This window comes from Panulirus ornatus, chromosome 58 (assembly GCF_036320965.1).
Source record: "Panulirus ornatus isolate Po-2019 chromosome 58, ASM3632096v1, whole genome shotgun sequence".
Lineage (NCBI taxonomy): Eukaryota > Metazoa > Arthropoda > Malacostraca > Decapoda > Palinuridae > Panulirus > Panulirus ornatus.
The window spans coordinates 8,577,721-8,649,809 of record NC_092281.1 but is presented as its reverse complement, the minus strand read 5'-3'; the positions used below and the strand labels follow the sequence as shown (position 1 = coordinate 8,649,809).

Below are 72,089 nucleotides of genomic sequence, written 5' to 3'. Positions count from 1 at the left end.
GAATAGCCTCGTTAGCTCCTACCCACTCCATAGCTGTCATGTATAATGCAACGAAACGAGATGGCTCCCTGTCCAGAGCCAAGCCGGAACAAACCGGTCCGTGTGGTGTCCATTATGAATATATATATATATATATATATATATATATATATATATATATATATATATATATATATATATATATATATATATATATATATATATATATATATATATATATATATATATATATATATATAATTGAATGCAACAGCATTATTAGAGAAATTAAATTTCTTCATTTTTTCTGATTTGCTCATTATCATTCTGCCATTAGGTGGGTACTCAAACACCAATTATCCAAAATTATCCATTTTATTTCAATTAAGCTTTCACCTTCACGGAGGCATCATCAAGAATCTACAAAAAAAAAGGTTAAGATACTGCGTCGCAGAACTTGGGTATAGAATGTATAACGCAAACAAAATGTATATAACAAAATGTATATAAGAAACAATATCATGATATTGTTTATTTATATCACTTTCTGTGTTTTCTCTCACTTTTTAGGCGCTATGCACCGCGTGTTTTTGTCCAAGTGTGTTTGTTATATACATTCTGTTTACGTTTTACATTTCATATCCAAGTTTTGTGACGCAGTTTTTTCTCTTTTTTGTAGATTCCTGGTGATGTCCTCCGTGAAGGCGAAAGGTTCATTGAAAAAATTGGATAATTTCGGACAACTGGTGTTTGAGCACCCACCTAATGGTAAATGGATACAGAGAAAATGAAAGAACATAAGAAAGAATATCAATTTCTTGTATCTCCCCTGATGATGTGATCATTACACGAAAGTGCACTTGGGAAGTTATAGTGTTTCATTTCCCCCGTGGAGTAGAAGTAATTTTCTAGATCACGAGCTCAATTGTGATCTTTTCCAGTGTATGTATATGTTAACAGACGTGTTGACATGAATAGATTTCTTTAATACCATTTCTGCAATTCTTATTCACAGGCATTACACTGATATGTCTGAATACTGAGATAGAGGTCGTGTCTTGTAATATCCAGAGGTCATATATAGACTGGAGATGATGGAAGATCTTCAAGAAATAAGTGACACGTTCGCTAAATTCCCAGTAGGTTGAATGGTTAAGTCCTCCTCGCCCAACACTCGTCAGACAGGATCTTCGCACAGATGGTGAGGACCTTTGAGTCTTTATTTTTTCATTGCCTAACAGCAAGGTGAAGAGGGGATGGGGGGGGGGGGGGGGAGGGGAGGTTAAGTAGTTCTCCAAATTAGATGGATGAAAAAAATGATGATAAACTTACCATGAAACGCAACGGTTTTGATATCGTTTTCAACACTATTGTATATGGCATCTCTTTATCATTTGGGTCCCTAGTTTTGAATACGTCACTGACATGAGTTTAGACTGGAGTAAGGGACATATATCTCGTTGATAAAAGCATTTAATCAGCTTGAGAGCAAATGATGTTTCACAGGGTCATATTTCTCTCGAGCACAGTTCATGTAACTAGGCAATCTTCGCCATCTAACATCAATCACTTGAATATAAACTTATGACTTAACCAACGGAGGCAATCTTGGCGCCATTCACATCCCGTCGTTCACAAACAACTATAAACAACAGTCGGAAAGGAGAGATAAAGGCGTGCGCCTCCCAACAGGTGGCTGAGTATAGCAGTCTGACATATTTATAGTACGAGTTGGGAGGAGTAGGAGCGAGACACCTCCACTGCGCCTCTACTACACCCACCCGCATCACCGTGGGCACCTCACACTCCAACGCTGTCTGCTCCTCCTCCTTCTTTTCCTCTTCCTCCTCCTCCTCCTCCTCTACCTCTTCTTCCTCCTCCTCCTCCTCCTCTTCCTCCTATCTAAAGCAGATGATTGCCTACAGTACGGCTTTCTAGCCTGTATGATCTATAGCTGCAGGAGTAAGTGGTGGCAACATCACTGATCTATTTGGAAATACACTCTGTCAATACTTCACGTCCACGATAGCCTTTACCTTTCCACTTTCATGGCTACATCAGGTTTGAAGGTGTGTCTCATTCGGACATCTCTTTTCTTCTGTTCTCCTCCCCTGATTTTTTCTATCACAGACAGACTCAATAGGACCCAAATGTCCATGGGTCTTTCGCTTTCCTTTGCTGAACATGTTTGTTTCCAACAGCAAACCTCATGGTCGATTCTACCGTTTTTTTTTTTTTTTTTCATATCCTAAGGGCCATAATGAGACTATTAAATGCTCAGAGAGCGGTCCCTACGCTGGTAATTGATGGTTATACTGGTTTGCGAGTCATGTTGACCCCGTACGCCATTTCTGAAATAAAAAAGGTGTTCTGTTCTGTTACTGGGTTTGTTTAACATCCTACAAAGATCGGTGTACTGTTGATTACATCATATTCACTAGCCACATCCATATTTTCATCACATTTACTTGCCACGTCCATATTTCCATCATATTCACTAGCCATGACCATATTTCTGGTCTTTTCATTGGCCACGACCATTCGGTACGCAATGCATGATCTGCAGTAGTATTCTGACCTGATGTACTCACCTGTATTACGGGTACTTAGGTATACAGTAACTTAAAGGAAAGTGTATACTCGTAAGTCACATTCCAAACTCACACAAATACACTTAAGTTTGGAAACAAAGTATTCCTATTTCATTAGATGATTAATTTTCCATTTTCCAATACCCTCTTTCATGAAGTTCACAGAAATTCTCGCATTTTTTCAGAGAGTTGGTAGGATTTAGTAAAAGAAAGCATAAAAAGATACTTGTATATATTTCTGTTTATATTACTCATGTAAATCTGTCAGATATCTCATTTATCTAAAGTCAACTGTGAGAGATAAAAAAAAAGAAAAAACAGTGTCGTCTGATGATGCGCTCACATTTGCATTCAGGTCCTCAAGCAATCCTAATGTCTGAGATGCTCAGAATTATACTAAATATCGTCTATCTGCTTGTACAGAAATTACAAGAAGGAAACATTTTCTCAGAAAGTATTCTGAGCGTCGTAGAGACAAGGGTGTCCCTGGTGAACCTTGGTAAACCGCGTTCTGTCAATGTTGATGCTGTCGAAGGCAGCATCACACTTTCTGACGAAATCGCTGGTCAGGTAGGGATACCGGCCTAAGACCAGGGCAATATCGGTGTAGCGACCAAACCTGAAGTCGACGCAGGAGTAGACGCAGGCGTAGTTCTTGTAGTCTGTGTCCAGGACGTAGTGAGGCACAGAGAAAGCTGTTTGTGGGGTTGGGGGAAGAAATGTTATTCTTGTCGGTGTGGAAAATCCTTCAGTGAAAAATAATACCCACGTTCATCTACAATTACATATCCTGTATAGTAGAATATCACACACACACACACACACACACACAAACCACTCTCATTTTTGAAACACTTCAGGATTGTGATTCATTTCTATTTTGCTCTTCATATTGTGTTGTATCATAATCAATTTGACTGAAGATAGGTAGTGTTCGTGTACCCAATACGTTTCTGTATTTCAAGAAATGAATCAAAATGATTGTAGGTCATTTGCCTCACATTTTCTCTGATTTACGAGAGCAACGTGAGAAATTAACGTGAGTAGCATAAAGGGATTTACGAGAGTAACGTAAAGGGATTTACGAGAGTAGCATAAGGGATTTACGATAGTAACATAAGTGATCTATAAGGGTAACATGAGGGATTTACGAGTAATACAAGTAATTTACGCGTTACATAAAGGGATTAACGAGAGTAACATAAAGGAATTAACGAGACTAACATAAAGGAATTAACGAGAGTAATATAAAGGGTTTTACGAGAGTAAACAACGATTACTTACAACCATCAATGTCGAGGTTCAGATGTGGTTCACCTTTTGGGTTGGGATACACACTCCCGCTGATGCTAAAGTGACGACCCTTGGCATTGACGCCCGTGGAGGCAAGGTGGAACTGTGCCCCGTCTGCAATGAAGATGAGCCTCTTACACACACACCCTTCTCTCAGACTTGCATCAATACAGAGTAGATATGCATTACGATCGTTAGCCAAATACATACCTGGCTTTATGATTATCATTTTCTTTCATTAGTTAAGACAGAGCACACGTGAGTTTTATCACCAGCGTTATACTTCATGATAGACAAAGAAGGCAAGAATTAAATCATACAATGAGATCTCTTACCATATGTATATTCGGTACGAACACATTCTCCAGTCTCCTGAAGTGGGTTTTGCGTAAGGGCAAAGGTGTACCACGTTCCTGAAAACTGAAATACAGAAAGCCACGTTGAATAGTCTGCCTTTACCACACTATGTTCAGCTACCAATAGATTAGCTGGAAGTGAGGAAAGGAAAAGAGACACCGCCATGGAGGAAGAGGAGAAATCTTTGATTCACTCGTGTCCTGGCTGCTGCTATTCATTTGCATGCGTATTTATTCATTATCACAAGAGCGATTATAGCGGCGATCTCAGTCGTAGCCAAGGGCATCAACTGGGGTGGCATGTGTATATCTTTGGCCTTCGTAAATACGATGCATAACGTAGCGTCATTACTATAAGTTCTCTGTGATGTAATTGCAAGGACTACGAGACTAGAAATGCATGTTATGAAGAGAGCGCTAGGAATATATATATATATATATATATATATATATATATATATATATATATATATATATATATATATATATATATATATATATATATATATATATATATGGAATTGTTTGTTGATTAGTTCTTTGGTCTTAAGATCTATCAACATTAAGCTACTCACATCGGTCAAGTCAAAAATCCCTAACAATTTCTTGAGCTTTTAAAGGTAATTCTAAGACACACTCAGTCTATAATGTAAAGAAAAAGCATATTTAACTCACTAATACTTAGAAACTTTGACTTGGAAGGCATTAGAAAAATAAATCGTTTCATCGTAAAGAAAATCCAAAAGCCTAATTCAACTGGCTTCCGCGTTTCATGTCTTGGAAATGGAATTCTACATGAAATGAGAATCTGTCTGGTCACAGATGCAGATCACCTCTGGCGAAGTCAAGAATTATCTTTAGCCACGTTGAATATAATCTCTAGCCACTACATGCAATCTTTCTTAGCTGAAAGCTTTTTTTGTGTGTGTGTATGATGTTTTTTTTATCGTTCCCAAGCACTAATTCCATGTGTAAATACTCTACAAATTACCTTCAGGATTCAATTTCATCAGATATCTAAGGTATCAAGGAAAGACTCTCAATTTACATCATCCTTATCATTCCATTCACAGAATCGGTCGCATCAAATTTTGTTTTGAAAATGACGTTATTGGTTCTACCACCTTGAATGAATGAATATCTAAACGAATAGCATCTCTAGGAGTTTTAGCTCTCAAAACATACCTGTTGGTTCCCCCGGATACTCGTTTGAAAACCGAGAGGAAAAACTCACGTTGCCGAGGTGGCGAGATTGCTCAGCCCATCGCTTCGAATTCCCGATGGTAGGACACTGGCCAGGGGCTAGGAAGTCTGGAATGTTCCCACTAGCCGCTACAGCGACCAAAAGGACCAGCAGGGCTGAGCGCGTGTACATGGTGGTAAGGTAGAGCAAGGGTCTGTCTCACCCCCGCCTCGTACCCTGTATATATACCTAGCAACTACCGCAGCAGCAGCCGACAAGTGCTGCCACGTCCTTGTCTTTGCTATATCCCACACACACACACACACACACACACACACACACACACACACACACACACACACACGTAAATACAACTTCGCGATTCACTTTATGATCCACATATCGATAGATAAGTTCTAAAATCATGAACTGTGCATTTTGAGAATAGCAAACGCATCCTTAACAAGATGAAGAGCTCTGTTGTAAGAAATCATGCAGTACAATGGCAAATTTATCTTATACTCGTTTGAATTAGGAGTAACCGGTTGGAGACGAATGCGAACACAGCGAACGGAATGCCGTGCTTGGAGAGTGTGTCCCTAGAAGATGTTCATAATATGCAATCAGATTGTGACCTGATACGCTATGTCTTTCCATCCTCATGTTTTCTATCAGGGTTGGCAAGGGAGAGGAGGATATTCTGAGAACTCCTCCTCTTTTCCCGAAGAACGAAGAACGTCTCCACACATAGCAAACTATAGGAAGAGATAGATGGTATATGATTAGATAGCGATGCTCTGGACTATTTCTATGGATCATTATTATTTCCCATAGAATAGTTTCTAACTGTCGAGAAAGGTGATTTGGTCGTAGGACCATCATGAGGCTGAGACTGCCAAATATTCCACACACATGGGATCGGATCACTTCTTTCTTCGATGCTTTTCATCTACTATACGTAAGTTTCTGACCAGAAGGCGATTACAGATCCATCATGACAGTCTCATCATATGATCCTTACATAGGTATAGGTAAAAGCCGTAGATTTGTTTCTACGAACACACCCAACCGGTCGCCTGTAACATTCCAGAGAACATTTTTTACTTAGAATGGCCAGGCCTCGGTGAGCCTGGTAGCAGCTATTGTCAAGGTGACAGCCACATCCACGGTAAGTTAAATGCGTATAGAATTCAGTCTATACAAACGACACCCTTGACAGGGAACACCATCTGTACCAGACCTCTATACAAATGCCCACGACAGCAAAAGAACATTTCTCTATACCCCACAAGACCTTGTATATATTGTGTGAACTACCCCTCAGTCGAACGTACAGATATGCACTCCAAGGGTGCAATACAGAGGGAAATGTGTACTGCCACACGGGCATAGTAATTACAGGGCCGGTGTGCCGGCTTGTATGGAGAGAGAGAGAGAGAGAGAGAGGTCAGAGCCTAACGCTTATCCAAGGTAAATGACGCTGAAGGTTGACTGGCTTTACCACCCAGCGTGGATGATAATAGTGCGGGAGTGGTTCGTGGCCTGTGGCTCTAGTGTACCATAACGCCGCGATGAGTTACGGTCCCACTGATGGTGTGATCTGTGTACAGTCTCCGTAGACTTTTATGAGAGATGTTTTGGCTTGAAATTTCATCTTTTCTCAATGGTTTTTGAAATGACAGTTCGACAAAGTCATCTGATTTATGATCTTCCTTTTTGATCATTGTTGTTATATTTTATCCAACAAGTGGGTGGGGGACACAGACAGCTCACAAGAATAATGGTCACAGTAATACCTGTCGAAGAGAGAGAGAGAGAGAGAGAGAGAGAGAGAGAGAGAGAGAGAGAGAGAGAGAGAGAGAGAGAGAGAGAGAGAGAGAGAGAGAGTGTACAGCAACAACGTACAGAGAGGGATGGTTGAGGAGCTATTATGCCAAGAGAATTAAGGACACGTAATAGAGAGCAAGTCGAAGAAGAACCTCTAAACTAGGGCGTATATACATAACCTCCCGTAAATTTGAAATACCTGCTTACAACATAACCAAAACAAACAATCATTATTGCACTTATACAGTAACCTCAGGTATCGTAAAGCAACCTCTGAGATGGTGAGATGTAGTGCGATTTCTAAGTTGGAGTGGAGAATATAGTTACATCCAACAGGCTGAAGTTATTACCGGATTAAACTGTGGTGCTTTTAGACTGAACGGGAGGGCACAAATGACCTAGATCGAGGTACAGAGTGATATTGCGTTTCAGCACAATTATATTTAATTAGTTTAACGCTTCCTTGCCCGAAAATATAATACAGCTCTGAACTCAGAGAGGAATTATATAATCATTACAATAAAAGGAAAGAAAATGGGCTGGTGAAGTAGAGTCATCAGTTTAGGCGTAAATAAGGTTAGGAATAGAATAAGAATCGTTTGTTTGAGATAAGAAAAGACGCTCAGGTGACAGAACTAAATGAGCACGACTGCTGACATAGCCTTGTGCTGACTTGCTAGAGGATTCAGATACCTGAAGCCTCGCTCATGACACATCCCTGTTTAGATTTTTGTCTCAGAAGGTGTCATGTTAGATTTCCCTCACTTGGACTGTAAGAACTGAAGCATGAACAAGCCATCTGTAGATAGCTTCAAGCGTCTTGCTAAGCTTTCTCTACCGATGCTTGCGTTGAAGTTCAGCTTTTTTTTAGAGGGTATGGGGAGCGGTAAGTGTAGGGTGCTTGTGGTGAAGTCACACTGGTAACTGACCCACACCAACACCCGCACCAGTTATTGAAAGTAGGTTGATGAGGCAGGTTTTTCACTGCAGTCGAGAGACCGCAGGTGAAAAAAAAAGGGAGAGAGAGAGAGAGAGAGAGAGAGAGAGAGAGAGAGAGAGAGAGAGAGAGAGAGAGAGAGAGAGGGAGAAATTGGAGATAATGGTGCTGTTTCATGTACCAAAGACTGTCGCAAAGAGTTCGCAGCTTTTGAGAATTGTTGAAAGTGCTAAAGATTAATTTGCAGATCAAATCTGACAAGTAATTTTACCAAATGATTGTCTGTAGGAGATTCGCATAGCCCTCGTCTCCACCAACAAAACATTTATCTTTTTCCTTTTTTCCGCTTCACAGGTCCGACCGTACTACAGAGCCTAGCAACTCTCTCACAAGCGTTTCAAGGATGAAATCAATGCACGTTCCCATACAAGGCTAGACCTAAGCGCATCCCGTAATACATAGTGAAGTGAACGCGTAGAGACGCCAGAGGAAAAGAGAACGTGTTTTCTTCAGTGACAGAAGGTGGACACAGGTGAGGAAAACCATCTCTTGGCCTTGGTCCGCCACGGTCACCGAAGGCAAGTTGGTCGTTATGCAACGCGGTTGCTGTGTAAGTCTGGTTCTTCCGGGTACTAGGGCAAGGGCTTGAATATTGACCATTTTGACGCAACTTCTTGACGCCAGCAATAAATATGGCTGGGATTGCCTTATTAGACAATGTAAGGGGAATGGAATGCGGGCCTCGTGATGTGGTGCAATTCAAGTCCTCTTTTCTCTCCTCTCTCTCTCTCTCTCTCTCTCTCTCTCTCTCTCTCTCTCTCTCTCTCTCTCTCTCTCTCTCTCTCTCTCTCTCTCTCTCTCTCTCTCTCTCTCTCTTGTTTAGTGAATCGTTAGGAAGAGAGAAAGGGAAAGGATGAGACTGGGGAAGGTACAGCTGAGATTTGGAAGGTAGTTATAGAGTGTGTGGGTGTAGGTTCTAACTGAGGTGTGTGTAGGGTGGCTTGCTGGATATTCGTATTTTTGACGCCTCGCTCCTATATCTCCGACAAATTCTGGTGTAGGTGTGCGTTTAGTGATGCTGTTACTAGTTAGTTTAAGGAAGGAAATCAGCTAAGCCAGGCATGGTTCATTGGAATCTCACCCTCTGTAGTGAGGTTCTGTGAGAACCATGTGTGGTCTTGGATAGGTTTATAGTTTTTGTCTCCTCCATTTTCTAGCATGTTTCGTGTTTTTTTGTGTTTCTTCCCTTAAGCAAGTACCGCTTGATTTTAACTTAAGACGCTAACACTGTCCTTCTGCGGTTTTTGATGCAGGGGTAACATTCGCTTGTGACGAACCGTGGTGCCCAGTTTCGCAAGATCCGTAGCCTCAGCGTATGTGATTTGGAGGCGAGGTGTGTGTGTGTGTGTGTGCGTGGGGGGGTTATGGGAGAGGTGTGTGTGTGGGTGCTTGGTAAGTCGGTCAGGGTTGTGGGAGGAGGGGGAGAACATGGCCTTCACCAGGTGTAATTTTTGCTTCTCCAGAAGGTGGCAGATTTTCTATAAACTGGTCAAGGCTGCTGTTTCTTAGAAGGTTCCTTTGCTGACCTGTTATATGAATAAGCCATTACTGTACGCGAGTGGTCCAGGATTTTGAAGTTCTGTTGCGAAATCCCCTTTCCCTCTTAGGCAATGTCGCTGGCTTTTGTTCTTCGTAACACCATACTAGAGGATTTGATTGCGTTTGCTTTTTTTGTTTTTCATATCCTTTTTTGAGTCTGTTGAGTATGGATGACTTAGACGAAACTGAGTGTGTTCAGGGAGTGTGTTGTTCGAGACTACTGCCGTAAAAGAGGCTTCATCTACGTAGATGTCCAGGCTCATAGCCCCTGCTGGAGGAGGAATATATATTTGCTGGGTAAGTTATGAATGGTGTTGGTGACAGGGACGCTGGTTTGAGTCATCTGACTTCGGAGAATGTTGGTGACGCTTGCAGAGCCTATGGTGATTTCGTCGATTTCTTGTCTAAGGAAATTACACAGTAATTTTCTCTGTGATTTCTGGTACTCTTTTACATTGCAAATCGTTCGTGTACATTTTATCAAAGGTTTGGCTTATGTCTCTTTGCATGCTGGTGCAGTTTATACCTGATCCTTTGGTAGTTCTTCTTTTTTCATGATCCATAACAGACGCTGTGATGAAGCCAGAGAGATTCTGATTATAAAGGCTTTTTTGTTTTTATCTAAGGTTAATTATTCACTTAAAAAGATTTTCCCTGGTATAGTTAAAGGGTTGGTGTTTCTGTGGGGGTTATTATCTGACATTCTTAATTTTGGTGTCATTGTGGCCTTGGCTTTCTTAAATGCTATAGTGATTCTCTAGCTTCTCTGGCTTCTGACTCAAGAGCAGCTGTATAACACGACCTGAAAACCCAACACCGCCACTAAATACAGTCTTCAACGTAACACGTCACTCGAACAGAATATGTCTAATGAACCTGACATCTCGTATCTCCCTGGTAAAACAATATGTAACTGAAAAAAAAATTTGGTTTACCGACTCTTCGCCGATAAACATATCTTTTAACTTCAAATGTTGACGATTTGTGGCCCAACTATAACTTGTAGATTTGCAGACATTGATGAGACTGATTCTAACGTTTCAGTATGATGAGACGTTTCGATTTTGACAACACTCGTTGATTTCAATACGGAGATATTTTCAGTGTATCAATTTTGGTCGACTGTCGATTTCATCGATCGTGGGATGAAAGACCATCGCTTTGCCTGACGTCTTGAACCTACACCACTCAACCACCAGGGTCCAATGGTGATCTGGAGTGACACTCAGTGCTTTATGAAGCAGGATCTCAAGTGAGACCACGTCAAACTCGCTATGGGCTTCTGAAAAGCACGAGTGCAAAAGGTGATTCAAATCTCACACAGAAGGGATTGTTACCTCGTTCGGTTCTCTTCCTGAAACAAAGACAAGCTGTATCTCATCAGATTTACAATCACCAGACGCATCTCGGACGTACAGCTACAGAATCGTTGATAGCACCGGGGATACAGTCAAAGGTATCTAGTTCTAGGGCAGAGGAGGGTCTGTATTAAGAGTACCTCAGACTGGAAATAATCACATCATGACAGGAGAGAGGCGCAACACTAAATCTAACAGACAGAGTGACCACCGTCCTCACGTTGGCTGGCGCCTTGGAGACAGATGTTCAGTCAACCCATCATCTGGTTCTAAGGAACGGTTAGAATAGATGTATTCATATATATATCCATAATGTATTACAGTACCAAGGACGGGGGTAGATTATCTCGTCCCCAAAGGGTGTGGTCGGTCATCAGCTCTACAGAGCTGGGCCCTCACCGGGACATGTCCTCGTAACTCTCCTCAATGAATGCTCTAGCAGTATCCCACTCGAACTTGTCTCGACCAAAAGGTCCCTTGAGTTCACGAATTTCCATGTCGTCTTATCAATGTATATATCCTCTCTAATTACGTCGAATCAGATTCCCAAACTTTTCAAGGCTATCATCTTTTATTTAGTGGCTATAAAGATGTGTTCAGTTTTGTGCCTGGCGATAAAAGTGTTTCTATACTCGATTAACAGCCTTATAGAATTCGTACTTGTCCCTTGCGAATGCTTTAAACACCGTCCACAGGAGCTGAAACTTCTGTCTATCCGGGGTTATGGTGAGGCTTATCATACATCAGTTTCTTGCTTCCGTATCTTTTCCGGGTATTGCCTCGAACGTCCTCTTAGAAGCCTTGAAACATGGACCGACTTCGTCTTAATCCTGTTTCTGACTCAATAGAATCAGAGCGTATCATTAACGAGGCTTCATCGTGGTATGAAACACTCTCAGTAGTCCTAAAGTACACCTCCGGGGCTGCTTCTCCAGCGTTATCTCCGGTACATCTCGTAAAGATGGGTTTCAGAGCTGTTCGCCCTTAAGTATGGCAGCGCACCGCACCTTAACTCACAAGGCGTACCATGACATTCAGCCTCCGAGTTATTGCCAGTACATAATCAGAAGTGATGTCTATTAACATCTATATCAGATGTTATAGAGCAACTTTTTATCTCGCCCAGCCCATACTTGGGGATGAGTGCATTATCCATATATAACCATGAAGTGATGTTAATATATAATTAATATGCTGGGCACAAGTCAAATTAGGAACAGAAATGATGTTACCACACGAGGGGGGAAAAATCATATACGGCCGTGGGTATTAAATGAAACGAGTCAATAGCAGTACCTTAATTACCTCTCATGGTGTGGTGGCAGGGCGTTCATAACTTTCAGACAATACCAGAGATTTTGTTGAGTGACGGCACCAGGCCGACTTCTCGTGTGGGTCGAATTTTGTATGCATGACAATGACTTACATGCACATACGGGGAAGTAAGGAGTGACCCAGTTAAAGTCCATGGGATTATGTTCCCTGCTGATGCTGAGGTTAATGGGACGTACATTGTACGTCACTAAGGCATCTGGTTCTATATAGTGTTAAATGAAGTCTCCGTGGTGTAGTGGTTAGCGTTGCCGACCGTAACCCATTCACAGGCCGCCCGGAGTTCGATTCCCGGTTGTGGTTGTTAGTCCACACTCAATCCAGCTGTTCATCCTCCCCTTATGGATTGGTCGTTAAACTAAGAACTTGGTTCATACATCTAGTTACCCGCATAGCCTCAGCTAACATGAAAAAGAAAATGATGATGTATGAAGTAGCAATTTCGAGGCCATTCTTTATAATCTGTTCATCACTGATATGAAATAACTTCATGTATCTGCTTCAGGTGCTGTGCCTGGACTACTTACGTGTTTCCTAATAACTCATTGAGGCTTTATTGAGGATACGAGTTTCGAACGATATCATTAGACTTGTCGAAGTAGCCATTCAATAATAGAGCTGGGGCCTCAAGCAGGAAAAGTCTTACATATTACCATGGGTAATCTGCACACATCCACCGACAAAGCTGTTGATTTACAAGCGTTTCTCTGATTGCTTACGTGTGGGCATGTTTTGGAACTTCGTAGAGAGGGATATCCAATAGCCTTAGAAATACTTGGACGAGCATTATATGGGTTCTGACGTTGGAACCAACATTGGATCCTCCATTGTAAATGTCACTCATTCACAGCAGATTTTTGTGGCGAAAGAATAAGACATTTTGAATAATGTAAGGAAAATGTTGGCCAAAACACCTGGGGACGTTTTTTACTGTCTTATAACACGGGGCCTTTCGTGAGATCATGGTGTTAATATGATAGAGAGAAAACATTTCTTATTTTCTCATCTATACAAGAATGAGATGGAGATACGTGGAGCAAAGTGTTATGGCAAATGCTTTGGTGAAAAAAAAGAGGTGGGGAAAGCCTTGCATAAGATGAAGCGAAGGAAAGCGATTGGAGTGGATAGGATAGCAACTAAATTTCTCATCAAAGGGATTGACAGTCTTGTCAATTTGATAGTCAAGATTATCAATGGATACATGACCCAAGATGAAGTGCTTGAGGACTGGCAGACTGCCTGTACAGTGTTACTGTGTAAGGGCAGAAGTTATTGTTTGAATTATAGAAGTGTAAGTCTACTTGATACATTCAGTAAGTTGTATAGGAGAGTGGTGTTTGAGAAGACTGTTCCATTCACAGAGTAACGGACTGGGGAGAAACAGTATGGCTTCAGGTGTAGTAAAAAAGAATGTGTGGATCAGGTGTTTGCTCCGAAGAGTCTGGGTGAGAAATACATAAAGAAACAAAAGGATTCATACACGGCATTCATGGATTTGAAGAGAGCATGTGACAAGGTTGAAGAAATGCTTTCTGGAAGCTCATGCGAACATACAGTGTGGGAGTAAAGCAGCTAGAAACAGAAGATTTTATAAAAAGAGTAAGGGGTTTGTCCAGGTAGGAAAAAAGAAAGGTGATTTGATAAAGATGAAAGCGAATATGGGTCAAGGGTGTGTGATATCACCATAAATTTTTAACCTGTTAGCGGATGAGGTGGTGCGGGAGGTAAATGCGAGAGTCTGTGGAGAGAGTGAGAATGGAGGAGTGAGTCTGCAGTCTGCTAGGGAAGAGAGGTGCCACTTGCTGTTTGCGGATGATACGGCTTTAGTGGCAGTCCCAAGTGAAAAATTGTAGAGGCTGGTTTCTGAGTCTGGGGGAGTGTGTAAAAGGAGGGAGGTGAGAGTTATTGATCGTGTCAGGAATGACGCTGTGAGAGACAGTTGTGGTTGTAAGCGGCAATTTTTGAGAGACGATAGCTGGATGAGTTGCAGTGCTTTTGGGCAAATGGAGAGGCTGAGTGAGGAGAGACTGACGAAGAGAATATATGCTTCAGAAGTGAAAGGAACAAAGGAGGAAGGGATGACCTAGGACAAAATAGAGGAACGGAGTAAAAGACGCTTTGAGATATTAGCGCCTGAACATGCACGAGAATGTAACCAGTGTAATGGAAAGATCGAACTTCCCACGTATTCCCTGCGTGTCGCAGAAGGCGACTAAAAGGGGAGGGAGCGGGGGGCTGGAATTCCTCCCTTCTCTTTCTTTCTTTTTTTTTTAATTTTCCAAAAGAAGGAACAGAGAAGGGGGCCAGGTGTGGATATTCCCTCAAAGGCCCAGTCCTCTGTTCTTAACGCTAACGCGGGAAATGGCGAATAGTATGAAGGAGAAAGAAAAAAACACACACATATATATATATATATATATATATATATATATATATATATATATATATATATATATATATATATATATATATATGCTTAATATGAGCCAAAACAACGTTAGACCAGATCTCTGTCAAGATGTTTATCACACCCCTATACAAAACTCCCTTGCGCTATCGCCACGTATCTCAGGTGACTGAGGTTGTACTGAGGACCATCGTACGTTTTACCTACTCTCCTTGACCATGACCTCGTGTATCGTCAAGCTGGCGGTAAAACCATCACCCGACTTCTCCTAAAGCGGCTACGCCGGCTCTTCTGTGCATCAGATTCAGGTCTTCCTGGCGTGTACAGCAGGAAGGTGGGCATTGGTGTCAGTCTTCCCCATTTTTCAGGGTCGTCAGGGACCATAATAGGAACCAGGAAGCAACACAATGATTCTTGGATAACACGGTTCGTAGAACTTACAGGTGTTTGAGGGTGGTGTGGGAGCTGAAGTGTAACTTACAGGTGTTTGAGGGTGGTGGGGGATCTGAAGTGTAACTTACAGGTGTTTGAGGGTGGTAGAGGAACTGAAGTGTTTAAACACCTGTTAGAAACGGTCATTCAGTGAAGTCTTTGATGCTTTCGACAATCTTTGTTTGAGAATCAGAAGTTTCCATCATAGATGAAGTACATCTAAAAAGAAAAAAGATTTTTTTTTTTTTAACAGGTTGAGAGTTTCGTTCGAGTCTAGCAAGTCTTTGCTTATCTGTAGCCTTTGCACATAGTTGTGCCCTAAGCAATTCTACTGTGTGATTCATCTCTGGTGTTCTTCTCTTAGTGATCATTTCTTATGATACCTTTACCATGGCTATTGCCGACTCCAAAGTAAGTGGCAGGATATGAAAGAAATCTTTGCTTTTTAATCTTCATCCTTTGGTTTTTCTTCTCTTTTTTCCTCAATGCGTAGCTTGCTTTCTAGCCACTCCATTGCAGTGGTCGTTTATGGAGTGATGTTCCATCATATCCTATCGTCAGTGGTGTTCCTAAGGGCTTTCTCCTATCGCCAGCTCTACCTCCTCCCTTTCCTCCATAACCGACCAACTTTCCTCTTGTAACCCAATTCATTCCTCTTCTGGTTCTAATACTCATACTTTTCTCGTGCTGAACACGAATCCTTTTTTTTTCCGGAGCTGTGTGATATTTAGGAATGGAGAGGCAAGTGTTAAGACGTATTTTTTCTTACTATCCCCCTTCCCCCTTCTATATCTCTCTGCTCACCGTTTCCCACAATTTCATTGACGACAGCAGCTACTCGAGGATCAACCAATACAACACCTCCTTTCGTCGTCTTTTCCTCTTCCCAAAACCACTCTAACTTTGAGTCCTTGACTTGGAGCATGTCTAACGCGTTCGATGTCGGTTACTATAAAGAAAAACTATACAACAATGATTATCATAGGGTACGATGCCTACGATAATCTTGCTGGCCGCAAGGGTGGGCCATAAAAGGACCAGCCAGTCTGATAGTGTAGGCATGATGGAATGCTGGGGCGAGGTTCTGTCACATCTTGTCCCGCTGTAGTCATATCTCAGACACGTTTACACACTCGTATATCACTACAAGTACGTAGGATAATCAAAAGCCATAGCGTACATACTTACAAAGCTGTTCTGGCACGCATAAAGTGTTACATCCTGGAGAATCAAAAAAAGGGCAAGTTCCTGGTACATGAAGAAAGTATTATATAAGAATATAGAATGGATCAGATGGCAACTCCTGTATACATAAATCACTGCCACTGACAGTCTTTCACAGCGAGAAAACAGGTAGTGAATGGCTGTGTGAGACGGTGACTGGATTTCCCAACGATGTCTTGTACCAAGACATTCTTTGGGGGGCGTTCACTGCAGAGATAGGTACATTCCTTGAGGTAACTAGAATCCATGTACTCGGGCAGAAGAATTCCGGTATTCTCATCGTCTGTAGATCAAAAAATGTCCCTAAATACAGCAAGCTTTGCGATAGATATAAGGGGCCATTTTCCTTCCTACGTCTACTTTTCCTGGTCAGCTCATAACTATATCCAACTGTAGATTATCGTTGTTTTTGAAAGTTAACATTAGATAGATGAAACCAGAATATGATATGCCAACAGCCACTGGGAGGAGCATGCAGATGAATCAAGAGGTATTAAGGTGCAGGTCAACCTTGACTACACCACTTCTCTCAAGTTACAAAATCAGTTTAGCCTGTGACCAGGGGAAACACGTCTTTAATCTACTTTTTTACTTATAAAGTGATCTGAATTATATAAAGCATGTGAATTAGATAATCATACGGATCATCTAACTTTATCAGAGAAAAACAAATGGTGAAAAAGTTTCCCAGAACACAGGCTAACATGATTATGTAACTTGTGAGAAGTGAGGTTCTCGGCCGGGGGGAGGGGGGGCTTGTGCCTTAATCTTATTACGTATCTTTCGACACACTCGCCGACCCCTCGCACCCAGTGGCGGTCTGTATATCATATTCCTTTACATCTTATCTGTCCTCAGTTTTGACACTGTGATATGCGAGAGCTTTTGGCTTTTGTACATATATGTATGGGGCTCATAAGACGAACATGTTAAGAAGAGATACACTGAAAGGCAAAAAAAAATGGGCTAATATAAAACCAATTAACTGGTGATGATATTCACAGTGGTTTGCGTGGGGCATTTCATGTAGCGGTCTTTAAGATCACGAATGGATTCGATGCGGTTATCATAAGAGATGATGGTGGCGACAATGATCTTGCAGCGTCATTCTGAACGCCTAAAACAGGTCCAGGTGATGGATGGAGTAGAGAGAGGGTCGTTCTATATACGTATATATATTTTTCTTTTCCTTTTTACTTACGTAACCGGAGCATTTGCTCTGAAGATGGCCTCGACTAATGTCGCGTCGGACTCATTTGTCCGAAAAGATTGGAGTGCCCCAGGGCCGCGTTTTGAGCCCAATGGTGTTTATACCAATATGGTTAATGTAGTCTGTCTCTAACTATCTCTGTGGCTGAGCGTAATTAAGCTGCACTTGGTTCTGTATGATCGTTGGGCGTTGAATATTACAATATAATATATATCCTATATACACACACACACACACACACACACACACACACACACACACACACACACACACACACATACACCTCAGTCGTTTTCCTCATCTACCCACTTTAGTTCAACAGAATCCATATTGTACTTTGAAAGTGGAAATTAATCGAATTCTCTCTGAAAATCTGAATAGAGACGACATCAATCTACTCTCTCCTCTTGCCATGGTAGGAATCAAGTTAGATTTGTCAGGAGTGACTGATGTTGTGTAAACCAACACCCCATCATGTTGTGTATGGCTAATGAAGTGGTGGTCCTGAGAATGATTTACATTCTCTTCTGGAGTGATGGCTACCATAAGTTTGCCAGCCACTGATATCAAACTAATAGGGTTATAATCTCCAAGGCAGGAGGTCATTATTCTTATCTCCTTTTTTTTTCTTTCTTTAATGAAGGTGTTTCGTTGGCAAATTTCCAATCCTGTAGAACTTATGTGGGTGAAGTCAATGGCACGAACTATTTCTTTTCTATGTTCTTTCGTTGTTCTCGGCTAAAGCATATCAGGCCTTTCCATTTTCCTTACATTCACTTTTGTAAAATGGTAAGTGCTCATATGTTGCACGTGTATGTTCATATGTTGCAGTAATGTTATCCTGCCTTGGTAATGAGACTGGATCTGGAGGACGTGATTCTTGAGCAGCAGACACGGCTGAAGAAAAAGATAGTAATCTAAGATCTTCGCCCTGGCTTTAATGTGCCGATGTATGCCACCTGATGTCTGTGATTAGTGCACCATTTGATTGGTTAATGACTTTCCTGCTCCTGGCCAATCAACTGGTCCACAAACATACTTAGTAGATTGTAATGAGAAATCATATATTCATTAGTATCTCTCTAGTTCATTATGAAGCGGACGGGATATATTTATCGACAGTGCACAAGTTCCCTGATTGGATGCAAATTAGTCTGTCTCTCACAGTGATGGTGCTCCGAGGAGGTCAGGTGTGATTCGTGGCAAATGTCTGCGAATGTGTCTGTTAGCTTAATCACCCCCTTCGAATTACGGGACCGAAGGTGAAGCAACCTTATCTCCTCTCCAGTTAGGTCGTGTTGATCTAATATTTAGGTGTGGCAGTTTGACGGGCGGCAGGAGATACACTCCCTCGCCTGTCGCTTTGTCCATTCATATCAACAGTTCGTCGATGTAGATAAGGGCAGTGGCCCTGGGCCTCTGAATACACTTCCTCTTCAAAGATCATTGTAAAGACGAAATGGGTATCTTTATTCAGAGTGAATGTAAAGATCGAAGTTCATTTGCTGCTGTAGAGGGTTCATTATGTCAAGATCGAAGTTCATTCGTTGCTGTAGAGGGTTCATTATGTCAAGATCGAAGTTCATTCGTTGCTGTAGAGGGTTCATTATGTCAAGATCGAAGTTCATTCGTTGCTGTAGAAGGTTCATTGCAGACCATATGTCGCATGTCACCTCCCACACAGACGGCTCAAAAGATGAACGAGATTGTGGGTAAAAGTGCATGGACTGAAGGGTGTCCCCTCAACTACCTTATACTGGACAATGTATCTACTTTTGGCAGGGAATTGTGTGCTGCCGATAAAGACATACATTTTGTAGCTTATTGGTCACATTGACTCGCTCAATATTCAGAATCTTCTTTTCTTTTTAGCTCTTGAGGAACTAATTAGATACAGGAAAATATTATGGGTAGATTAAGCTCAGGTGATAAAGATCTCATCCTAATTTTGTGTGTCTGGTCGTTGCAATATTCATGGCAACGACCAGGTAGGTAGATGGAACTTGCGAAGATCACCTCAGTTCCTCGGAAACCTAAGACCTTCTGTCTTTCTATAAGACACAAGTCTTCAGTGCTTCTCTAACAATTGCAGCAAACAAGCCTCACTCATTTCCAACAGATTTAAGCTGGAAATGGCGGTCTGGTTGGTTTACTTCACGAATCGCAGGCGAGAGGAAACCTTGTTGCTGGACCCCCGCAAGTGGGCCCAGCTGCGCATTCGTCACGCACCTCAAGCCATACCTGTTTATAAAGCCTGTAGAAGCAGTATCCCCGAAGATCGACCATCCACTTCTGAGCTGCTACATATACAACCTCATTATGATGAATCTGTTTATTTGGTGAAAACCGCAATAATCGCCACCTGTTGTTCCATGTCCATACACGAAGCGAGAGCCAGTAATGATCTTAGGATGATTTTGAATACCTGAAGAAGTTGTTCAAGTTTTCTGGATTGGTGGTTATGACCATGGTGTTCGACGTTTGTTATCATTTCCTTGTACTTTCCCCCTTCTCCATAGGTTTCCTTACAGCTTTAAGGCTGCACTACAATCAGTAACGTGGTAAGGATCGACTCCTTGGGAAAAGTTCCTCGACGAGACTGCCATAATACAACCTCGCCTAAAGGTAACTTTTCACTCGTAGCGTAACGACAAACAAAGGGGGAGTTCGGTAACACCTTAGTGACCTCAGCAGTTGATAGCTCGTAAGCCCAAATAACCAATCAACCTCCAGAGCAAATAACCAATCAACCTCCAGAGCAAATAACCAATCAACCTCCAGAGCAAATAACCAATCAACCTCCAGAGCAAATAACCAATCAACCTCCAGAGCAAAAAAAGGAATTCCAGCGTCTTCGCATAGACCATATGGAAGGTTCCTTCCTGAAGACGGTTTCACGACCGACGACTCCTATTACCACGGGTTTCAACCCAAAGAGCGAGAACTTAGACACCAAAATTTGGCGGTTATGTTCCCATAAGTGATTTCTAGTTGCCAAGAATGATGGTTTGATCCCATTAGGCCACACGTTAGAACACCGAGCTGCCAATATATTCCGTTATCGCAGGTCTTGATTGTCTCAATTGTCTTAAAGCTACTGCACGTAAATAGATGTCTGGAAACCAAGAGGTGTAAACCTTCCTCCCCGCTCAGGAAATATGGATACTTTGAAGTTTTCCAATGATATATGTTTCATCTTCAGTACTACTTGAATAAGTAGTTAAAAGTAATCAAGCAACGTTTTGAGCTTATTTTGTAGAATGAAATTGCTTTCTGCCCGATGGTTATTTGATCAAAATTCTGGTTTAAGAGATCAGTAACGGCTTTTACAACATAGGTCAGTGAAATTTCAAGGGAACCAACTGCACCTCCTTGGAAATCTTTCTGTAGGATTATGTAAAAGATCAAGTATACCTTACGTAAAGCGAACACCAATGAGTACTTAAAGAACATAATGCACGATGCTAGTATATGCTATAAGGACCGCTGGTGTGAAAGTTTTATAACGAACCTATCGAGAAATTTATCATCGCCATGACGTTCTTGTCTGCTTAACACACGGAGCGCACGTTTATGAATTATATTACAGTAAAGATATTTTGAGATGCTTTCTCTCATACACTGGACATGTTAGCCCTAACTCAAACATTTAATTTCATATATGATAGCAATGTTGCCCTGTGAGTTTATGGGACACCTTCCATATATACGTCTGTATCCCAGAAGATGGGAATTAACACGAAAGCGCTCAGATCTACGTGTTTCATTTTCCTTACGGCTACCATCATAGTCCAGAATCGCGTGCTCTTATGTGATTCATCTACATATATGAGAATACGAGGGTTGGTTATGGGTATGTAGAGCATTCATAGAGTATGTAACAACAACCCTTTGTTGCGAGGGCGTATGAAGAGAGCAACAATACTTCTTGGGAAAATGATTAATCGGAGTCTTACTTGCCATGATGTTTCGGCGCAGCTTTCTCCAGGTTGAATGAACATAATGGAAAAAAAAAAAAAAAGAGAGAGAGAGACACGAGCTTATGCAACTACTGGAAGAGACCTTCCCGCCTGGGCAGGTCTCAGTGCGTTCCTTTATGAGTAGCCAAAGCAAGTCCACTGGCATCTCCTGCTCTCGTTCTTCACCTCTGCTCGTCCTCTCTCGTGTTGCTACGTTAAACTTATGTCTTCAGACTAAGTCACATATCCAATCGTTGCTATTCCTTGATCTCCCAAGAATAAACACGAGTTTGAAGCATTGAGAGTGCCATACACAGTAGATTGTGATTGTTCTAAGTTAAACAGGGGCAAGGACAACACCGCGTGAATGGACATACAGAGAAGGGGCGGAGCAAGTGAACCCAATCCAGCCAGTCAAGATAGAGCATTTCAAGAACTCCAGCGAGGGAACCTCCTCCCCAGGCGTTACATAAGCTGGCTTGCCATCATTATTGTTGTGATTATGGGCCAAATGTATAGGTGAGAATGCAATGTGGTCTTAGAATTAGAATTAGAATTAGGTGTTAAAGAAGTTTCGGTTGGTGGATGTAGCTTACGTCGGAGGCCTTCATGACCTTGGAAGTTGATATAGGCCTAAAGCACAAACAACTAACCAACCATTATGTTGTTGATCTCGTCGAGGAAGCCAATGCCGACACATTAGAAATATTAGTCAGTTTTATTATCATTATTGTTATCTTTATTATTATTATTATTATTATTATTATTATTATTATTATTATTATTATTATTACTTAGTTTTTCTTTACCATACTTCTATATTGCTCGTCTCGCGCTGGTCTTTACATCTGTTTACATCTAAACACCAGTTATCCTGTTTCAATCTAGTCATGTCGACCCAGAGCGTTATCAGTGCAATATGTAGGTATCTTAGGTGTTGTCTTCGCTGCTGCTAGAATATCTTAAGGAGATAAAGCTTATATTGTCGAGGTTTTACCAGTCATGTAGTATTAACATATGTAGTATCCTGAAGAGTGGTTTGATGCTGTCTTTTGATACCCAGGCTGAACCAGGACATTTGGGCTTTGATAACAGACAATACCTATATCAAGAGGTATGATTTCCAGCGTTTTGAAATTTGCAATCATTAAGCTATAAGAATTTCACTCGCATATCGTGCAGCAGAAGGATGTAAGGGGGTTCATTGAAAATTCACTTCTTTTTTTACAAGAATACATTTATTATTCATAAGTATAAAACCAGTGAATCTCTGCATTATGTTCTGTATAGAAGAAGGATGAATTGTCCTTACATTAACGTCAAGTCCTGATGGTGTGTCTATTGTCGGAAAAGGTTATTATGGTCGCTTAGACAAGACGACTTCGAAGGTCGGCGAAACGACGGCATCTCCCACACCGCTGAATTACCAAGTCTATCTCGTCACAATTGTAATGATGCATTCTTGTGCAGACGTCTCTCCTTAAGTCTAGAAACTAAGGGGGGATGGGTCTCAGAATGTGTTCTTATCATTGTAGTGACACGTGTAATCTTGCACGGTCTTGGTGAAGCGGGAGACGTCAACGTTGATTGACTTGAAGGCGGTGTGACACTTCCGGACGTAGTCGCTGGTAAGGTATGGGTAGCGGCCTAAGATGACGGCCACATCGGAGTAAAGCCCAGCGCTAAAGTCCAGGCAGGAGTAGATGCAGGCGAAGTTCTTGTAGTCTGTGGCCACGACGTGGAATGGCACGGAAAAATCTGGAGGGAAGGAAATGATGTTCCGCTCAGCGTACGGAAGATTTCAATGAAAAAGCTTTTCCTGTATTCGTCGTAAGGTGAGCTATATACAAGGATGATCCAAGACACTCCATATGAGTAAGACAAACATACGCAGACATCTCAGCACACACAGAGCAAAAATCTAAACTACCGTCTGTGCAAATACGAAAAGACAAGCAATTCACTCGAACATGATATTTTGATGGAGGAAATTGGTTGCAACAGTAATGTATAATGGGGTAGTTTCCACTCACTCTACATGGTTGTTAGCATAATGATAGTAGCAGTAACTACGCTATTACCCTCATGTAAGGCCCCTCCTTTAGGCATGATCACGTACTTAGCGCAGTGGAATGCGTGTGTGTGTAGAGGATCTGATCTTAAATTAATGGAATAAGAAGAAACATTGCAGCGACGGGCAACTGTCGTAAATTTGCTATTCGACACGCGTGCAAACCTGGTGTTCAAGTTTTCAAGGGTGACGATCTCTCGCTTTCTCCCTCTCTCTCTCTCTCTCTCTCTCTCTCTCTCTCTCTCTCTCTCTCTCTCTCTCTCTCTCTCTCTCTACCCATCGCCGGTGACTCTTGTCATCTAAATGCCATTATCGCTTGGGTGGGAGGGATACTTTTTTCTTTACATAGCACTGTCTCTATGTCATTAGAAGAAGGATCATCGGTTTCTTTATAGCTATACCATGAAAGGAGGAAGGGCGCCGCTGTGTCAGGTATCAAAGCAAATACTAACATGTAAGACATAAGCCATGATGATTATATAGCGGACCTCAGATATCTACTTACAGTCTTCAACGTCGAGGTTGAAATGTGGTTCGCCATGGGGGTTGGTTTGGATGATGCCAATATTCTTATAAGGTAGACCCGCTTCTGTGCGGCCATAAGAAGTGAACCGAAGAGTATCCCCATCTGCAAGTGAACACAGACGATCATCAACTGTTTCTCAGATTGTCTTTGATAAAGGAGGAGGTGATCAGTAACATTGTATCTTTCAGTAATAGCAAAGATAATATTAACAAATATTATGAGAGGGGAAAAAACTATGTCAGTATGACCATCGCTCCTGAAGAAGGTTATGTAACATGAATCACATAAATGATCAAACTTACCAGCCACATAATCGTTACGGACACATTCAGCAAGCGTTTGGAATGGGTTGCCAGTTACCGCATATTCATACCACAGACCTGAAAACTGAAAATGGGAGAATGCAAGTTGAGTCAGTTTCATAATGTCACATTTTCGCTCAAGAAATGTGTTTGCAAAAGGAAGGCAATGACAGAAGAAAACGAGGGAAACTGTTTCGCATATTAGTTAAGGGGTCATTCTTATGAAGAGACTGGAATTCTATGTATGTTTTCAGAATCAAAGACAAAATACAGTAGCAAGATATCTGAGGCGGCCAGATATATATATATATATATATATATATATATATATATATATATATATATATATATATATATATATATATATATATATATGCAAATCCACCGTTAACATTCACCAAATACTAGCTTTTCTTAAGCACTTAATGTTGATATATTTAAAAGAATTCTTTCTGCAGACTTACGATGAAAACTATATAGAAAATTGAAGGAATATAATTATGAAATTATGATTATAATCATAACACTAACAATGGGTTTTCAGAATTCAATTCTATAGGACCTGAATTAGTTTGCATATGAAATGAATAACTAGACAAGATCATGTCCCGTATTATCCTTGGCAAAGGGTAGCATATCATAATTTGTAGCTATGTTATTATATCACATGACCCCTTTGTTCCTTCGAGACAAATTACATCTCAAGAGCATATGTGAACTATGTCGACTACAGGCAATGTCATGTTGTTATGGACAATGTTTGCTTTTTATAAGCTGTCTCTCTCTCTTCCGGGTCCCAGACTATGATGAATCCACATGTATATGTATATTGTTAATATACATATACATATACTCATGACCCTAAGCAAGAGGGACGACAAGGAATATTCCCTGCTGAGATTTCGTGAATTGTATCTTAATCATAATATTATTGATTCATACTACTACTACTTGTAGATAAGTTTACTTACATTCTTTATCCTCTTTCATATAGAACTATTACTATACATTTTGATATATAAGTTATAGCACTGAGCTGTGACAGTAAAGAGCATATCTAAGAAAGGCCACATTATAAACGTAACTATAACGCAAATGATTTCGCTCATGACACGTTAATTCGCTCATGGCACGTTGGCTTATCAATCCAGACAAGTACTTACTTTGTTGAAGTTGAGCCTTTCGTCAGCCCTTTTCCATGAACTCCCCATGGCAGGACACTGGCCAGGGGCTAGGAAGTCTGGAATGTTCCCACTAGCCGCTACAGCGACCAAAAGGACCAGCAGGGCTGAGCGCGTGTACATGGTGGTAAGGTAGAGCAAGGGTCTGTCTCACCCCCGCCTCGTACCCTGTATATATACCTAGCAACTACCGCAGCAGCAGCCGACAAGTGCTGCCACGTCCTTGTCTTTGCTATATCCCACACACACACACACACACACACACACACACACACACACAGCCTCACATTCTACCGGATGGTATATGACACATGAAGTATTTTCTGATGATGGAGTCTCCCTAGATTACGATCATTACGACTTGGGAGGCAGGCACGTCGTGCTGCTGATTAAGCGACCATACACATGAAAACAAATCATAGAGAAACGCGGTAAGTACCCACATCGTTCATTCATCTCTCCTGATACATATATTATTGTATAATGACAAATTGATAGTGAATGGGCGAGGGGATCCTGACCACCGGCGCATGTAGAACTGAAAAGAGAATATTTTCAACTGGAAGAGAGAATATTTCCGCAACGCAAACCAGTTTTAACCATTATTCTGGTGTACTGTGTCTCATATTTTCTACCCCGGTACGCAAGGCTGAGGACTGAATTTCACTCCTCCTTCGAGCAGCATGATTACGAACGTCTCTGAATATTGCAGAGTATGGATGCAGACGAATGGCAATTGACTGAGAGAAAAATAAAGTAGGAAGTATTTCTTCCCTGGATATTAGGTGACACGCTTGAGTTTTGTGGGACACCTCCTTCTCCTCCTTCTCCTCCTCTTCCTCCTCCTCCTCCGAGAAATTATGGAGGCCAAGTTTTTCTCTGTGGATGTAAAGATCCCAGTAATCAAATCCTGCCCTCGAGGGATGAACACCTGAGGCTAAGAAAGTAATTATATTCCTTGCATTGCTTCCTGATTATTGAGATGAATGGGTTTGTCCAGCAGGTGACCTGTTCTAACTGTGAGACAGAGATGTTCTGGTGTTCAAGATCTCAAGTGTTACAATTTTTCGACTGTTATTCAAGACCTTCCAGCCACCGTACCGTAAAATTCCATACGAATGGAAACTACAAATATTCATGGATTTCTTTTATCACGTATAGTTCATGTGTATAAGAGAGCAGCTATGATTACCAGGAACTGTTTGCCAATCGACTAAGTGTTTATCGTCAGCTAGATCTGCCTGGTAAGGGCCACTGATGTTTATAGAACATTTTACATACTTACGATCTCTATATCGAGTACTGAGACTAGATTGTTTATAGCGGGGAAGGATGCGGTTAATAACATACACATAGAGTTTAAACCCTTTCTTACGGGACATCATTGTTATGATTGCCTTAATAACAAAGGCTATTCACACCTCCTTAAGACTTTATATTCTGCGTCTGAAGAAGAATATAGATGACAGACTCGTACTCTCATAGACATACGGTTCTCCAACAGCAGGATTTGAACCGCCGCCATCAGCGTGGAAGTTCGAATCCTGTTGTTGGAGGATTGTAAATCTTTGCGTACTTGTAGCAGGTCAGTTCAGGATACAATGCACCTGGAGATGTATTGGCGCACGGTTACATTAATTACAGGGGTCCGTGTGCCGGGTCCCAGGGAAGCCAGCTACACCCACAGCCAAGGTGAAATCGGCGAAGGTTGACTATCTCTAGTCTATGGTATGACCAGCTGAGTTTGGCTGGTGGCAGAAACGCAGGGCGTACTAGGATGCCGGGAGCGACTCTTAGAAACATCACCGGTGAGGAATAGATGTTTTGGTAAAGCTATTCTCTCATTCTCGGGTGGAAAATCGACACAGAGGATAGAATAACTCTCTGGACTTTTAACTGCAAAGGTCGTCGTGTCTCGCCAGAGCTTCGACAGAACTTGACCTTGCACGAACCTTCGCGTTTAGACGCCTTACGTTCACTTTCCATCCTTGAATTGATTGCGTTATTATCAAAGACTGAGGGACGAGGATCATGAGATATTAGATGGGAGGGCAAAAGGGGATGTCAGGGAAAGAAAAATGGAAGGGTAGATTGCAGGACAGACCGCCTTGTTCGCTATATCTCACAGGAATGGAACGCGTCAATACAAAGAAGCGAGTTTTATGGATGATTGATTATACACCGTTTTATACATATCGAGTTCTTATGCAATATCGTCCTCGTTTCAGTTCTCGTTAAGAAATCTTACACAAAGATGAATGGTTGTTTCGGATGGGTGTTGGGCCAATCAACTGCCAGGGTTGACAAGGCCATCAACATATGCTACTACGTCCACCAAACGAAAAATCTTTTAACTCCTTCTTCGTGTGTTGAGGGTAATCCTAAGACCAAATACACTATGAATAAAGTCCTTGGAATATGATAGCAATTATTTTTCTAAATTCATTTTTGATCTAGGCCAAGGAATATGAAAATTTTATCCTCGACAAAAAATTTCTTGAAAAAAAAATTGAAGTATAATGATATTGTGTATAATTCAACATCTGTAAAGTTATAACCATCTGTGTATGTTCTTATTTTGATGTCATCTCGACCTTCAAGAGGAAGTCTTGGCTTCCCGAAGCAATCTCTTGCGACGGTACTTGATGCCAAGTTAGACCATTCATTCCCCTACGTTGTTAAAAGCACCAGAAATTTGGACAACCGCGAAAGAAACAAGTAACTGCTCCAGCTCGATGTGGGAAGTGTGCCAGGGAGGAACACCTCGCGGAATAACTGTCGATCTGGCTTCAACCACTGGAGCTTCGAAGTGAGGAAGAAGTGAGCCTTACGCTACGACATTGTAACCCCCAGCCTACCATGTGTACCATTGCCACCCAAAAGGCAAGTCCCGCGGAAACGAAGCCTGCGTCTGATCCACCGCTCTGAACCACTACCGAAGCCTCGAAAAATCAACCCAATCTGTGAAATACGATTCGGACGCCGAAATCACCACACACCCACACGCCACAATATCCACTCGACCAGAACAACTAAAGAAGGATAATCTTAAACTATACATATATATATATATATATATATATATATATATATATATATATACATATATATATATATATACATATATATATATATATATATATATATATATATATATATATATATATATATATATATATATATATATATATATATATATATATATATATATATATATATATACATATATATATATATGTATATATATATATATATATATATATATATATATATATATATATATATATTTCTATATATAATGTTGCCCATGGCCTTTCTAAAGGCTCTTGCAGACCAAATCTGCGCTAATTCCAGTAGCAGGAAAATGTAGACTCCTTTCGAGTGTGAAGCTCTTTAACGAGACTGTGTTCCTGATGGTACAACCTCGCCAAGGTCGTGCAGGCGGAGTCCTCTCTCTCTCTCTCTCTCTCTCTCTCTCTCTCTGGATAGTATGTTGTTGTTAGGCAGGCACCGAATAAGGAGGTATATTATACCGGCACTGCCCCGCCTGAGAATCGGCAAGGGATTGATGTCGGCTGCCTAGTTAGCCAGCACTTCAGTGGATGACAAGTTTCTTTGGACCAGGTAGCTGTCTCGCCTTGACATCCCCACCCACACGTGGGCTGCTGGCTTTCATTGCAGTCGTGCGCAATCTCTCCAACGCTCACATAACTTAGCACGTAACAGTCATGACCTCTTGGCAAAATCCCGTCATAAAATGCCCACCACCAGCGAGGATTCGAACCTCGCACCATTTGTGTAGCATCTAGTTGGGTACGCTGACGTCACGCTCGGCTATGCTGCCCATAATAGAGAAAAAAATGACTATTCCAATATTAGTTTTCGAATCCCCTTTCGTCTCACTAGTCTTACTGATAATCGAATAGGCATTTCCCTATCATGGACAGCATAGCCGAGTGGTGTGCTTACCCAGTCACTACATGAATGGTACAAGGTTCGAATCCTTGCTGTGGGAGGAACATTATGTATTTTATGAGAGTGCGCGTTCATATGCACTATACATATATATACATATATATATATATATATATATATATATATATATATATATATATATATATATATATATATATATATATATATATATATATATGTGTGTGTGTGTGTGTGTGTGTGTGTGTGTGTGTGTATAGATAGATAGATAGATAGCACCACAGAGATACGGAGTGCACGTCGTGTCAAACGCTTTCTAATAGTTTTATTGTGGGACTGGGTACAGACGAAGAAAACCAGACTATGATGTACCAACCGCTGTAGGGCGTGGCCAACAATTGAGTGAAGGAACAGGTAATGAGATTAAAGCACAAGTCACTCCCATCGACCTCACCTCACTCGTGTTACAAAAACAGGTTAACCCGTGTTCTGAGAAAACAGCCATAGTATTTTCCTTAACTTATGAAGTTGTCTAATTTGAGTAAACCAACATGTTGATCCGCATTGAAATCTCAAACTATGTTTGATAAGAGTTCAGCAATATTTCTATCATTTATCGAGTTACTAGAGACGAGAACCATAGCATTGGTCCAGTCAGTTTGATGATCAAAGTGTCTAAGTTTAACAAATGGATTATTAGATTGTAGACCATAAATAACTTTTTCTTGTTTAACCTTAACACTTGCCAGTTTGACCGATCTAAACCTGATCACTCTCTTTGGCACACACCTCCTTTAAGCAGTAAGATATTCTGACCAGAAGAATTTTCCTGACAGTATTGGTGTTGCCGGAGGCTACACTGATATCAAAAGTCTAGAACAAAAGGGGAATATTAAGCAAATTTTCACAATCGAGTAAAACCCGCGTTTTTTTTTTTTTTTTTGCTCACAAATGGTTCTTCAGATTGAACGCTGTGAAATGACTACAGCAAGATCATAATTTAAGTCAAGGAAATGTTTGGGAGACTGTAATGTACAAAGATATCACAGACATTGGAAATTCCCCATCATTTAATTCTGGACTACTCTGTAATATCTCTAATAATGTTTATAGATTAAAGTATCCCATACATTTCCCTGACTGAGCTTATGTAAAATCTTTTTTCAAAGTCGTTTCACAATGTTCTACTCAAAGAACCGCTTGTGAACAGAAATTCATGTGTATTACCCTATTGTGAAAACTTGCTTAAAGTTCCTGTTATATCAAAAACTTCATAATGTAGTCTTCAGCAACATCAGTACATTCAAAGTCTGATCAGAAATTCTGTAGCTGCTCAGAGGTGTTGTGTGTGTGTACAATATCCTCAGGTAAAGATTGTTAGTTTTACAGTATTGCTTTGCTCAGAGTTTCTGCAGTGGCATTGCTGATGCACCTCGAAAGCACAGTTATAGGACCAATTCCCCGCCTTGGGGTATGCTGGCACACTGCAGCCTAACTCAGATGACGTACCATGACATTCAGCCTTCGAGTCATTGCCAGTACATAATCAGAAGTGATGTCTATTAACATCTATATCAGATATTATAGAGCAACTTTTTACGTCACCCCCCCAAAACCTATAGACTAGGATGCGTACATAATCAGTAAATAAACGTTAACTGAAGCTAAGGTGCAATCAATATCCTTGGCAAAGGCCAGATTAGCAGGAAATGAACCAAAAAAAAAGTTGCTGTAAGTATATATATATGGAATGAGTCTATGAGTCTACACCAGGATCACAATCCCTTCTCATCTTGAGAGTAGGACGACATTCACAAAGACATCCCTGGGTATCACGGTGAGTTGAGGCAAAGTAGTGGAGGGAAAAGGAGGGAAAAGTTTACTTATATATACTTTGTGGAGCAGCAGCGTTTCTAAAAGTTATACAAATTGAAAATGAATTACGTTTTCACATGTTGGCAATGAGGAGTTTATCTGTCTTGGTTCCTTGTTCAGGGTCTTGGGAGTAGAGGTGTTCGAGCTGAGGGTGATGTTAAAGCTACATCCAAAAGGCTTCAGAATCACCCCAGGATATACGTAATATATCGGTAAAACCACTTTTTTTTCTCTCTCTCTTTTTTGAAGGGGAGTGAGGGGGTGGGGGCTGTTATACCATTCCTTCACATTTTTGTACCCAAGAGTTATGTATGAGTAGCCATTTTGAAACCATTCATTTGAGTCTCTTCATTCTTGAGTGGATCGAAGTGACTCGGTGGGATGTTTTATGGCGGAACAGGTTCGAGGAAATTCGTTATACGCGTCGTAGAAAGCTTCATTAGCAGGACGGTGAGGGCCTTGCCCCGACCAGAATCATAAACACCATCCCGCGTTATTTGCATCCATTCACTTGCTGATCTGTTGTTGGCTCACTGTTTGTGAATGATAACGTATGTGCTCATGTTTACAAAATCATAGCGAGAATTTCCAGTAAAGAAGGGGCCTCTGGGGATTGGTTGACAGCCTCACTATGTGGGGGATTATTTTTGATCGTGAGAAAAGGATGCAAATATATATATATACATATATATATATATATATATATATATGTATATAAGACCACTGCAAAACTTACAGTTAGTGGTATAAACACACTTGTTACAAATATTCATTCGGTATAGACCTTCACCAGGCGCGCCTTGCAAATTACTTCGACGCATAATAACAATCTTTAAGCTCGAAGACTTGGGCGTGGCACCTCTTGCCACCCAAGACGTGGCAATATTTAGCTCTAGTCTCTAATTCCAACTCATTACCATACTGTTTTCGGCACAGGGGATCGTGCCCATCCTCCACACACCCTGAGGGCATATCGGTACCTCGGGCAACTGTAGATTAGGTTAGGTTAGGTTAGGTTATGAGTACCGTTCTGGTCTAGGTATACATCATAGCCACAGACAGAGCATATGCTTAACGTCTGTTTAGTCTCAAGGTACAGGATAGGTCTCCTCATCCTCCACGCTTTCTGCAGATAGCTACACACATCTGTAGGATCGTCCGTCTACTGTCCTATTTAGAATTCAGGTGTTGTAGCACAGCGAATTAAAGCTGACAGGAAATATCCCTGAACAATATTTCACAGTGGTCTGAGCTGAATTAGATTAGTTTCAAAGTTCCGTTCGAGTCTAAGAAGTCTATACTTATCTCTAGCCCTTTAATTAACGTGTTTGTACACAATTGCGTCCTAAGGAACTCTGGGTATTTCTAGTGTTTTAGGGAATTTAGCCCACGTTTAGGACGCCTTAATTCAGCTATTCTTTTGCGAAATCTGCACACGGTAATGCAGTAAGTTAGATTCTGTGTGCGAGGAATATGATTAGGGGGTTTGCGCATATCCGTACGTCATTCGAAGCTTCGTATCCGGAGACACATGACTGATCAATAGGAGAAGATCCAGCTGGACGTCACACCCCCAAACACCCGGTTCATCTCTGTCGTATTCCTAGTAAGACAGAAGAACCCATCGATAAAAAAGAAGAAGGCGTCTCTCCTTTAGACAGCGGCTACGAATAAGACAGAACACGAGGACCGGGAAAACTGACAGTGTAAACATGACGGGAATGTAAGGGACCATCATTCTGTCCCACATGAATTCTTGGTTGGGTATTCATGAACGTTGTCCCCTCCACAACCAAGGCCTGTCGACGTTGAGTTATAGATATATATGTCTATCGTTAATCTCAAACATCTTCATGGGTACGAGGCGCTTCAAAGGCCACAACACACATGGTTCTCCCACTGCCCATCAGTGTTTCCTAAGACTTGTGCAGAACGGTAGTAGTGCCCACAGCCACAAACTGCTGCCAAGATGATATTCTAGTCAAATCCCACTCACGTTAACACACACACACACACACTATATATATATAGTGAGTGAGTGTGTGTGTGTGTGTGTGTGTTTGTGTGTGTGTGTGTGTGTGTGTGTGTGTTGTGTGTGTGTGTGTGTGTGTGTGTGTGTGCACAAGGACCCCCATCTACAGGGATCCCGTAGAGATCAGAAAGCAAGGCACGTTCTACCGTACTTTTTGACCATAGGTCAGGAAGTGCGGTGATGTGTGGTTTGTCTTTGTGAAGTGAGAGGAAGACAGCTCAGGAGTAGGAAGTGTTCAGTGTCTTCGCTGTGCAGGTTGCATCTTAGGTGCGACGATCCTGTAAAGTGTTGTAATGAATTCCGTAATGCTGAAGAAGAGACGAGAAAGAGTACCACGAACATGTCTGGAAAGTGTAGTTTCATACGGGTGTATGTTTGGTGGACTGGAGTGTGAGTTTGGATCCGGGAGGAGGTGGGAGCAAGGGCGTTTGGTTAGTGCTCGACGAGTCAGTATTGTGTCGATGTTTATCGCCAGTGTTAAGTGTATAGGTGAAGTGCTATTCTGCCAAGCATACGCTGATAAAGCGTGAGGCAAAGGTGAGCGTTCTGCTTCATCTTCCTTGTAGACACGTTTGCTTTTAAAAGCATTGGAGTTATATTTTCACCTGATGTTTTCGTCGATATAAAGGAATTTTTTCCTCGTCCAAAACTGGTGTTGGCTCCTTCATTTTGTTGGTGTTCACCATCTATAGCGTGAAGGACATTTCCGAGAGCTTGCGTCGATGTGTATTGCAGTCCAGGATGTGCTGTGTCTGGAGAAGTCTGGATATTGATGAGGGCAGCGATATGAGGCGGAAGGAAAATATGGACGTAGTTGGCAAGTTTCTAGCTATTAGGAATTTGTTTTACGCACACACATACACACACACACACACACACACACACACAGACACACACACACACACACACACAACGGGATGAAACATTAAACTATAACCAAAGGTTTTAAACGTACAAAGAAAGGACAACCATTTCTAAATGTGGGGTATGAAAGAAAACGCCCATGTTAAAAAGGCAACACTACACAAACTCAAAGTTGAAAGTTGATGTAGACTCTGTTAATCTGTGATGAGGTTCACTAAGGTCTGGTGTAGAGGGCACGTCTTGTAGCGATCTCTAAGATCTTACATGGATTCGCTACGGTTGTCTCACCTGATGATGGTGGCCGGCCAGGAAGACGTAGCAGGTTTGTGCTGAACTCTTGGAAGAGTTCCAGGAGTTGTTGCCCCCACTCTGCGTCTTTCCAGATAGCTGTCTTTGCGTCTTTCCAGCTAGTTCCCTCTGTGTCTTTCCAGCTAGTTGCCACCTCTGTGTCTTTCCAGCATTTGCCTGTGTCTTTCCAGCGAGCTGCCTTTTCTGGGTCTTTCCGGCAATTTGCCACCTCTGTGTCTTTCCAGCTATTTGCCACCTCTGTGTCTTTCCTGCTAGTTGCCCCTGTGTTTTCCCAGCTAGCTGCCTCCTCTATGTCTTTCCAGCTAGCTGCCTCCTCTGTGTCTTTCCAGCTAGCTGCCTCTAAAGTCAGATTTCGACGTGGGAGATTCAAGATTGCATCACTAACTCGTTGTCATGATGGCGCGTAACAATCCCTTGTATTCACGCAGGTCACACCTCCATGTCGGCATCCCCTGTGGATCGCCGGCGCACCTCATAAAACACGGGTGTCAGACCAGTTCAGCCTTGGGTAGGGTGGCGTACAATTACCTTATTCAGGGTGACACATCATGATATTCAGCCTTCAAGATAATGGGAGTGCATAATGGCGAGGGATGAGATTATCATCATCAAAATGCGCAGTGCCAGTCTTTACAAGGCAACTTTTTTTTTTTCCTTCTACATCGCCCAACCCCACACTCTGGCACACATATATTATCAATCTAAGAAGGAGAATTGACGGTAATGGATAATCTATATCCTTGTTAAACGTCGGATTAACAGCAATAAAGAAGCTGCCACAAAAAAGCTACGCAACATATTGATCGAGGGTATCAAATGGGTAATGTCTATGCCAGTGTCTAAATACCTTCCCACACAGAGGCATGGCAGTCCTCAAACAAGATTCTCATGGTAAGGCAGGTCAGTACGGAAATAACCTCCCGAAGGCGAGGCAGCGCAGAACTTCAATAGCTTTATAAAATGCGGTAGTGCAGTACCTAAATACCTACCTATAGTAAGGTATGGCAGTACCACAATAGCTTCCCAAAGAGAGGTAGGGTAGTACCCGAATAGATTCCCATAGCGAAGTAAAAGGGCATTTATGGGTTTTTTTTGGGGGGGATACCGAAGACTTCTTTCTTGATTTACGAAGAAGTGGAGCGAAGGATTAGACACTTCTATTAAAGTGTCTTGAGCGTATTGTCAGACTTTGTATGGTGTTAGAATGCCATATACTCTCACAGCCTGTAGAGCTACCAGCGTTTACGACTCCTTAATGGTCTTCAGAGATGTTACCATCGATACTGAGGTTAATGGCACTAAAAGGTTTTGAACACAACGATAATTTCCTTGTCAAGTATCAGTTAGCTGTCTCGCTGATACACGTAGGACAGTAGCCTTATCCCTGAGGTCCTAATACCTAAGGCTAAGTGTAAGCAGACGTCTTCAGGTTATCTTTCAAGTCGGCTCATTATTGTTTCGATATTTCTATTATTTCTATGCTGTTTGAAGAGTTGTGTACAGACGATTCAGGTACCGAAACGATAGCTCTTTTATTTTTGTAGATATTGTGCAAGAGAAAAAAAAAAAAGACCATCAGAAAATGCATCACTATCAGGATTTGGTCAGACATTTTGATCTGTATCCTTAGTCATCTGAACCCGGTAGCTGATGCAGCTTTTGGCCTATCCATCAATGTGTGTGTGTGTGTGTGTGTGTGTGTGTGTGTGTGTGTGTGTGTGTGTGTACAACGAAGGCCGCCCAGAAAATTGAGTAAACTTGTATATTTTCCAACTTGTACATCCGCTTTGGTAAGTTCATTCTTCGATCATCGTCCCTACTTGTACGGCAACTACGTCCAAGAGCACCGAGCGGGACTTCAAGGTTATCACTGCAGACCCCACCCGTTTCACAAGACATTTTCAAGGACGTATCCGTCCCTCAGAAGACTACCGGAGTCTCGACATTCCAGTGGTAAGATAACTACTGTACAGTTCATACATTCATATCTCATTGTTATATATAACTGGTAATGTTGGCGTGTCTATATCCAGTGCATTAGATCTTTAACCAACTGATCGTCTTTCTCTCATACACACTTCCATATGTAAAGATTAACTAAAACTTTTGGAATATTAGATGATTTTTTGTTTACTTCATGAAGCTCCAAAGTGGTTTGATTCCGCCTTCGAGGGGCCATAGGCGTTGCGTAGACTGGCTAAAGGTATAGGTGTGTGTGTCTAGATTTGCTAAGGGATAAGGCCTGTGTGCAGAATACCTGAGGCACACTGTGCACATCTGAAGGCGTTGGTGTGTGAGAAGGCTAATAGCAAGCCTCAGTTTGAAAGTGGCTGTGACAGACTTACATTCCGTCGTAGTTCATAGAATGAAGACTTAAGAAATAAAGACGTATTTACCTAAGAATGAAGGAAAACGAAATGAAGCCATCAGTAGAACCTTGCGATAATCTGCAACGTTTGCAATACCTAAGCCTGATAGAGAACTTTAAACAGCATTGTGAAAGAGCTCATGATTACATGAGAATGGCTTCTAATACATACAAATTCCCGAATGAGGCAGATGACGCAGGTGTGTGAATAAGTAAGGGATTCCCACCCTAGAGAATCAGCAGTAACGAGGCGAGAAGGGGAAAAAAAATATGGAGCTAGATGACCAATGTATAGAGCAGGGAGATGTGCCACACCTAGAAAATTATCTTAGAAGATTAATTTGCAGGACATGTTTAGTGAGACGAGTTAACGAGTGACGGCAAAAAAGTTATGTAAACCATATCCTTTATATTTTTTTTCCTTGAGATAATCCTTGGCGTTGGTCTTTGATCCATTAGATATGGGGAGCCTGGCATACCCCTCAGGAGAGTCTGAGGATTGACCTATTATTATACTCATTACCGAACCTTTATAATGGTGTAGCGTAGACGCTTCAGAAAGGAGGATTTCCCGCTTCGACTGTGGACAAGGCCTATAGCCACCCCCCCCCCCCCACACACACACACACACACACACACACACACACACACATGTTATCATGGATGGGCAGAGGACAATAAATTCCCTAACCGAGTTGGAGTGTTCATATCTTTCTTGGTGTAGGAAGCGGCGAGAGATATAAACATTTTGACGCAGGTTCTTTCGTGCCTCTAACAGTGAAATGTCTTGGTATACATTGCTGGAAATTATTCGTGAGCTCCGGGAGAATCTAATAAGTCACTGAGGGTTTGGAATATTCGTAGAGATATAGATAAATCTATGAGTAATGATAACTTAGGCAGTAAGGGTATGTTTTACTGATTTCAGATGACCTCAGACTTATCATTGCTTCACTAAGTTATGGACTTCAGTTTTTTTTTTATTGAGTTATAGGAAGGGGATAGTGGGAGAAGGCCATACTTCATATCTTTTCTTAAAGGATTCCAGAATATTTTTGAATCAGGTGATTTTGCCGCGGTCACATTATCATACTGACAAATTGGATTCTACTCCTTACGTACAAGGACTTGAAGGGTCACCAGCCTCTTATTATGTGGTAAGACGTTCCCTCTTGGACCTGGTTTACCGGTGCTTCGTAGACCTGCATGTGTATCACTGCGGTTTACTCGCCAATTCATTGTTAAAACATCTACGTTTTTGTGTCTGAGTTTAGAGTGAGACAGTGTCCTTCATTTCTGGATCTACGAGTTTCCTTACTTAACCACATTATGACCATTTCCTCAAATTCATTCTTCCATGCGTGGAGCTATTCCTTTCTTGACATTTCCAGAGTCGTATATTGACACTATCAACGCTTCTTTCTAGTCCCTCCCCCACCGCTTTGTGGGTAACTTATTTCCCAAATGATCAAAGTTGTCGAAATGATTACATATCTTTTTTTAAGTACTTGGTCAGAAAGCTATCGAAATTATTCTCTAACTACTTGGCCAGAGAATTGTCGATATGATTATCACAGATCTGTCGAAATTATCACTTGCAATATATGGGCAGGATGAAGCATACATACAGCCACCCAGTTTACCTTCTCCTACTCCTTTGCGACGCTGCTGACGTCACGTAATGCTAACATATGTGCTCATTCCTGAAGCTTCGTCGCCAGCGAGGGTTTCCAATAAACATAAGGAACCTCCGAGAGTGTGGCTTGTCGGCTGGGTGAACATCATTCAGTTACCGACATCAGAGACGGCATCAGAAGCCAACATATGAGTGTTGAATATTCATGTATGATAATGTGGCTAAGGATTAAGACATCTTGGAATACACAAGGTAGATGATTGCCATAACCTGAGAACGATAAGAGTGAATCTACGTTCCAGTCATTAAGAACGTGTTACATTTGTTCTTTATCTTAAGTATCTTGTTTTGATGCGTTACAGGATAATCTAGATGCTGATATCTGATTGATCTTTCTCATATCGTTATGTACACAAAAAGAGACAAAAATTCTCTTTCACTGACAAACAAGATAGATCCCAACACTGCCGACAGGTCAATGGAATATATACATACATATCCTTCCATTGTTCCTACGCATATGACTAGAATTTTCGCAGAGGTGCTGAAGATGTTCGGAATGAACATGTTCCTCATTTCTGCTGAACACCATCAGGACGTTGGTGAAGGAGGCCTTCTGGAGACAGAGAGATAATCAGGATGATGAATCCCTGTGCATTCTCTAGCAATAAGTATATTCATCCTCTGCGACGTGTGTAGATGTTTAACGATTCATCTCATGAATCAATGGATCGCTGGGTTTTGGTTACGTCAGTGACGAAAGGATAGATCACAGTATCCATATCGCCCGTCCAAATTTCTCTTTGATTCATGATACAGATTAGTCTACATCCAATCCTTGTTTTTTCGTATGATTGTTGTCCAGATTCTATAGGGAATATTTCATTCTTGGGGTGTTAGAATCCATCGCTGGATATATGTAGCTCTAAGTAACAAATTCCATTAACAATATCCACATATGTCCGACTGAATACACGTGAATTAGTTTAGCAGTGAAATAATGTCGGCCACATCGATGCACGAGTGCATTATCTGATGAGTGGACACTCAGGATGGTGAGGATAAGGGACCAGACAGCTATAGTGGTCCTCAACACCACCTACACCACTAAGAACACCTACAGTGGTCCTCCACACCACCTACACCACTAAGAACACCTACAGTGGTCCTCCACACCACGTGCATCACTGAGAACATCTACAGTGGTCCTCCACACTACCTACACCACTAAAAACACCTACAGTGGTCCCATACACCCAATCAAACCTTCATGAACACCTACAGTGGTCCTCTACACCCACCCTCTCCACTATGGACACAGATAGTGGTCCTCTACACCCACCTACGCCGCTGTAAACATCTACAGTGGTCCTCTACACCCACCTACGCCACCGTAAACATCTACAGTGAACTTTTACACCCATCTACGCCACTGTGAACATCTACAGTGTTCCTCTACACCCATTACACCCACCCGAAGGAACTGTTGACACCACACGCACTGAAGTCGTCCCCTTTTCCCCTTTTGTAATAGAAGGCCACGTCCTGCATTAATGTCTGCCCTGTTTCTCCCATTTGATCTAAACACATTTTATTTGAAGAACAACCATTGTAAAAGGAATAAAATAAAAGATGTTATACTCCCCTTTTTTTACTGATGATAAGATGCACAAGACCCTAACAGAAGATGTATATTCTTAAGTTATATTTTCAGTATATTTACCAGCTATGTTGATCCAGTGCCTCATAGTTATACTGTAGGGGCATACTAAGCTGGTATACTCTCCTATGATATTGTTAATGAAAAATGTATCATGTTACTTACTGTTAAGATAAATGATATAAAGTATAGAGTATAGAGTGGTATGCCATTTTTGACAAGCGCACTTATATTTTGAGAGCAAAGATACTCATTATATAAAACAGATGTTCTTCCTATGTTCAGTTTTTGCTCGCTAAAAAAGTTCTGGGGAACTTTTCTCTTTGGTTGTGCAACAGTAGGATTCAAGGAAATGAAAATCCCTTTACAAATGGACAAATGTATATTCATTAACCATTTGCAGTCTAGAAGTACATTGTAATCATCTTTTTCGTCTGTATAATCGATATATACGTAGCAGAATAAGAGGAGAAAATATGAGATCTTCCAAGATGATGCCTTCGTGCATTTCTTCAAACAAGTCTTCATGAACTCCTGCTGTTAGATAATGTCCATAATTGTTTCCAGGGTCATCATTTGGCCGTCGCACAGACATTAGAAGAATATAGAGACTGGTGAGACATCATCGTCTAACATGGTGAGACATCATCGTCTAACAGAGCTTTGAAAGTTTCAAAGGGTCTTCTTGTCATCCCAGAGGGGAGTGTGATGGTAAAATCCTCTGGGCGAAAATCATCACCACCTCCTCTTTTCCTTGATAGTAAAGAGTATCAGATAGTGCTCTAATCCTTATAGATGCAAGGGTGTCCCTGGTGAACCTTGGTAAGACGCGTTCTGTCAATGTTGATGCTGTCGAAGGCGACCTCACATTTCCTGACGAAATCGCTGGTCAGGTAGGGATACCGGCCTAAGACCAGGGCAATGTCGGTGTAGCGACCAAACCTGAAGTCGACGCAGGAGTAGACGCAGGCGTAGTTCTTGTAGTCTGTGTCCAGGACATAGTGAGGCACAGAGAAAGCTGTTTGGGGGGCGGGCGGGAGAAGAAATGTTATTGCATTAAGTGGTTATGTGATTCTAAGTGATCGTTTGTTTCTCTCTATTTCCATGAATATGTAAAAAAAAAGAAAAGATTTTGAATAAGATTTGAACTCTGAAATCATATTTATTAATCTATCTATCTTCCTCTCTCTCTCTCTCTCTCTCTCTCTCTCTCTCTCTCTCTCTCTCTCTCTCTCTCTCTCTCTCTCTCTCTCTCTCTCTCTCTCTCTCTCTCTCTCTCTCTCTCTCTCTCTCTCTCTCTTGACATCATGAGAACAAGTCAAGGGATATTTACAGCCATCAAGGTCGATGTTGAGGTGTGGTTCACCGTAGGGGTCAGGGTAGATAATCCCAGTGTTGCTGTAGTGTCGACCTTTTGAGTTGATGCCACTGCTGATGAGGTGAAACTGTTCCCCATCTGTAGGGATACACATGTATAAGTATAACGCTTAACTAAACGACGTATTAATGCTTCAGGGTACAAACCGATAAGTGTGCTTGATATAGGAGAAAGAGTGCGACTGAATCTCACTCACCGTACAGATACTCGCTTCGAATACATTCGCCAGTAGGCTGCAACGGGCTCTTCGTGAGGGAGGTGAGGTACCAGATGCCTGAGAACTGAAATGGAAGCATCCAAGATGAACCGTTAGCATACCTGGGTACCAGCCATATCCTCTGATTAAGTCAACCTGTTTTACGTGAGGAAGGAGGGCGTTGGTGATATGGGAATATGAGGGAGATATGACATTCAGTTATGGTGGACTTGTGGCTATACACGGACAGGAGTCAATTTTACTCATCTTTGTCATGACAACTGGGAGCAGCAATAAATTTGCTATGTATGATACCAAAGTATTTGTTATGTATGATACCAAAGGATACATGTGTCAGAAAACTCTCTGTTGGTGATGTTCGTTGATTTCAGACGCAGAATGTATGATTAGGTTAACATTTTATTCAGAATATTATGACTTCAATATTACCCCGAGAAGAAAACAGTGCACTTATGTTAATCTTTCTGCACGGGATAATTAAAGATTAAAAACTGCAAAGTCTGTGTGAATGAAAATGTGAATGAATATGTACGTGAAGGAAGGGGACATATTATACGTATGATTATATCAAAAGATAATGATCACATCAATTATACACTGGTTGTCTGGGTTTATCCATATCATCTAGTTACTAATTCAATTAATGATATATCCAAGAATGTTATCTCCAAGAATGTGCCTGATGATTTAGCAATGACTTTCGCTTCAAAGTATAAAGTTTATGGACTCACGTTGCCTAGGTGGCGAGACTGCTCAGCCCATCGCTTCGAATTCCCGATGGTAGGACACTGGCCAGGGGCTAGGAAGTCTGGAATGTTCCCACTAGCCGCTACAGCGACCAAAAGGACCAGCAGGGCTGAGCGCGTGTACATGGTGGTAAGGTAGAGCAAGGGTCTGTCTCACCCCCGCCTCGTACCCTGTATATATACCTAGCAACTACCGCAGCAGCAGCCGACAAGTGCTGCCACGTCCTTGTCTTTGCTATATCCCACACACACACACACACACACACACATACACACACACACACCACAATCAAGTTTTCAGAAATATATGATTGTCCAGCTTCTATCATAAAATCAGGGCTTGATGAAACTCCCTCATATAAGAGCATCAAACCTTACGACGTATTTGACGACATCCCGCCGACATTATGTTCCTGTAACCCATGACACATTTCTGATGAGATCTGGTTTATGAGCAGTTGTGGCAGTCTGCCCCGGAGTGTGTGCAGGAGGTAAAGGATTTGACTAACTCCCTCTTGGCCTCTCTCGCGCCCTTGCTGGGGGCTGTAGGGCTTCTTAGCACATGGGAAACGCACCTCTGTGGTGATCCAGGGAGCCATTGCTTTCCACTGGATTCGTAATTCTACCCCCAAAAAGCCTCTCATATTAAAAAAAAGAAAAAAAAAAGTTGGGGTTAGATAACTAGGTTACGAAACTGGGGCCAGATAAGTGAATTGACGTCTTGTAAGGGGAGGAGCTGGGTCTGGTTTACTGAAGAGGGTATCTGTCTGGAACATCTGTGTCAAAAGGGAAACTCCTTTTTTTCTAGCGCTTCGGTACACACCACCAAGAACTTGATTCCGGCGAAGCTTGGACAAGTTCAGGACCCGGCGTCGTTCTGGCTCACCAGCCACGTTTCTCCTGGGTAAAGTAAGATCCTGAGATGCAGTCAGAACCCTCAGGTCCTGCAGCAGGAAGGTGGAGGAGGTGTGGGAAGAAAGGGTGGCTTCTACATCCTTCGGATCTCGCTGGATGAAAAGGATTCATCGTCAGAGTGAGATCTCGTAGGAGATGGAATTGGAATATTCCAAATTACGACCAACTTGTTGGTGGAAAGGTCGTCGTGCATGTATGCATCCTCGGGAGTCGCCGTTTGACCCATTCAGGTTCAAAGTCTCACGCGTAGTATCGTATAACAAGGTGTGTTACGTGTTTCTAAGTCCTCTGATCAGTATAGGTGTACTCCATAGGCCAGGGAAAAGAATTCTTCTCTTTCGACACTTGCAGTCATATCCTGACGAACCAGTGAGATGAGTACGACACCTTGGTCTGTCTTAGAACAGGTAATACGACTTGATAAATAAGATAAGTCAGCGATTTTTGCTGTCGGTTGACAGATCTGACGAGGGCGATCTCAGAGTTGCTGTTCCCCCTGGAGGCGGCCATTCCGATGAGGTGAGGTTTCGACTCCGGTCGCCGCTACCTGGGACCCATGGGAAACTGGGTCAACTGGTCAAGTAGACAGCTCTAGGGTTACCTTTTCATGAGGAGCTTTATGTCTTCCCTAGATACGTTGGCCTCTAATGAAAGTTGTTCATCGCAAAGAAAAAAATATGATTTTCCTTTGTCGAAGCCAAAGTTTACGACACACATGGTAACCATATTGATACCCTCAGTACAAGTGGCACTGGACTCTGGTACTCCCGGTACTGGCATCACTGGTATCCCTAGTACTGAATCACTAGCACTGACATCTATGGCACTGATGGTCCAGGAACTGAAGGTGCTGGCAGTGACTTCATCTCCTTCACTGGCAGTGATGCGTCCCCTCTCCGTGTCGGTGTTCCTAGCCAGGGATGAGGGAGAGAGGGATCATACAGCAAGCCAACTAGTAATGTCAGGAAGACATCAACCATAAAGACGTCAGCCGAAGAGGGAGACCCTGGTCGGCCTTGAGGTCATAACCGTTTTCGAACCTAGAGTAACCGACAAGTGGTACTCAATTTTCACTTCAAAAATACCGCCTAGTCCAGTGGTGCCATCAACCTTTTATTGCTTCCAGGTCCTCCAGAGATCCTTACACCTCCTGACCATATACGCTGACCTATTTGGTACGCTAAACCCACAGAAACAGATGAAAAGAGATGTGACATTTGAAAGGGCCATGTTGTTGATAATATCCACGTTTTCTGTCCACATATAATTAAGTAATGATGATAATAGAAGTAATGATAATCAATGATGATAATATAAGTAATAATTATCAATAATGATGATAATTGATAATAATGATAATAATAGTAATAATGATAATGATTATAAAGATAATAGAAATAATGATAATAATGATAATGATAATGATAATAATGATAATAATAATGATAATAATAATAATAATAATAATAATAATAATAATAATGATAATAATAATAATGATGGTAGTAATAATAATAATGATAATGATGATAATAATAATAATGATAATAACACACTTAATGAAACAGCGTCAAGAACAGAACGGCTTCATAAGTTCACTTTACGTCCACTCTCCAGCTGTCATGTATCATACACTGAAACCCACAGCCCCTCTATCCATGGCATACTCTCTACAGACTTCCCTATGCCTCCTCTGACCATCTCATATACCTTGGTTTAGTCCAATGACAGCGTGTCGACCCCTGTATATCACCATCGCTCCAAATCGCTCTATACGATGGCTGTCTTTCACCTTCCTGCATATTCAGGCTAAGATAATTCGGAGACTCTTCCACCTCGAGCTTGGTCTGCATTTCTCATTAATTCCCCTTTACTTCCGACTCACACGTTGTTTTTTTTTCAGTCTCTCTTCACTCATCTTCTCTATATGCTTAAACCAGTCCAGGTAAACCTGATCCATTCTCAGCTTTCAACCTCACCTCACTCTGACACTATCACACCTTAAGCAATCGACTCTCCTCGCACCATGTATACTTTCTAAAAGAAAAGACAAAAATAGTTTAATTCCACGCTATAGATTTCCCAAAGACATAGCTTTGTGTAGGCATGACTGAATTTAGATATATGTGCAGTTTTCGTAAAGGATTAAGTGTGTGCAAACTTACTTCAAATATCTGTATTGCTAGAAGGCGCAAATTTACGAAGACTCATTCATGTCGCGTTGCGAGACAGACTTTGGTCTAGAAGAGTCATTTTAGATTGAGCTCAGCTGTATTTTAGAAGGTGAGGTGTAGAAAATGACCATAAGAGTAGCGTGTCCTATGGTTGTATGAGGAAAAAACTGGATGAAACCATCTGTTGAAAAACTACAGGGAAGGTCAAGAAAGCTCCCTTTGTCTAAGTTTGTATAGACGTTAAAAATTAAGTTACATAGACACAGACATAAATATATATATATATATATATATATATATATATATATATATATATATATATATATATATATATATATATATATACATATATATACAGACCATACAGACCCGAGGTTCAAGCTAGGTGGTCTGGCCTTGATACTCTGAGGTTGTAAGTAAATCAATAAAGTTTCTAATCTTCATCGACAAGTGGTCCAAGATGAAGATGAATGAAGCAAGTTTTTCTCTCATTCGAGAGACAATGGTAACGATTCAGGGGGTTAAAGCTGTGGCTAAGCTTGCAATGTTTTTGCTAGCAAGGAGAGCCAGGCCAAGACAGCAGCGTATGATAATTGCTGTGAAGAACCATGGATAATTTGCTGTTCATATCTGTGCGATGGTTTTAGGCACGCACACACACACACACACACACACACACACACACACACACACACACACACACACACACACATACACACGTGCAAAAGTTTTTGCAACATGCTTGGTATTGCATAGTGTTGAAACATGGCGGGACTGAGGAGGGTGAGGACCAACTCTATGGCAAGGCTTCAGAGTAGACGTGATCAAACGGGACCAGAACTTGGCATGGGGAAGTACGTTAGTATGGCCGCATTACGAACGGGATTCCCTTCTACGCCGAGTTAAGACGAAGTCCTTGGACGAGGGAGAGAGAGCAAAGCGATTCGCTGGGCCTTGTTTTGACCTGGTCACCACAGGGATCTGACAGTCACATAACGAGGAAGTCCTGTGGTCGTCTATGTCCTAGCGCGGAAAAAAAGGCATAAAACACATTTTGACTCAGCGTTTTGTTTTTGAAATCAATACGACTGAATCCTACATCGTTGGATAATATTCCTCGCAAGGGAGAGACTCTCATAAAACGAGTCCAAGAGGGTCATGTTGACCAGAGACCTTCAAATGATGTATGTCATCGTAGTCAGTACACATGATGGCCTCATAACCTTTACCTATACTGGAACTTCTTGTCGTGTTGTGGGAATGAGAGACTGTACGAGACGAGTAGAAAGTCTTACCAATGGACACGAGAGCTGACTCCGAAGCAGACGGGCACGATACAAATTGATAAACTTTCAAGTTTATAAAGTTTCAAATAGACACTGGGGGTCATTTTTATACCACATGCGTTTAGCATAGCAGTACCTTACTTTCCGCCATTCCATTTGAGACTGCGACGTCATTCGCGCAGTCTTTCTATTCATAAGCATCCATTTCGAAAGAGATCACTCAGGTAAACTGTTTATAATACGGGTTTAAATCTCTCGTTTTCTTCCAAGGTTTTTTCCTTGGATTCATAGATGATCTATTTGTTCCTTCGTATCTTTAGAATGTCCTTTTGGGAAGCGTTTTTTTGTATTTGAAGTAGAACAAAGAATTTGAATTCTTTTTATGGGGTAAGACATAAAAACAGTGTTTTGGAAGGAGAAACCACATACATCGTCCCAGGTCGCCCGCACTCTGATCGCTTACGAAGCAGATAAACCATGAACATCGGAATGCCTGCAAAGTGGTCCGTCGTCTGTAAGACTATCAAGCAGTACCAGACACGTCAAGGGCTGTGAGTGCTGCAAAACTCATACACTGTCATGATAAGATTACACTGTAAAGGAGTATGATTACCATCACCCGAGGACTGAACTTTACCTCGTTTTAATATCAAGCCACTAAAGGGATTCGAGATCTAGGTTATGTGTCGTGTGTTGCAATATACGCCTATCATAAATACGTTGCTTACCTTCATCATAAAGTCTTGCAGGTTAATCTTTAGAAGTCAAGTAGATGAAGGAGATTCTTACAATGATTACACTCCTGCACGAAGGAATGATTAGGCTAAACCCATTACCCTATAGTTATAACCGTGGTCGGACTACCGCCACCTGACCGATAACAACACGTCATACATGCTAAGGAGATATAACTCATAACTTGCGCACCGTCACTGTAAACTATCGGCATTAACACCCACCTGATTGTTTAAGAATTTCACGGGTGCTTTAGTTTCACTTACATCTGAGTAATTACTCCCCAGCGCAACGTAGTATTATCCAGTGATGGTGGGTGGCTAGTCCCGGATGATCGATGTATCGGCTACCTTGACTTGCGAGTGGCTGGCGGGTGATTATATCACCCTTACGTTATAGGGAAGGAGGGAAGGGAGACCGGCTCAGGGCGTGGCAGCCCAGATACATGCAGCTGGAGAGCAAGGTCATCGATACTTTCCGCGGTTACCAGCCCAGCTGTGCCAAAAAGAGGAGAGGGGGGGGCGCCGCAGGGAAAAGGGGGAGGGGGGCGCAGGGAAAGAGGGGGGGGTGGTGGTGGCAGGGAAAGGGGGGAGGGGTTAGGGTGGCAGGGAAAAGGGGGGGTGGCAGGGAAAAGGGGGGCGCAGCTCAGCATAACTTGCATCCAACCAACCCAACCCCAACCTTCCTCCTACTGACGAGGGTCGAGTTTGGCTAAGGAAGGATTATCGGCGCGGAACATTCTCCGTTGGCAACAGGAGTGTGGCGTCAGTAGGGGAGACCAGCTCCTAACAACATGAGGGACATGACTAGGTGAGAGCCCCCCGTTTAGTAACAGGAGGAATATCACTAACAGAGAGCAAGTGTTAGCAACGGAGGATCGTTACTTGAAGACAACAGGTGTTAGGAGCGGAGGATCATAATAGGAAGACAAGACGTGTTAGGCACAAAGGATCATTTCTAGTCGACAGTAAGTTTTTGCGACAGAGGATTATTGTTATGCCATCAGGTTACAAAACCTAAAACGCCTATAATTCAGGGAGCGGCTGGGGATCATTAAAAGAACTGGACAAGCGGAACAAGCAGAATGATTATGTGTATGTGTGTGTGTGTGTGTGTGTGTGTGTGTTTTTGAATGTGTGTGTGTGTGCGTGTGTGTGTGTGTGTCTGTGCGTGTGTGTGTGTGTGTGTGTGTGTGTTTTTGAATGTGTGTGTGTGTGTGTGTGTGTGTGTGTGTGTGTGTGTGTAAGTGCCTAATTTCTAATTGTCTAGTTGTAACCCGTTGTTTTGCAATTACTTAGTTGAGCCCGGTTGTTTATAACTGGGCCTTCCCTCCCCCCCCCAACACTTCCCCATCTCTTGAACATTGTCTACTATAATTCAGCCTCCTAAATTTCTGTATGCTATTATTGTATTCCACTCACACACAGCTCTTAAACTACGAGGGTTTGGTAACAAGTTTCTTGCTTAATTCCATGTTATGTCCACCTGGTTGGTCCATCACTGCATCTCTTGAAGGCTTTTGGTACACTGTTCACATCATCGGTCTGTTTTAACAACTCAAGAGTCGCGCTCAGGTCATCCCTCACTCCTCTCTTCCAAGGCGGGCAAATCTGAAGGCTCCAGCCTTTCCATCTGACTGAGCTGTCATATTCTGGTGCCATATTTTGTAGCTCTCCTCTGGACCTTCTCTATGAGTATTTGTGCTTCTGTAGGTGCGGTAACCAAACACGAGAAGCATATTCTAGTTTTCACCTTGTATATGACCTGAACACCTTACTGAATATTTTCGTGTCCATTAACTTGAATGCCATTCCAATATTTGGTAGCAGACACTTGGTCGCCTTAACTATTTTCCGTGTGTGTGTGTGTGTGTGTGTGTGTGTGTGTGTGTGTGTGTGTGTGTGTGTGTGTGTATGTGTGTGTGTGTGTTTTCTCTTTTTTAATCGCCTTATCATTAATCACTTGGCCTCCATTTGCCAGGGCCTCTCCAACCTTGACAACGCCTACCTCATTTCAACCTCCCTTCAAACTCCCTTTATCCCCAGCCATAGTGCAAGAGTTCAAAGACGCCTTATGGTTACATAACCCCACACTGAAACCATTAAGTTCACGCCAAAATCCTTCCAGAAGTTCTCCTCTGAACTAATCTGTTCGACCACTTCGCAAGGGTCCAAAGACGCCTTGCAGTTACATAACGCTCCACTAAAGCCATTAAGTTTATGCCAAAATCCTTCCTGGAGTTCTCCTCTGAAACTAACCTGTTCGAACACTTCTTTCCGCCATCAGTACATTTCTACCAGTCTGACTAACGCCCCAAACCACCAACCACCGAATATCCTCAACACAGAAATCAGCAAGCTTAATTTCTCTTTTTTTTTCAGTAAATTGCGACCCATTGTCATCACCTTCGTCTCCCACTGCCTGAGAGTTGTGTGTTTTGGACTGGGGAATTCTCGCTGATTGCAAAGCTTCATGGACCTTCAGCAATTTGGTGATGCGGTTAAAACTATTCTCTTCATTCACAACTGCTTCGTCAGTGTGTCTCTCTATACCACTATAACATCAATCAGCTACTGTCTCGTCTCTTCAGTTCTTGGTCGTCTCGAGACACACCTGAACTTCCTGTAAGATAGAAAAAAAAGAAGAAAAATGTAAACATTTTGCATTCATCCCGACCTCAACTGTACCTTTTCCTTCCCGTCCACATTCTTGCCCTACATGCTAAACAACAGAAGCTGCTCGGTCAAGGTACAGCAAAAAGGACATGTGAAAGATCATTCTCGATCCCTTCCACAGCTCCTATCGCACGCTGCTTAGTAGAACTGGTCCTCCCAGTTCTTTCCTATTGCTACCTTGACCTCATCTACCTAGTTCGGGAAGAAGGTCTTGCCACACCTTTGCTATCGTCGGCTCCTGAGACCTGAGATTTACTCGAGTTCAAATTAAAACTTCTGCGCCACAACCACATCGAACTTATACACGAGCATCGTGAAGACCGCTGTAGTAGTAAGTCCAATAAAAACCATCACGGCGTGCATCATCAATAATAAGGACACGCAAGATTGATTTCCACTCTTTTGTCGTATATATATATATATATATATATATATATATATATATATATATATATATATATATATATATATATATATATATATATATATATATATATTTCTTTTTTTTTTTTTTTTTTGCTTTGTCGCTGTCTCCCGCGTTTGCGAGGTAGCGCAAGGAAACAGATGAAAGAAATGGCCCAACCCACCCCCATACACATGTATATACATACGTCCACACACGCATTTATACATACCTACACAGCTTTCCATGGTTTACCCCAGACGCTTCACATGCCTTGATTCAATCCACTGACAGCACGTCAACCCCGGTATACCACATCGCTCCAATTCACTCTATTCCTTGCCCTCCTTTCACCCTCCTGCATGTTCAGGCCCCGATCACACAAAATCTTTTTCACTCCATCTTTCCACCTCCAATTTGGTCTCCCACTTCTCCTCGTTCCCTCCACCTCCAACACATATATCCTCTTGGTCAATCTTTCCTCACTCATTCTCTCCATGTGCCCAAACCATTTCAAAACACCCTCTTCTGCTCTCTCAACCATGCTCTTTTTATTTCCACACATGTCTCTTACCCTTACGTTACTTACTCGATCAAACCACCTCACACCACACATTGTCCTCAAACATCTCATTTCCAGCACATCCATCCTCCTGCGCACAACTCTATCCATAGCCCACGCCTCGCAACCATACAACATTGTTGGAACCACTATTCCTTCAAACATACCCATTTTTGCTTTCCGAGATAATGTTCTCGACTTCCACACATTCTTCAAGGCTCCCAGAATTTTCGCCCCCTCCCCCACCCTATGATCCACTTCCGCTTCCATGGTTCCATCCGCTGCCAGATCCACTCCCAGATATCTAAAACACTTCACTTCCTCCAGTTTTTCTCCATTCAAACTCACCTCCCAATTGACTTGACCCTCAACCCTACTGTACCTAATAACCTTGCTCTTATTCACATTTACTCTTAACTTTCTTCTTTCACACACTTTACCAAACTCAGTCACCAGCTTCTGCAGTTTCTCACATGAATCAGCCACCAGCGCTGTATCATCAGCGAACAACAACTGACTCACTTCCCAAGCTCTCTCATCCCCAACAGACTTCATACTTGCCCCTCTTTCCAAAACTCTTGCATTCACCTCCCTAACAACCCCATCCATAAACAAATTAAACAACCATATATATATATATATATATATATATATATATATCTAGACTGTGTTGTTAATGCGCCCTACCCTTCTTTTTTTTTATCCCACCCCTCCCATCGAACTAATTGCTACACGCATTTCGTCCGTGTGTTATCTCTATCATCATTATTTTCATAACAAAGGAAATAACTTACGCATGGCTACTCATCCTAGAGCCCATACATAAAGCGGCTGTTTTAAACCACCGTCCAGGAGAGCTGTATCTCAGCTAAGCCTCGACAAACTTCGACCACGCCAGACCTGTAGCTAAGGCCATGTGAGAAGGACCCCACTTACTGGTTGTAAAGATGTCTCCCTCCCTTCCCATACTCGAAGTACTTCTTACATGTTGTCTCATTCTCCTCCTTTAGACACAACCTATCTCGACTGCTCTGCGTAAAAGCCCTTCTTCGTCTCCCATTTACTTTGAATACGGGTGTATATATGCAGTAGAGTGATGGCTGACCAGTATGGCCGACTTACACTCAGTCACAAGAACCCCCGCTGGTCGGCAACGCCAAATATGTGAAGATCAGCTACTACATCATCTCCAGAGGTCTCTTGCCTCACCCAATTGTCCTGTCGAATGTCTGGATCTCCTCCTCAGGCTTGATGGAGTCGGCAAGCAACCTGACGGCGCAGCATCAGTTGCTGGGAGGGAGAGAGAGAGAGAGAGAGAGAGAGAGAGAGAGAGCAGGTAGGTCGTTGGTATGGGACTACAGCTACGCCTCTACCTTGGTACAGACGTATTTGGAGAGAATCTTAGAAATTCAGGGAAGGTGGTGCTCCACGTGGACTTCTGCTTGGGGGGTAAGAAAGGTCCTTGGCGACACTATGTTCCCCTCAATCAACTGACAACGATATAGATTGTGTGCACGTCTACGCCTAGCTTACTTTTGGGGGGCTATTTGTAATATGATAAAGATAATGATGATTGTGATAATAGAAATAAAGATTTTGATAACAATATTAGTAGTAGTATCAATAATAATAATAATAATAATAATAATAATAATAATAATAATAATAATAATAATAATAATAACAATAATTACAATGATATAAATAGTAATAGTAACAATAATAGTAAAGTTGTATTTCTTCCTATCTAAATGCCTTTCCACCCTCAGCGAGGCAGCAGCAGCAGCAGAACCAGAGGGAACAATGGCCTCATTTGCACACATACATTCTCTGGCTGTCGTGCATAATGAACTGAAGCCAGTGCTCACCATCCACAGCTGAGTCCCACAGATTTACTAACCCGGTAGAGTAATGATTAACTATCGATGAGGAATCGTAGTGGCTGGAGCTCTTGCTGTGCAGTGGTCTACACAATCTCTAGAGGCTTGTCGACTGTGCGGTACAGAAGTGTAGCTTGAGGACGGGAGGGCGTCTCGTGTGGCTGGATCTTTTTAACGGTGACGAAGATGGTGCGGTGATTTGTATGCCCAGACCTGATGAAGGAGAGCAGCTACGAGCGGACCCAGGTGTGTGTGTGTGTGTGTGTGTGTGTGTGTGTGTGTGTGTGTGTGTGTGTGCGTTGATTGACGTTCTTGACACGTGGCGTTAGAGGGATGATCTTGTATGACCTTTTCTGCATCTTGTCTTTGCCTCGTTTTTTTATGGAGTTGGAGGGAGAGCAGGAGGAGGAGGAGGAGGAGGAGGAGGAGGAGAAGGAGAAGGAGGAGGAGAAGGAGGAGGAGAAGGAGGAGGGATATGTGAGTTGTGGGAAGGATGGAAGATGTGTTTGTGTTACTGACGATCAGTTGTCTTGGCTGAATGAAGAATTTAGGAAACGATAGTTGGTGTTGGTCTGATCCTTCCATACCCATTCTGGTCATTTAGAGAGAGACATCCAGGAGCTTGAGGGACCGCGCGTCCTGGATGGACGCTGGGAATAATGCAAGCAGCAGGGGGTGGAAACAAGTCTGCAAACGAGTCTGACGTTCATGACAACATTCTTGGTTTGAATGATCGTAACGTTGCTGGCAGCGGTCCAGCACCGGAGGGTGGGTTTTACAGGAGGAGGAAGGGGTGGATTGGGAGGGGAGGGGTAAGTAATGTGCTCTGAAGGGTTATATAATCAGAAGAGCTGTCGTCAACGGTGACCCCAAGACATGGGTAGTGTCGTCGACACTACCCATCGAGCAAGTGCTGCATACATCGTGGCATCTTTCATAAAGATGAGGGAAAAACAGGGACCTAATATTTGTGTGTTCGGCGAGGGAGGGAGGGATGGTGGCGGGCTGCTGCAGCAGACGACGGAGTGGAGAGTGGAGAGATGGCCTCTTCGATGCTTATAGTGTGACGACCTTCCATAACGGAGGAAAAAAAAAAAGAGGTATAGAATGAGATTATGTGGATCGTTGTGCCATGGTTGATTCAAAATCGAGAGCTTTAGTGGAGTCAAAGAAAGTGAGAGGCACACAGACAGCAGAGGTTCTGTGTCGCTTGAGGTCTAACGAGACAGCGGATCGTAAGGTGTATGAAACGTACAATATCTGCCAAGCCAAAATGAATGCACACACACACACACACACACACACACACACACACACACACAAATTTAGCGCAATGAAAGCGCACTTTCATAGAAGACATAAATGCCCACTAGCAGCATGGATTCGAACCCTGTTGCATTTGTGTGATAACTGAATGCGCATGCAACCGGGTGGTTCGTGTACCCAACTGTCAGACAAATGGTACGAATTCCTGCTGCTGGAGGGCATCCCATGATATATATATATATATATATATATATATATATATATATATATATATATATATATATATATATATATATATATATATATATATATATATATATATATATATATATATATATATATATATATATATCAAGTGATACGGGTGTTTTGACTGATGGAGAGTGGCACTTATGATTGAGCAAAGGGGTTTGGGGTTAGCTTAGAGTGGAACTCCTTTTCTAGTTTCATAAGTAGGTTAGTGGCTGTGGCCGTCGTGGTGAGAGAGCAGGGGTTCCTTCTGGTTGTGTATCATGTAACAGTCTGGCGACTTGGAGATTGATTATCCACCGACTCAGGAAGCCCTGGAGATGAAAGGTAAGCTGGTTGGTGTCAAGGTGGGGGAGTCCCTTGATAGATTGGTGGCAAAATGATCGCTTTTAATCAGCGGTACAACTGCCTCACACGTGAGGGAGAGGAGGGGGAGGAAGTTCTTCACCATCAAACACCTTATCCTTTTTTTTTTTTTTCTTTTGAAGGTCTTCGTTCCACTGGCTTATGTTGGACTGTCTGACGAGGCTTAGAGTAATGCTAGGATTTCTTCGCAATGCTTATTATGGGAGTCGTTTTGCTCCAGTGGAATTCGTACAGGTTCAGAATGTTGTCAGTGTGAATGTGTGTCTTTGCAAGCCTGTTGTGTGTGTGTGTGTGTGTGTGTGTGTGTGTGTGTGTGTGTGTAAAACATAGAAAAACCGACCAGAGAAAAACCATCATGATCATTTTGTATATGTATAGAAGGAATCTTTCAATCACAGCAGGACCAGAGAACATAGATAAATGACATATGACTAGAAGAGGGAGAGTAAAAGCATCGAAGCAAGAGAAAATAAGGATAAAGAAAGAGATAGACTCATGAAGGAAGGGGAATTAAGGGAATGAAAGTCTTCTACAGGCAAATGCTGATACAAGTCCTGTAAAAACTGTATCCTTTGTGACTGAATGTCGCCCTAGATATTGTAGTTTATAACCCTCGCACCTGAGTGTAATGCCAACCCATTTTCTACATCATTACCACCGCCAATTACATTCTGTAAAGTACGTGCCTTTTAAATGAGCTACTTCAACCCTCTTCTCAATTTCTACCCTCGTTGTCCTGTTATATGAACCTACCATAAAATTCTGTATACATATCTTGCTATTATAAGTATTCTTATCATCTTTTATATAATCCTTACATCAGTAACATTCCAACATTCCGTTCTCTATCCTACCCATCATTCTTTTCATTTCCCTCTCCCTGAGAGGATGAGGAAGACCATCTGGGTCCCTTATACCCTCCGTCACGTCGTATCAGGATGTGGATCTCTCTGTCAGTTGCCCATCCTCATACTTCTTAAGTGTTCTGTTCCCACAACGTCGCCTTATACTTAAATCCATCTACCTCACACCCACACACCTTGTCTCACCTTTTCTCTCTCTCTCTCTCTCTGTCTGTCTGTCTGTCTCTCTCTCTCTCTCTCTCTCTCTCTCTCTCTCTCTCTCTCTCTCTCTCTCTCTCTCTCTCTCTCTCTCTCAGAGGAGAGATGAGACCCCCTCAGACTTAATCGATTCCACCCAGGTAGCTTCGGGTTGTTGTATCTATTTTTTTTAATCTAATGGAGCCAAGGGCGGCGGCAAAAAAAAAAGAGGGGGGAGATATGATAATGATACTAATGACACTAAAGGTGGTAATCTTTGCACGGGTGGGTGTCAGATGACCCGATCATTACGCCCGTGTGGCCTACCTTCGCCAGGGATGCCGTGCGTCAGTTCCTAAACCTGACCACTGCTAAAGGGGTCGTGGTGGTGGTGGTGGAGGAGGAGGAAGGATTTTGGTCTGTCCTTTTCTCCAGTCAGGACGTCTACACACACACACACACACACACACATACACACACAAATAGAAAATATATATATATATATATATATATATATATATATATATATGGATCATAGGGTGGGGGAGGGGGCGAAAATTTTGGGAGCCTTGAAAAATGTGTGGAAGTCGAGAACATTATCTCGGAAAGCAAAAATGGGTATGTTTGAAGGAATAGTGGTTCCAACAATGTTGTATGGTTGCGAGGCGTGGGCTATGGATAGAGTTGTGCGCAGGAGGATGGATGTGCTGGAAATGAGATGTTTGAGGACAATGTGTGGTGTGAGGTGGTTTGATCGAGTAAGTAACGTAAGGGTAAGAGAGATGTGTGGAAATAAAAAGAGCGTGGTTGAGAGAGCAGAAGAGGGTGTTTTGAAATGGTTTGGGCACATGGAGAGAATGAGTGAGGAAAGATTGACCAAGAGGATATATGTGTCGGAGGTGGAGGGAACGAGGAGAAGAGGGAGACCAAATTGGAGGTGGAAAGATGGAGTGAAAAAGATTTTGTGTGATCGGGGCCTGAACATGCAGGAGGGTGAAAGGAGGGCAAGGAATAGAGTGAATTGGAGCGATGTGGTATACAGGGGTTGACGTGCTGTCAGTGGATTGAATCAAGGCATGTGAAGCGTCTGGGGTAAACCATGGAAAGCTGTGTAGGTATGTATATTTGCGTGTGTGGACGTGTGTATGTACATGTGTATGGGGGGGGGGGGGGGGGGGTTGGGCCATTTCTTTCGTCTGTTTCCTTGCGCTACCTCGCAAACGCGGGAGACAGCGACAAAGTATAAAAAAAAAAAAAAAAAAAAAAAAATATATATATATATATATATATATATATATATATATATATATATATATATATATATCAATGTGTGTGTTTGTAGTTGTCTATTTCCTCTGTGCGTTGTCAAATTTATGAGGCGTACATCATATGTTAACATGAGAGACATCGGATTATATATTGAAGTTACATAAGTTTCCTTTCGTGGCCCGTCCTCCTTACAGCTGCAGGTCACGTCACCTCTCATAACTAGCTGCCTTGGAAGGGCCCTCCCATTTACAAGAACTCATTTTGTGACCACAATAGAAAAAAAAAAAAAAAAAAAAAAAGGAATAGGTAGTTCACCTTGGTTTATGAATTACATTGAATATTAGGGCAATTTGCTTTTGAATGCCCTGTAACTAATTAGTGATGACAGACTTTTCGTCAGTGAAGATCACGTACACTGCGTGTAGATGATAGTGATATGCTCACCTTCACTGCAAATCACTGATAATCATATTAGTTTCTATACACTCTGATTTTCGTGTGTTGCTTATATATATATATATATATATATATATATATATATATATATATATATATATATATATATATATATATATATATATATATATCTATATATATATATATATATATATATATATATATATATATATATATATATATATATATATATATATATATGTATATATCCTCATGGTTCTTACCAACATTTCTAAAATACGAGGCTTCCTATTCTAACCATAAGGAGAGACTATTATTATCTAATGAATAAATAAGTGTTGTTGCGAGAGGTGCCTACTATTTACCCCAAGGTAAACCTGGGTGGAAGTATTCAGGACAAGATCGTGCAGGTGCAACGCTGGCCAGGGTGGTCTACTATTAACACGGGTGCCGTAGGTCAGTTTAAGAAGGAATCGTCCCACAGCTACTAATGGAAGGAGAGTTGGCAAATTTTATTGTTGTTTCTTATTTTTTTTCTCTCTCCCCGGAGCCCAATGTGCGTTTTCTTGAAGTATATACATCGGTTCAGTGTATGTGTTCAAGATAGTTTGTGAAATGATTTTCAAGTTTTGTTATATCTTTTCTATCTTTTCCTGGAGAGATATGTTTCATTTATCAGTGAAAGCGATCGTTGTAAACATTGCTTAAATATTTCTCTGAGGAGAAAGAAAATGAGAAGTTTCCAGGGACAACTGTTCGAAAATTGAGGGAGTTCTTCGTTAGTCTCTAATCCCCCAAAGTATCTCGGGTGATATGTGAGGCAGGAGGAGGAAAACGGGACTTAATATTATTCAGGTCATGCACCTCACGTTCTCGCTCAGACAGCTAAAACGCTTTGGCGGACTTGATTAGTATATGTGCCGCTCTGAATGGCTGGTACACCAGAGGGTCTTATCTGCTTAAAAGGCATTTAAGAGGCCTTTCAGAAAGGCTTAAGAGTGATCATTTTACGCCTTTTATCACCCAGAGGCATAAATGTCTCTTCAAATTAGCCATATGCCTAATGGGTTGACTTGTAAAATTTCACTATTTCTTCATTTCGGTTGTTTGGGCTTTAGGCCTCTCAATTGCCGAGTTCATTCAATTTTTTATTGTAAAGTAATTACATCAGCTAATTCAGAAATCCTTAACATTATTTTTAGGTATCTTACTTAAGGAACAATTTACTTAAGAATAATGTTCTTGCGTATTTGTTAGACATGACTCTCAGATCCTTATTATGAGGAACCAATGTGTAATAGTCTTTCTGTTTCAATCTGAATATACCATTTTATCTTTACAAGTGATAACGATGATGAAAAAATAATAACTCTTAAATATCCAAAATATTATGAAATAAATACCCGACTTCAGCTCAGCAAATGAGTATGTATAGCTTAGTCTCATAGTAGGAAGAATTTCGAACTAAAATTTCTATTCTGATCTTGTATGTAGTATAATTAGAAGTTATCATATACTTTTTCCATATAAGATATAGCCAATAAGTAATTTACTACCCGTATCAATACGAGTTCCCCCAAACACCAATATATAGAAAACGAAATTTACGCTTGTAGACTGCAAAGAATGAGTTCATTGAAGGAGTAACTAGCATAAAGCCGGTGTCTTGCACACCTATCGCAAACGGAATATAGGGAGACTGTTGTTGTATTAGATTATTGGTCATTGTTACAGAAGAAAATTACAGTAAAACTGAACAATGTGAAAATCTTACGTTATTACAGATGCTGTGTCTTTATCTCCTTACGATGATCGCAACTTGCAGTGTTCTCTACACACTGTAGAAAATTACGTAGGGCTTTCCTCTGAAAACCATCTAGACTGTAGATTTTGGCATGTCAACCACAAAAAGTGGGTACATTTCTCTTTTGGTCTTATCCTTGTAATTCACTGTAATTCATTCATTGTAATCCAACCTATTTCCCTTGTATATGCCATTACGTCACCCAAGATCATCTGATTCCCCCCCCACCAGACAGCGTGACCCTACCTTATCAATTGTGTTGCTACCTCTCGCAAACCCCGGAGAAGCAGCGTGCCGAGCATCATCATCACCAAATAGGGCACCGTGTGGATACATTATACATACCGACTTGTCACAAACATTCATCCACTCCCTTCTCGGACGCGCGTAAATATTAATAACGAACGTAAACAAATGTATGCAGTGAGATACACAATTAAGGCTGGAGCTATTTCACTTGAAGAAGATGTCAGGGAGCACTGATGTGCGCGAAGACAACGGGAGTATCTTCGGCTAGTCATTAACGAGGCTATCCACTGAGCCTCTGTATCAAAGTAACATCCACGTCATGTAACACTTAGGGAACGTCCGACCACTTGCGATCTTATCTCCGCCTCATGTCCACCTTTCTGACACCTTCCACAATGAGAGCGTACTGTGTTTAGAGTGATAATCTCCCTCTGTTTATTTACTTACGGCCCTGTTGCCTTACATTCTGTTCACTGTCTTGCATTTACATCTTGTTTATCGTAATCTTTTTTTTTGTTTCATTTTTTCTCTTGCTTATCATTTGCATTGCCTGCTGGAATTGCACTATTACCCAACATATAATACGGCATTTGTCATTTCCCTCAATACCCCCCCGGTGGCTCTCTTACCGCCATTACACTTCCACCATCGACTGTTATCTTCAAGGTGTTATCTTCCCGTTATCTCAAGCGGCATCGAAATTCACGCCGGCTCTTCATGCTATAGGGCCCAGCGAGGCTTAAAGCGCCCCCTCCTCCCACACGGTATCGGCTGTTTAACAAACTCAGCGCATCACCCGCGGTTTACGCAAGGATGAATATCTTTCCGGAACATCACCCTTCATCAAGCTAACCTCTTGTGTCTTCTCTCCACCCTGGACCACAGTCCACCCCTGCCCACACGAACCTGTCATCGTTAAGGAGGATATCTGGATCCAGTATTATCCAACTACTTGATGGCCATCCGTCCTCTTTTAGGAGTCAAGGAGCATCTGTCAACACTGCAATAGACCTCCCTCTATGTCTCTCTCTCTCTCTCTCTCTCTCTCTCTCTCTCTCTCTCTCTCTCTCTCTCTCTCTCTCTCTCGTCGTAAAGAGCTTCACTGCCTCGCCTTCGGCCACAGTCAGATACGATCTATTTCCTAAGCAATGACTCAGACGCTTTACGCAGCTATCTTAATGTAGGAATCCCTAATATAGCCAGTGGGGAGACAACGTACATACATCACTCGGGAGGTAAGTCCTTCTCTTAACAGAATTGAATGTCTCGTGGTGTCGATGCTGTCTCGAAGATTCATTCGACCACGCCTCCTGTGCATTCGGTTCTCAGTTTTCTCTTCTCTCTTTCTACCTCTCCTCTTGTGGGACATTGTTCTTGCCTCTCATCCTCTCTGGCAGGTTCATCCCAACAGCATTGATCGGCTAACTCTCTTCTTCTCCTCTTATTATCCTTCGTATTAATCACTACTTGAAACATATTCTTTCTCTCTCTCTCTCTCTCTCTCTCTCTCTCTCTCTCTCTCTCTCTCTCTCTCTCTCTCTCTCTCTCTCTCTCTCTCTCTCTCTGTACAAAACCAGGTTCATCTGCCTCGAAACCCTCGCAGTTCGACACGTCTGCCATCGTGGTAGGTTAATATTAGTTCCAGTCCTCCTCACCATCGGCCACGCCCTACACAGATGGTTAACCGTACCCTCCGCCACCACGTACCGCCTGTCGCATCACATGGTATAGAACACTGGACAGAGGGGTGATTACCGAGGCGTCGTCGGCAGGTCTCTTGTGAGTCTAAAGTCCACTCCACAGGGGGAAGTCGGACGCATCTAAGATACAAGATGGTGGCTCGTATTGTCCAAAGTAAACCGACTGTGACTAACTCACTGCACAAGTACTGAACCTCACAACAACACACGAGGAAATGCGACGAGTTTTATCTCTCTTTCTTTTTTTTTCTAATGTCTTTCAAGATATACAAATTGCCAACTCCTCATGTAGCCTTCACTTCGATTAACATCATTTACACTAACGTGGATCTGAGGCTTGTTCGTGTCTGGGTATCTTGTCACTTGTGGTATTATCGCTGGCTTTGTCCTGAGATGTTGGTTGCTGGCTTTTGTTTATTCTGAGATGTTGTTTGCTTGCTTTAGTTTGCTCTAAGACGTTGTTTGCTGGCTTTAGTTTGCTCTAATATGTTGTTTGCTGGCTTTAGTTTGCCCTAAGATGTTGTTTGCTGGCTTTAGTTTGCCCTAAGATGTTGGTCGCTGGCTTTGGTTCATTCCTGCTTCTTGGTTACTAATTTTGTCACCCCTGGCTTTGTTGTGTCTTGTTCTGTCCCCTTATGCTATAAGCACAACACGACTCCAATTCGCAATTGCCTTTGAGCAACAGATGAGATCTTTCCAACTATCGATATTCGTAGCGTTCGAATGTCTTTTTTTTTTTACCAAAGAACAAAACAGTTTTCATATTTCGAATATTTTGCTCAGCATCGACGAGGTCATCACGTAATTATTCTATCTTATACTTTTTCGCCGATTCCGCGCTTACGGGGCAGCGCCAGGAAGGGAGAATGACTGCATACATTCGCTCTCAAGCTGTCATTTATATTGCACCGAAACCAGAAGAACCCCCCTCCACAGCCAGGCCACGTCTGACCTTTCCCTTGTTCCCCCGACCGCATCATATGCCCTGGTTCAGCTCAGTGAGAGCACGTCGCCCCTTCTATACCACATCACTCCAATTCTCTATGCACGTACTCACACACTTCTGTATGTCCAGCCCCATGACTCTAATCTTTTATTCCATTCTTTCATCTCGTCCTCAATTTTCCCCATTTTCCTTGTTTCCACAACTCATACCACATGTACCCTCGCAGTAAGTCTCTCATTATCATTAATATGCTAAAGCCATTCCCAAATGACCAGGGTATGTCAAGTCTAGCATATAATTGTGTCCTTAGAGGCAGTGTATTTATGCTTGAGTTTGTCTGTAAAAATATTCACCAATACGAAGCCAGTTCTCGGGAGATTTGAACGAGTGACTTAATGCTTCCTCCGGCGAGGGAAGAATAACCCCATCTGTTGTAGCCAACCAGACAAAGGATCCTCCCAGTGCACTGTACTGGCAATTGTGACTGGTATCACTTAGTTTGATTTGGTTCAGTCCGCCCAATAGACTAAAGAGTGAGTAAGGAAAGCTTTATCGTCATTCTTGTGTTCTGAAGTAGAGTCGATCGTTTCTGGAAACACGACGAAGAGAAGGCTCACGATGCCTCCCTGGTTGTAGATGGTGGTGGTGCTGAAACATCAAAATCCTTCGAAAATGACGAACAAAAGAAAGCATCTCAGAAGCAAGTTCTGGCGCAATAGTCCAAATTACGGCCTCACATCGAGCCAACGCAGGAAGCAGGCAAGGGGATATGCACAGTAAATAGTGTTGTTTATCGTCGTACGTCCGCCATTGCGGTTGTTCCCAGCGACTCTCGTACTGCCTCAACAACGCCTCCTCTTCCTTCACTTTCCCCGATATAACGAATCCAGTATTTGTAAAAGTGCCCATCATCAAACACCCCGCATCCCATCTGACCTTTCCCGAATACAGTGGACAAAAGAAAACGTTCCACCACCGAATTCTGGCGCAATAGTCGAAATTATGGCCTTGCAGGAGCCACTGCAGGAAGCGGGTAAAGGAGATATGCAACAGTAAATATCGTTGTTTATACTCATACGTCCGCCAATGCGGTCGTTCCCCCCACGCGATTCATGTGTTGCCACAGGGCTCCTTCACCTTCAGTAAGGACAATGGTATAACGAATTTGGTATTTGCCTCATCTAACGTGACGCGCCTGGATTGTTCTTCTCCCATGATTTGGTTTGTTACTACTTCTATGTGTGGTTTTGGAGAATCGATTCTCCTAGGTGGTATTATTTTCTGGAAGGTCGTTCCTTCCGCCTTCAAGTGTCGTAGGATAGCGCTTACTTCACTTCGAACCAGTGATAGGTAGAAATAATGACACTTGTTATTCTGCAACTCCAAAGTCCTTTCCATGTGTCTTCTGCAGCATCAAAGAAGCTGCACTCCATACAGGAGCAAGGAAGTGATGAACTCCTTCGAAGTGACAAGTTCCTCAATAACACAGTTAATTTTTGATCGTGTTGATGACGTTAATGCTACCTCGTCGAAGGTGACATCCGACTCCTTAACAATCCTTTTGCTTGCATAACGTACTCCCTTATCACCCCCGCCTTCCAAACAAGGTTACAACAGTTCCTGAACCCCAGTCGTCAATAGTACGTGGACTTGAATACAGTCCCCAACACCCCTGAGTCAGTACATGCACTTGAAAACACCAGTGAGTTACGAATCTAACCATCACATAAATCCCCTCCGTAAAAGTGTTGTGTTTGATTGGGTTCACACAGACACTGCAAGGCATACGGGGGGATGAGGAAGATGCGAGAAGAATAGGGACGGAATGGTGGGGGAAAGAGGTGGAAAAGTCGTGGTGAAGGAAAGGGAGGGTGGGAAAACGATGGGTGGAGGAAAAGAGAGGGGAAAAGATGTGGAAGAGGCTTGATGAATGAAAGCGAAGATGGTAGAAGAAAAGGGTCGATGAATAGAGAGGGAAGAAGGGAGATGGAGAAGGCGTGGTGAAGGAAAGAGAAGATAGAAGAAGAAAAAGGTAGAGGGCATGGAGGAAGGAGAGAAGTGGAAAAGATATGGTGAAGGAAAGGAAAGACGAAAGAAGAAGGGGCACTGGAACAAAAGAGGTAAAGAGAGGTGGCAAAAGCATGATGAAAGAAAATGGAGGATGGGAGGACAAAGAAGGGAAAATGGGAAGTGTAGGAGACGAGTTGGGCAACTCACTAACAACTTCTCCTTCCAATGACGACAAGCTTCCTGTTAATACTTGGGTCGTTAGCATCACCTGAGTGTGTGTGTGTGTGTGTGTGTGTGTGTGTGTGTGTGTGTGTGTGTGTCTGTGTGCTTAAGGCCATTACCTCACACAGCTTTTACTCTGGTTTGCTCATTAGGCGTTAATCACCTTTCCTCACAGCCTTGTGTCTTTAACCCCTTCCTACTACTCTCTCTCTCCCTCTCTCTCTCTCTCTCTCTCTCTCTCTCTCTCTCTCTCTCTCTCTCTCTCTCTCTCTCTCTCTCTCTCTCTCTCTCTCTCTCTCTCTCTCTCACACCAACGTTGCCCCCCCCCACCCCCCACCCCCACCCACCCTCTAGACGAGGTAAATAACATTATCACGTTCCAAGAATTCTGATCCTAATGTTATCTTTTCATCCTAACACTCCATTTTAGTTACCTAAACCTCTGCGCACTGCAGCAGGAGCAGCTGTTGATGCTACAGGACAGAATGCCCTATCTAACAAGAATGTGTGTAACTCATATTCTGGAGAACTCCTCATCTAGTGTCTAAATCTTTCACTCGCCTCATTCATCATCACACTGGAGTGAAATGAAGATTGAAACACACGGATATTAGGTGTTGTCACAGGTGTAAACATACATGAGTTTTCTGAGCCTGGCTCTATTTTAATCCTTGATGCTTCCAAGTTATCTGCTGGGTCTGGGGAAATGATACAGTTTTATAGCGAGACACTTTCACATGTAAGAATATATTTGGACATTATGTCGAACAGGGTCTGTAATGTGTCCATAATTTTCCCACCTTGGCTCTGTGATACAGAAATACTTTCACTTTCATAATCCCAACCACTTTCATGCCATGGGCCTCTGGCGGATGCAAAAGTTATTAGCAGTGACATCTGGCTTCTTTACATCTTTATTTGTATGTCTAGACGTCTTAAACATTTCGTAGTTCTGTACGGAGTTTCAAGACTTCGTATTCTTTTATCCGGCATTTTTGTCAAGGTCAGGCAAACACCGGATAACAGGTTTTCCTGTTATGTCTGTGGATTTCTTAAATCCGGCGAAGTCCCGCTCTCACAGGTTACGTTATCTGGTCAATACACAAGCGTCATTCATTTTGTTGAAGAAGTTTTTTTATGTCATACACAATCTAGTGTTCCCTTGGGTTTGCTTTTATATAAAACATACACCTAACAAAAGCACCTATCTTCGGTGTACGTGCACAAACATTTCTGATTTTCTAAGGACTATTCTGCTTCACTATTATGTTTCCAGAAATTCAGATCATTAAAATCATCCTCCAGCAGACAGCCATGTCACTGACCACTGTGTGTCCTGTTGCATCATCTTTCCCAAATACTCCTGTGTACATTATCAACATAGCAGCGTCTCCTGTATCACTGTAGATTTATATTATGAGGTATGATTCACTGCCGATTCTACGGTTGATCCCGAAATATAACCCATGATGGTGATGATATACATCTGGGAGAGGCAGTGCTCACGGATATGAATGGAAAGGATCCAGTGGTCTTGTTGATTCTTTTTGAATTCCTATAATTACCCGATCGTGTTATGATACATCATATATGGTGTTGGATCTCAGGGCTGACCTACAATTCAACACACGGGGATTAGAGTCCAGATCACGTCCTGATGATGATGCACTCCCGATTGTGAATCTGGAACGCCAAGCAACGTGTAGAGGGTTGGTGACCAATGGCAGCGTGAGAGAGAGAGAGAGAGAGAGAGAGAGAGAGAGAGAGAGAGAGAGAGAGAGAGAGAGAGAGAGAGAGGAGTTCAGGGGAATGCGAAAGAAAAGAGGCGTGATGAAGGAAGAGACAAGAATTAAGAAAACAGTTTGATTTGAGGCTGAAGACAGAGTATGATTCAAAGGAGAAGACATGACATCATCTCAGGGAGAAGACCTGCAAAGATCTGAGAAAAAACATGAGGTGATCTGAAGGAGAAGACATGGTCTCTGAGGGAGAAGACAGGACATGATCTGAGGGAGAAATCAAGGTATTATTTGACGGAGAAGACCTGGTATGATCATAGGGAGTTGACATGGTAAGACCTGAGGCAGATGGCGTGGTATGACTTAAGAGAGAATGGTCCAAAATTTAGATGCTCTCGTCACTAATATCAGTGGAAAGATGAGCTACAAAACTGTGAAAAAAAGTTTTATTCACTGTGAGCTCAAATCTGCATACAGATAGGCTGTTTATCATCACATTACGGTACGGTATGTGTGTGTGTGTGTGTGTGTGTGTGTGTGTGTATGTGTGTGTGTGTGTGTGTGTGTGAGAGTGGTGTGTGTGTGTGTGTGTGTGTGTGGGTGTGTGTGTGTATTCGTGCTTTAAGGTGTGTTTGTATGTATGTCTATACATGTATATCGACGTCTACGTGTGTATATAGATGTGCACACGCGTGTGGGTTTATTTATTCCTTTTATATCACGGATGTGTATGGACAGAAGGAGCATATAAGCCCTCAATATAAAGTTGAAAAGCGCTTCCAAAGCTACAGCGACTTACGCTTCCATGCTACATAATCTTGAAGGATTTTTAAGGGGATTTGCCGCAACCAGACTCGACATTCTGATGAAAACAGGAAACTGCTGACATGAGATATTCTTCTTGCTGAAGTCTATTACCTTCAGTATATACAAGTAAATATTGAAGTGGCGAGGTGGCGATGGGAATGAATAAAGGCAGACAGTGTGAATTGTGTGCATGGGTATATATGTATGCGTCTGGTGTGTGTATATATATGTGTACATTGAGATGTATAGGTATGTATATTTGCGTGTGTGGACGTGTATGTATATACATTGTGTATGGGGTGGGTTGGGCCATTTCTTTCGTCTGTTTCCTTGCGCTACCTCGCAAACGCGGGAGACAGCGACAAAGCAAAATAAATAAATAAGAATATACAAGGTGTCGTCGACCTTGCCTGTATCTCATCAGGGGTCTGCTATGCTTGCGACTTTATGGAAACACATGGCAACAATTTCATTAAACGTGTGAGGGATGACTCGTTATATTCCAGGTGGCAAGACGTGCTTAGACTTCACCATTACCAGCTTAGGGTCAGGCCCGCTGTTATTTCATGTCTGGTGAAACACGACTTGACCAAACTGTTCGTACCCACAGCCTGCATTAACCCACCTGAAGATCTACAGCCAATTTTTGGTTCTCAACGGCACTGTATACCTGCCTTCTACTTGACTATCCCCGTCTCCAATATATATATACGTATGAACTGTCCACGTAAGCTTGTGTACACACACACACACACACACTATATATATATGTATATATATATATATATATATATATATATATATATATATATATATATGGTTTCCGTGGTGGCGTCGCTGACTATGATGCACGCAAGGTCCGCCTGGGTTCAAATTTTTGGCGCGTTAGTAGGCCCACAGCCAATCCTAGCTGTTTATCCTCCTCTCGTGGCTGGTCAGTAAACAAGTACCAAGCTTAGGCCTAGGGAGGTGTAAGTGCGTTTACATATGGGCGTGTGTGTTAGTTAACTGATGCAAGTTAATCAGTCACGTCCCCAAGTTCAACCTAGACACAAAAAAAAGAGAAGTGTTCAGGTCATGTTCTCTCGTAGGATATAACAAAGCGTACATCGAGGCTGATGTAATAATCTGTGGTTGATCATTGTATATTTGACCCATACAAGCGATTCTGGCCCGTTGATTGCAGCTCTTGAGGGCTATTAAATCCTCGAGCATACATACATATCGGCTTAAAGCTTCATAGAGTCTGTCATTGATGAGGGCTGGATCCTGAGCGCGAGGGAGGAGGGTATTAGTCTGTACGTCCGGAGTTGAAATGGTCCTTCGAAATCGCCTGGGTAGGAATTTCCTAAGCCGCGGGTCGCACTGTTTTTGCATCTACCGTCACGACTAACTCAGGTGAGCCAGAGTGTGTGTGACATTTAGTTAAGGAAGATTCTGTCTATGGTATGCCTCGCGTAGACAATAGCAGCAGAGGTGGTGCTCGGAGCCCCCAAATCTTCGACAGGAATCATGGTTTAGTGATGATATCAGCATCTATTAAAGAGATCACACACACACACACACACACACACACACACACACACACACACACACACACATACTAAGAGTCTACAGAGAAAGTATCCAGAGAAAAGCGAGGAACTGCTGAAATAGAAATATGAAAATTTGCAGACTTTTTTTTCTTATAGACTTGAGGCTGGTACATAAAATGCTTTTACTGCACAAGTTCACACACGGTGAAGCAACATCTTAACAAACACTTTTATGTGGACTTTCCCATTTTCAGCACAGAACCTGAAGCAACTCTTGGGAGTAGGGAAAAAAATGAGGTTAATAAAAGAAATGTTCCAAACAAACTTTTGCATTCCAATTACCTTAGTCCTTCTGTCCACATTGGAGTGCATATATATATATATATATATATATATATATATATATATATATATATATATATATATATATATATATGGTTTACGTATATAAGCACACATCTCTATGAACTATCAACAAACTCTAAGGTTAATTAGTCTAACCACCGTGTTAAGTACCCACTCCTACAACCCGCCTAATAACTTCAACTTACAATATATTCTTTTCCTCTTTATATCATTATTTAGAGTTATAATAAGCCGTAGGAAATACGCCTACGTGTTAGATAAAGCTGTTAATAGATAAGAATCGGCGAACGTGTTTATCCGTAACAAGCCAAACTGGCAGTTCCATAAACACTGGTGTCATTTCGAGGATATGGTTTGCGGGAGACTAATCTATTTTCATTCTATTCTATGCAAAACTTATGCACACCAGTGATATTACATGGGAACCTTTGTACTGATATTAAATGGATGTACAAATGTGTACGTAATGCCTTCATAGCTATATGTCGAGTGAATATAGACAAAAATACGCTTCATTTTCTATTGACTATCTTTTATTATCCAATTATTCGTTTTCGTTCGAATTCGAGAGGTTGATGAAAAATACGTATATAGAAGCATAGATGAACGGAATAACACTATCGATGAACTGATTAGAATGATCATATACCAAACTACCATCACTTGTATAATTTTGTGAGAGCGATGTATGTAAAACTCCCGCTGGCATAGAATTCTCATAAATCCTAAGTCTTTTAAAAAATATATATGTACAGCATTATTATTATTATTATTATTATTATTATTATTATTATTATTATCTTTACTTAAACAACTATTTTTGGGAATGAGAAATATCGATCATTTTCGAATGATCATTGTAGTTGGGTCTAACACCGTAAGATGGCTCTGTATGTTTCGCTCACGACCATAACATAGTTACGGAAGTGACGTTTCTTTGGTGTCTGTGATGATTTGGCTTGGTCACTCGGTGTCAATTTTAGCTCTCATTGGCCGGTGAACCAGCAGAAGTGTGGGGTGTGCTCGCGTTGCTCCCACCATCGAGAGTTAATTTGTATTTAGTGATAAGTCTAGCGTAATTATATACCCCCAGCGTGACATCTTGAAGACTTAGAAAGAGTATATACTGACTGCTATGTGTAAATAGACAGATGACTATAGAAAACTGAGTAGCCGGCGGGTTAGTCTCTTCTAAGTGCTCCGCCATCCACCGCCCCCGTTAACCTGGACGAACACGTGTCCACAGTTGGTAGTTCATCATTTAAGGTAAGGAAAAGATTGAATAGGTTTTTTTTTATATGAAATGGATATGGATTTAAGGTGAGATAGATGTTGGTGAAGGGATAGACTTGAATGGTGTTTACAACGACGTACAGGTTCGGGTAAGTTGTATAGAGACGGCGGAGGCACGTTTTCTGTGCTTGTTTACACGTGTGTTTTGTGGTATTGTTTCTCTAGTGAAGGGTGATTCGTGTGTGTGGGACTTCCTCTCTTTAAACAGACCTTTCCCTCAGTGGTAGGGTTTAAGGATACTATTTTTTTTTTTTTTTCGTGTTTACCGAGGTTAATGCTCGGAAGAGACGAAGAAGATGATGGCCTTGGTGTAAGGGCATTGGGCTGCCCGTGCTGTCACAGCCAACAGAGAGGAAATAGAAATTGGTTGTAATGGAGATAACATCAGTTCTAGACAATACAACCCCTCGTTACGGGGAGAGGCTAAACGTACACCACCCGCGCAATTACTTCGGCTTGAGCCCCGGTGCAGTTCGTATTGGGTTTAAGACTCGTTCTGGCCTGAAATAACACCAGGTTTAGAAGCTTTCTCCCCAAAAATGCTCGTTAGCTACATCAGGGCCCAACCTATGAAATAAATGCCTTTCACAGTCGCACAAGCGAAAATGAAGCAATTTTACTAAGAAATCGGTGTATTCAGCCCTGAGATTACTGACGGATTTCTCTCTGGAATTGATTAGGAAGCGAAAGAATATTTGCACCCCTCTCTGGGTCGTACCGTCTACCTAATCGCTTTCCTTAATTGCAAAGGCAAATTTTGGGGTGCACTGGAAATCCTCATTGGACCGTCCATGTGCGCAAACCAAAGGATTTAATCACAAGTCTCGATGCTCTGATTTTCTTGCCTTTGGTAATTCGCTGCCACTGACTTCCCCAGCGAATAATGTCACTAATTTACGTGGATGGAATGAGGACGCTGTCCGACTTGCTGTTTACACAAGTCGCACGTATTAGATTTTTGTCATTTGTTAAGGAGGTTTTCTTACTTGAAAAAAGAGCTTGTATTCAACGTTTCATCGTGCAATGTCTTTTCAGTACTGTAGCAGCCTTCATTACCTATATATGGTGGCTGCCACCATTGCCTTTGCCATACGGTAGTTAAGAGTTCTCCGCCAATTTGCTGAGGGAGAACATGGGACAAAATCTTTGATAGAAGCATTATCTATTGTCTTGTTAATTCTCTTTTTAATGTTAGCTTTCCAATAATTGTGTAATTTCTTTGTTCTGTCCTTTACTCCAAATGTTCGTCCTCGATGGTAACTTGTCGATGGTTACCTAGTCAGCTAAGTGTTCATGTCCTTAATGGTATCCAATCAGATAAATGTTCACATCCTCGATGGTATCCAGTGAACCCTTATGTTCGTCAGTCAATGTTATAGATTTCCGTTCACTCGTC

The 72,089-nt window shown here is 42.0% G+C and overlaps 3 protein-coding genes across 3 annotated transcripts; all 3 read right to left on the bottom strand.

Moving 5' to 3' along the window:
- Nucleotides 1–2,787: 2,787 nt before the first annotated feature.
- On the bottom strand, nucleotides 2,788–5,632 carry LOC139766922 (crustacyanin-C1 subunit-like). Its single transcript, XM_071695962.1, has 4 exons — nucleotides 5,454–5,632; nucleotides 4,199–4,283; nucleotides 3,855–3,977; nucleotides 2,788–3,265 (listed from the first exon to the last, which is right to left on the bottom strand). The coding sequence occupies exons 1-4, from the start codon at nucleotides 5,592–5,594 to the stop codon at nucleotides 3,018–3,020; spliced, it is 597 nt and encodes a 198-aa protein (XP_071552063.1). The 5' UTR covers nucleotides 5,595–5,632; the 3' UTR covers nucleotides 2,788–3,017.
- A 17,271-nt stretch (nucleotides 5,633–22,903) lies between these two features.
- LOC139766771 (crustacyanin-C1 subunit-like) lies at nucleotides 22,904–25,927 on the bottom strand. The gene is made up of 4 exons (XM_071695691.1): nucleotides 25,750–25,927; nucleotides 24,587–24,671; nucleotides 24,264–24,386; nucleotides 22,904–23,445 (listed from the first exon to the last, which is right to left on the bottom strand). The coding sequence occupies exons 1-4, from the start codon at nucleotides 25,888–25,890 to the stop codon at nucleotides 23,198–23,200; spliced, it is 597 nt and encodes a 198-aa protein (XP_071551792.1). The 5' UTR covers nucleotides 25,891–25,927; the 3' UTR covers nucleotides 22,904–23,197.
- A 14,611-nt stretch (nucleotides 25,928–40,538) lies between these two features.
- On the bottom strand, nucleotides 40,539–42,952 carry LOC139766923 (crustacyanin-C1 subunit-like). The gene is made up of 4 exons (XM_071695963.1): nucleotides 42,771–42,952; nucleotides 42,019–42,103; nucleotides 41,778–41,900; nucleotides 40,539–41,462 (listed from the first exon to the last, which is right to left on the bottom strand). Exons 1-4 carry the CDS (start codon nucleotides 42,909–42,911, stop codon nucleotides 41,227–41,229), a joined length of 585 nt encoding a protein of 194 aa, XP_071552064.1. The 5' UTR covers nucleotides 42,912–42,952; the 3' UTR covers nucleotides 40,539–41,226.
- Between the last annotated feature and the right edge of the window lie 29,137 nt (nucleotides 42,953–72,089).

Bases quoted from the DNA above. Each gene is read 5' to 3' on its own strand.
- LOC139766922 (XM_071695962.1), bottom strand. From the start codon at position 5,594: ATGTACACGCGCTCAGCCCTGCTGGTCCTTTTGGTCGCTGTAGCGGCT. The intron at 4,284-5,453 runs GTGAGTTTTTCC...TCTGTATTTCAG, and splicing joins AATCTCGCCACCTCGGCAAC to TTTTCAGGAACGTGGTACAC. The intron at 3,266-3,854 runs GTAAGTAATCGT...CCCCACAAACAG, and splicing joins GAACCTCGACATTGATGGTT to CTTTCTCTGTGCCTCACTAC.
- LOC139766771 (XM_071695691.1), bottom strand. From the start codon at position 25,890: ATGTACACGCGCTCAGCCCTGCTGGTCCTTTTGGTCGCTGTAGCGGCT. The intron at 24,387-24,586 runs GTAAGTTTGATC...GTTCACTTGCAG, and splicing joins CCGTAACGATTATGTGGCTG to ATGGGGATACTCTTCGGTTC. The intron at 23,446-24,263 runs GTAAGTAGATAT...CCTTCCCTCCAG, and splicing joins CAACCTCGACGTTGAAGACT to ATTTTTCCGTGCCATTCCAC.
- LOC139766923 (XM_071695963.1), bottom strand. From the start codon at position 42,911: ATGTACACGCGCTCAGCCCTGCTGGTCCTTTTGGTCGCTGTAGCGGCT. The intron at 42,104-42,770 runs GTGAGTCCATAA...CTTCCATTTCAG, and splicing joins AGTCTCGCCACCTAGGCAAC to TTCTCAGGCATCTGGTACCT. The intron at 41,463-41,777 runs GTAAATATCCCT...CCCCCCAAACAG, and splicing joins CAACATCGACCTTGATGGCT to CTTTCTCTGTGCCTCACTAT.